Consider the following 72,089-nt stretch of genomic DNA (forward strand, 5'->3'; position numbering starts at 1 on the left):
TTCTAAGATAGCAACTATCAAAGCTGTGATTGCTATGGCTGCAAAACAGGGCTGGAAATTATAGCAAAAGGATGTGAAGAATGCATTCCTGTGAATAGTGACTTGAAAGAATAAGTGTTTATGGATCAGCCTTTTCTGTAATAGTATTCATCATATGCTATATAACAAATAGATGCTCATTTTTGTCTTCATTCGATCATGAAGGTGATGCATAATTTCCTTGCTACAATTTACCATTGTGGATATCTTCATTCTTAACATAACACTGAGCTACAATATGACCTGTTTTGCTACAATAAAGACGAACAATACCAAATATTGCTAGAACCTTTGTTGTGCCATCCACCTCTTTCCCTAGAGCTTCCCCTGCCTCCTAAAACCTGCATTTCACCATACTACTAATTTAACTTGTTTTACTAGTTATCATCACCAAGATATCCCTTATCACGACCGCTTGAAGAGGATCTTCCATGTCCCTTCCTAAACTTGAGTAAAATGCTTAGACCTATTTACCACTTTCAGATGATTCATCCTACATGTTCATCTCTTCACTGATCATGAGAGAGACCAACTTATCAAAAATCGAAAATAGCTTATGTACATATATAGAAGTGACAAATGATTTCTAGACCTTCTCATTATTAAGACCACCCAAAATAGATAAAACTAGATCATCATCATCAAGCATTGCATCAATAATCGTTAATGCATCTGTAATGCTTCTCACTTTCAAAACATACTCATTTACAGACATCTTCTCTTTCTTCAAAGTATTTAACTCTTGTTTGAGTTGAATCTTCTATGACTTTATATTAATAAAAACATGTTCTCAAACATTGTCCAAGTTGCATGTGAAGTTTTTTCATTTTTTATAAGTTTCTACATTTTTATATGTGCCAACATAATATTATCAAGGATTCTACATGTGAAGTTTTTGCATTTTTTATATGTGCCAGCATAACATTATCAATGATTTTGCAGATAACCAATACATCACCTTTTCATATTTTGAATTCCATTCTTTCCACTTCTTTAATTCTTCTATAGTCATAGGATTACTTAGCTCTAGCTTCTTTTCTTTACCTAAAACAAACTCATAGAGGCCTTTTCATATAAGGAAGTTTGTCAAGGAAACTTCCATGATGGATACTTGTTCTTATCCAACTTCTCAATGATGGGATTTCCACTATTCTCTACCATTTTCACAAAAATGATATAAAAGAGCAAGCAAGTATTATGCAATCTTTTATAATAAGTACATAGCAATACACCAAGGAGCCTCTTTCACTGAGACTGCTCAACAGTACATGTAATTTATAACTTCTTTGCAAATAAAACTTGTGTTTGCTTCTTGGTAAATACCTCATAACTCACAAATTCAAAATCTATAACCTATGCACCCACTTTTGATCAACACAATCAAAATCGTAATAAACCTCGAAATTGTTGTCCACAACCTTATGGGTGTAAAATGGGACTTGAAATGGCCTCAAATGGCCAAAGAGTGCAAAAGCCCTAAAGAGCGGTTGTGCAAAATATGCAATGTTCTGCTCGTACACCAAATCTCACAAAAATTTGAAATTTTTGCTCTGTCTTATTTCTGGTGCCTTCACAAGCACTATCCAAGTGAAAGAGTGGAAACTAAGTCAAACAGTACATAATTGACTATAATAATCGATTGGCACTATAATTATGCTACTTGTAGGTAGATGCAACAAACCAAATATAATAAGTGATAAGTTAGTGGCCATACGAGAATCATAATGACCACTGATGTGCTAAGTGTAGATGTGTAGACCCATCTAACCAGACAATCCATCATCAATGTCCACACGTTGTCAAGAACTTTCGTTTAAACTAAAAACCCTAGAGAAACATTAGATAGGTAGGATTTTTGTAGCTTAGCCATTTGTGTAATTGTCTATTTTGTTGTTTTGTAGTTCGATTTATTTGTGTTTGTCTAGATCAGGAATTGCTTTTGATATTTTGTCTAAATTTTTTGAGCTTAAAAACTCGATGGCTTTGATCAAGGTTGGTATTTTCTTAGATAGATGGGAGTAAGTTTACGATGGTAGCTACTAGAGATCCTAGAATAGGTATATTTTATTGCCAATATATTTACATATCACATGGAGTTTGGGTTTATGAGCACTTCACATTGCACTTATCAAATACACTGCACTCGGGGGTTGTCTCCTGAATTTATCAATCACTTCCATGCCATGGGTTGGGTTGATATACTTTTTGCACCATTGTTGTGAGTACTAGCTGTTGAGATATCGAGCTCCAATCGTGATACGCCAGGGTGACCGTTGTGTATTTATGTCACCGACTTGTCAGTTGCAGATGCGGTTGGTACACCGCCCCTGAATAATAGCTACATGATAGCTATCCTTATCTACTCTAGTTCGTGGCTCAGTTAGTATGCCACCTTAGTTAGTTGAGTTTGGTTTTTGAGACCCATATCTAGGGTTCTTCTATTTCTTTGTACTTGAGTTCTTTTGGCTTACACAACTAAGAAGAGGAAAACTGTTTTCAGCCTCCACCCTTGTGTGTCTTCCCCCATTGTGCAAGCAAGAAAGCTACAAGTGAGACTCCTTCCTTCTCTCCCACAATCTTGACATGGTATCAGAGCCTTGTTCGTGGTAAGGAGCTCAAGAAAGCAAGCCAAGCTCGCGGTGTTCTGGTAAGAGGAGCAGTGTTGCTTTCATTTTCTGTTTTGGGAGCAGATCTCTGCAGGTAGCACAGCCGAAAATTGCAGGAGTGCATTGTCTCAGGTTGAGACGCCCTTCGCGGTGAAGCAAGAGGGCAGTATATGCTGCGGGAGAGATCTTTAGCTCTCGGCGACCCTGTTTTTTTGATTTGAGGCCATTTCGGGGCCTGTTTTGCAGACGGAAGGTTTCTGCACGCACTCAGGAAAAGGCTCAGTTTTATGCTGTGCAGCCACTGTTCTACAGGTCGGTGAAAAGTTACTGTAGAAATTGCATCGTATGCTTGTGCGCAGAGACATTGGGAGTTTCAGAATCATCCTTGGTTCTTGTTTATGCAAAATCGTCACTAGGAAGTGACTGTGTGGTCAAATACCACTTTCGCCAGTTTTGCATATTTGCCCTTGTGAGGGTGAAGCTGTGGTTTTTGCAGTGACAGAATTTTTTTTGCAGTCTTCTGTAATGGCATCTGATTCTCTTTCACAGATTGTCACTGAAAAGCTTGACAAGAACAACTTCCAAGCATGGAAGTTTAGAATGACGAATTTCCTTATGGGAAAAGGATATTGGGAATTTGTTGCAGGAAATGAAGAAGAACCAGTTCTTCCTGATGTTCCCAATCAACAGCAAATGCAGGCATTCAAATCATGGCATGAGAGAGCCAGGAAAGTTATGTATTGGCTGTCTATCAGTATTTCAGACTCTATGATTGTGCATATTCAGGATGCAAGTACGCCAAAGGAGGCATGGGATACTTTGTCAAAAATGTATAGCACAAATACGCAAGCCAAGAAAATGCAGCTCAAGCAAGAGTTGCATAATGTGCAAAGAGAAAGTATGAGCATCAACGACTACCACATGAAGGTGAAGAAGATTGCAGATGCACTTGCTTCCATTGGGTCGCCAGTGGAAGATGATGATTTAGTTTCCGTGACCTTGAATGGTCTAGGAAAGGATTATGCACAGTTTCGGACATCCATTTCAGTTCGTGAAAGATTTCCTGATTTTGAGGAGTTGATTGCTCTTCTAATTTCTGAGGAACAGAGAAATGGTGGTGCATCTTCTTCAGGAGGAACTTCAAAAGAAGCTGTCTTCTACTCAAATGCTGGAAGAGGTAGAGGCAGAGGTAGAGGAGGCCGATTTGGAGGCCGTGGCAGAAATCAGAATATGCAGCAAACTCAAGAAAACCAGTCCTATGGAGGAGGACGTGGTAACTCTAGAGGCAGGGGGAGCCAAAGAGGTCGTGGTGGATGGCAAAGAGGCCAAAATGCAAACAGTAATGTTGAATGCTACTACTGTGGTAAAATGGGTCATATGGCTAAAGACTGCTATAAAAAGCAGAATGACATCATGAATGGAAAACTGCAACAAGGGAATTATGCATCTTCTAGTAGACAGGGTGATGATAGAAATGAGCATTTGTTCATGGTGCAGCACATGAACAATTCTATGACAAGTGCAGAAGAAAGCAATGATGTATGGTATGTTGACTCAGGTGCATCAAACCACATGACAGGTCATGCAGAATGGATGGAGGATGCAAGGAAAATGGAAAAACCAGGATTTGTGGAGACTGGTGATGATACTGCACATCCTATTGTGCAGATTGGAAAAATTCCCTTGTCTATGCAGGGTGGGAAAAAGAAATACCTGTCTGATGTATTTCATGTCCCGAATATCACCAAGAATCTGGTTTCAGTTGGTCAAATGGTTGAACAGGGCTTGCAGGTCAGATTTAATCCTCATGGATGCTTTGTTGAGGATATGAAAAATAAAGGTCGCTTGATAGCAAAAGGAAAGAAGAAGGGCAGAATGTTTACATTACATGCAGACATGTCTGAATTGAGTGTAGCAATGTTTGCACATGGGACCGGTGTAGTTGCAGATATTGATATCTGGCATAAACGCATTGGTCATGTTAATGTACAGCGACTTAAATCAATGCAGGCCCAAAATATTGTTGCAGGTTTGCCGAAATTCAAGGTTGCAGAAATACATAAGGTATGTGAAGCCTGTCAATTTGGAAAACAGGCAAGGAAACCATTTCCTAGACATCTTCAAGAGAGTAAGAAGCCATTGGAATTAATCCACTCTGATGTGTGGACAACTAAAGCTGCATCTCTTGGAGGCTGTCATTATTTTGTCAGTTTTATTGATGACTATAGCAGAAAAGTTTGGGTGTATTTTATGAAAAAGAAAAGTGAAGTTTTTGGGCATTTCAAAACTCTTAAAGCGATGGTTGAAAAAGAAACAGGCCTGCAGATAAAATGCCTAAGGTCAGATGGAGGGGGAGAGTACCTCTCAAATGAGTTTACAAGGTTCCTGCAGGAGCATGGCATAAAGCAGCAATATTCATGCAGTCATACCCCACAACAAAATGGAATTGCAGAAAGGAAAAACAGGCATATTGGAGAGGTATCTCGTGCCATGCTCAATGAAAAAGACTTGCCTGATTTTTATTGGGCTGAAGCAGTTGCTACAGCAGTCTACATAATGAACAGGACTCCCACTGCAGCAATACATGGAATGACTCCAGAGGAGAGGTATACTGGTAGGAAACCAGATATTTCTCATTTGAAAATTTTTGGTTGCATTGCCTATGTACATGTGCCAGATGAGTTGAGATCCAAGTTGGATCCAAAAGCTGAGAAGTGCATCTTTATTGGTTACTCTCTGCAGCAAAAAGGGTATAGATGCTATAACCCTTCTACTCGTAAGTTTACAGTGAGCAGAGATGTTGTTTTTGATGAGATGAGTAGCTGGTATAAACCAGTAAATGTGATTGATGATGTAGATGCACAAAATGGTAATGCTGCACAGAATTCACAGCAGCAGTCACAAAATATTAGTGGACCTGGAGCGTCCTCTAGCAGTGGTTCACAATCTTCGCCATGGACAGGCAGATTGAGATCAGGAGAATCTTCTCAAAGTAATGCAGATAGTGATATGCATGTATCACGAAAAGGAAAAGAGAAGGTTGATCAGCCCATGTTTGATGTGAATGTAGGTCACTCTTATGTGGATGGTGAATCCAGTGGCTCAGAACAGAGCATTGATGATGAGTTGGGTATTCCTTCTATTGTTACACCTGGAGTAAGGAAGACCAGGGATGTTTTGAGAGCACCTGGGAGTGAACCTACTTTGCGTAGGTCTACGAGAGCTAGGTATCCTGTGGATAGGCTGAAATATGATGGATTTACAGCCATTCACTATGCATATATGGTCAAAGTGATACAGAAACCAGAACCCACATCTTTTGAGCAAGCCATGGGAAAAGAAAAATGGGAGAAAGCCATGGATGAAGAAATGGATGCCTTGGAAGCAAATGCTACATGGGAGTTAGTACCTTTGCCTAAAGGTAAGAATGCAATTGGCTGTAAGTGGGTTTATAAGGTGAAGCACAATGCTGATGGTTCTGTGAACAGATACAAGGCAAGATTAGTAGTCAAGGGGTATGCACAAACATATGGCATTGACTATGAAGAAACATTCAGTCCGGTTGCAAGGATGGCAACCGTAAGAGCAGTCATTGCTATGGCTGCATCAAAGGGATGGTCTTTACATCAGATGGATGTAAAGAATGCCTTCTTGCATGGTGATTTGCAAGAAGAGGTCTATATGGAGCAGCCACCAGGTTATGTGCATGCTGTTCATCCTGAGTTTGTTTGCAGGTTGAAGAAAGCTTTGTATGGCTTGAAGCAAGCACCTAGAGCATGGTCTGACAAGATAGGATAGTATCTTGTCACTATTGGCTTTCAGATTTCCAAAGCAGATTTCTCACTTTATGTGAGAAAAACAGAGAAAGGTATTATGTTGCTTGTCATTTATGTTGATGATTTGATTATGACAGGTGACAGTGATGAAGATATCCTTCATGTGAAAATGCTATTGAAGCAGAAGTTTGAGATGAAGGATTTGGGAGAGCTGCGTTATTTCTTGGGCATTGAGGTGATTAGATCACCAAGTGGGATACAGCTCTTGCAGAGGCAGTATGGATTGGACATGCTGTCCAAATATGGGATGACAGGCTGTAAGCCTATTTCAGTTCCTTTGGAGCAGAATGTGAAACTGAGCACAGATGCAGGTGAGCTTCTAGAAGACCCTACTATGTATAGACGCATAGTAGGAAGTTTGATTTATATGACTATTACCAGGCCAGATTTGAGCTATGATGTTGGATTGGTAAGTCAGTTTATGCAGGCTCCAAGGAAACCACATTTGGATGCGGCTAGACGCATACTCAGGTATGTGAAGTCCACATTGCAGTATGGACTATTTTATGAGACTAGGGTTCAGATACAGTTGCATGGATACACTGATGCTGATTGGGCTGGTAGTATTTCTGATAGACGATCTACCAGTGGATATGTGTTCTCTTTTGGGAGTGCTGCAGTCACTTGGAGCAGCAAGAAACAGCCTATAGTTACCTTGTCGAGCACAGAGGCTGAGTACAGGGGTGCAGCAATGGCTGCATGTGAGGTAGCTTGGTTGCATAAGCTACTTAATGATATGCATCAGTCTACAGATGGGCCAGTTGTCATTTATTGTGACAACATGAGTAGTATACACTTGGCAAATAACCCAGTCTATCATGCTAGAACAAAGCACATTGAGGTGCATTATCACTATGTGCGAGAGAGGGTTTTACTAGGTCTTATTGATCTAGTTTATGTCAGCACAGAGGATCAGGTAGCTGACATATTCACGAAGGCATTGGGCGCAGAGAAGCTGCGCAAGTTCAGACACCTGCTTGGTGTGCAGGAATTGGGATTGAGCTCGAGGGGGAGTGTTGAGATATCGAGCTCCAATCGTGATACGCCAGGGTGACCGTTGTGTATTTATGTCACCGACTTGTCAGTTGCAGATGCGATTGGTACACCGCCCCTGAATAATAGCTACATGATAGCTATCCTTATCTACTCTAGTTCGTGGCTCAGTTAGTATGCCACCTTAGTTAGTTGAGTTTGGTTTTTGAGACCCATATCTAGGGTTCTTCTATTTCTTTGTACTTGAGTTCTTTTGACTTACACAACTAAGAAGAGGAAAACTGTTTTCAGCCTCCACCCTTGTGTGTCTTCCCCCATTGTGCAAGCAAGAAAGCTACAAGTGAGACTCCTTCCTTCTCTCCCACAATCTTGACACTAGCACGGCATGATGCCCGTTGTTGCAGCTGTATACAGTAAACCCTAGATGTACGGATACTTGAGAGAGCACCTTTCATTGTGCACACATAGTTCCTTGTATGCACAAGATTTTGAGATTTTCATCACCATATTAGGAACTCCAAGATGAGTGGGAAATGTGGCTGGGTAAGTTTGAGGGTCATGAAGGACTCCTGCAGTTCTGAGATGGGCTATTTTATTTGGTCAGCATCATGAAGACCATAATTTTGTTGAGTAATTGTGAGACTTTGGGTAGATGGAGCAGAGTACAACATTTCTTCTTTGTTGAGTGATGAGAGGTGAGGTTAAGGATCATAAAGTAATCAAGGACTTGTGTTTGCATCCTACATAATTTGCGAGCACTTATAGTTAGGCTAGGCACTATTTTTTCAGTGCATCCATCTTTTTATGTATTTCATGGATTGTATGACTACATAGTGTTAGAGCGTTTGGGGTCAAAAGTCCACCACGGGGGTAAGAAACAGTAGGGTGAAGGGAGATTCAGGGAGAGGAGTATACGAAAGAGAAGGGGTTTGAAGAAATAGAAGATGTAGAAGAAAACTAATAGAGGTGAAGCCTGTTAAGTTATTTCAACATCATGTCATACATGGAAGACATCAGCTCATAATCATAGCTCATAACCAAATATATCCAAATAAGGGTGGGTCGACGCCCAAGACACATCGAGACAATAGCTAAGCTCATACACAAATACATAACATAATCCATTATCATAATCCATGATCCATGTTGCTACAATCCATTGACTTCTATAGGTATTCACCTCAAAATTACATGTAAACTTCACACTAGTAGTGGTTGAAGCCACTACAACCAAGACACATATCAAATGCTCCTGTCAAATCCCTATCAAAGCTAAAGAAGCACTTCAGCCCTGTCAATGATAGTGTATTCCAACCCTCAATCAAGGCTCCAACATGCATACAAATTCAATCATAAGCCTCTCTAACGAATGCCCAAGGTTTCCCTACTGTTTAGGGACTGTATCCAATACATACATTCACTAAGATCACTTGCAATCTCTCCCAAATTGAGTGGACTATGGGCTGCCCTGTTTATGGCAGTTTTAAATAGTCCAAAACGGCCCATAGACCAAGAAAAATCACTCCTTTGGCTGTCCCAAGTGCTACACTAGATCCAAGGAGAAAGAACCAAGCTTTAAGCATCAAGAAAATCCCTAAGAATGAAGAAGAGACCTTGCTGGTGATGGATTCCCTATTTTTCCCTGTTCAGGACAGCAGCATGGCTCTTTTCCTCTCTCCCAAAATGCATACAAGATACACTTTACCTTCCTCCCCCTTATTCTTGACCGTTTTCCTTAAACTCCAATTGCATGCTTTGGAGGCTCCTCCTGTGGTCCCAGCACTCTCCTTGTAGCCCATACCTGTGATTTGGGGTGCAAATCAGACTAATGGCCTTGCGCTTCACCTACATAACTCTAAGTTGCATAAGGCATACTCAAGTTGCCTAAGTCACTAATAACAAAGGCATATATCATATCCCGTGCTCAAACCTAGTAGACTTGATGAACTAAGTGACATCCAAGCGAAATGAACTTAAAGAGTCACTACATTATGTTCTGTAACTTGTCCTGAAGCTCATGTAGACCAAGTATATAGACCTACATGATCCATAACATCTCCATTTTTCACACTGTAAACATAAAATCCCATGACATCCACCCCCTCCTAACTTGCACATCCTCCGGCATGTGCCAAATTCTTATGGATCTACAATGTCAGAAGAAATATCATTTGCCATGTCAATGTCTTCATCTTCTACCTCTTCTTCTTCCATATTCTCATGTTCATGCTTAGTATCCAACTCTTGCAACTCATATGCTCAAGACTCCCTACGTTTGAAGAGCTTGATATGTTTTCCAACCACTGGAATCCTTAGAGTTGTCCCATCCATCTCATTTAATGTATAGGTAGCATTGTTAAAAACAACCTCACCACATATGGACCAAACCACCGCTTTGCCATCTTTCGACTGGCACTATGCTGATTCTCCACCAAGATGCTGTCATAAACCGGCACCCAGTCCCCTTCCTATATAGCTTGAGGTTGAAGTCTGTGTTGCTTGTCAAACCTCTTCTTGTTCTTGGTCCTTGTAGTCTTTAGCTTTTTAATAGCTGTCTCAATGTCTTCAAGCCTTCTTTCTAACTACCTAATCTGTGGAACAAGCAACTCTTCTCTATTCAAACCCTCTTCCCATGGTAGAACACTCCAAGTAGCAATAGTATCCTCAATAGGCATAATTGGCTATTATCCATGTATTAAGAGGCATAATTGACTGTATATACCCTGTAACTCCACTATGAGTAGTCCTATTAGCCCATAAAGTAAAGGGTAACATTCTTTGCCACTCTTTCATCCTACCCTTGCATGACTTTATTAATGCCTTAATGATAGGTTAATGACCTCTTTCACTTTTGCCATTTGCTTCAGGATTGTAGGTTGAAGTTAAAGCTAGCTTGATACCCAATCGTGAAAAGAAGTCACAAGCCTCATCCACATCCAATTCTCCTCTATCCGCAACCACTTTACCAACATAACCTTCCAATAAAAACCTTCCACTTGATTTGTCAAGTCTTCTCATACAAGCAAAAGATATCTCATTCCATAAACTTGTAGGCATAGTAACCAAATCAACTACCCATTTGTAATGCATAGACAATGGATAGGTCAGTTGCAACCCATCTCTATGCTTTACCATGGAATACATCTGATAGGCACTGCATGATTCCACATAATGCTTCACATATTTATACATGTTCTGCCACCAATACTTCTCTTTGATCTTGACAAATGTGTCCCAAACTCCTCTATGTCCAGCACATAAGCTTTCATGAAACTCCTACATCACTTGTTGTTGAGAAGCCCTATCTCCCAATGCACGTATTGGAGCTCCTCTCTTTTTCTTTGCATGCTTCCATAAGTATTAGTATGTCAAGAAAAACCCATAAGCTTTTCCTTTAATCCTTTTGAGTTCAACTACAGACCACTCAGCCTTCTTTGTCATGAGGCTAAGATATTGCCCTATTTCCTGCCAATCATCCTCATACAACTCTTCCAAAAATTGTGTTCTCACTAAAGCAAAATACTGATGATGCTTTCTCTCTATTGCCCATCTCTTCTCCATGGTTGAAGCTCTTTTTTTACTACTAAAATCCCTGTTACAATAGTTGTACCTGATGTATTTATTGTTATGATAGTTGTACCTATATCAATGATAGTTGTACTTGCATTTATGATAGCTATACTTGCTATTTTTAGATCTTTACATGTAGTAACAGCAGCTACATACTCATTCCCTGCTATCATAGTCATTTTCAACACCTATCATGTCATCCTCTTCATCTTCCATCAGCTCCTCTTCATCTTCAGACCTTGCTCGTGAAAGCATGTCAGCCACGGGGTTTTCTCTACTTGTAATATGCTAAAAATCAGTGTTGTGACTTTATATATGCAATCCACTGTAACATGGCAACATCAAGAGTTGAGCAATTTACTACCATGCCCAATAGAGGTACACAATTAGTCTCTACCACTACATGAGCTCCCATAAAATACTCCCTATCACACTTAAGGGCTATCACTACACCCCAAAGCTCTCTTTTGACTTGAGAATACTATCGTTGCCATTCATTGAGGACCTTTGCTCCAAATCGAATGGCATACCTATTCCCTTCAGCATCTTGCCCATTCTCATAATTTGGTCTTTTTAGTGTTGGAGCTAAAAGCTCTTTAACTTTTGAACTGCCTATATATGATGTTTACCCCACCAAAACTTTTGACCTTTTCTCAAGAGCTGATATAAACTCTTAGCCACATGAGAAAAATGTGGAATCCATATCAAGTAAAAGACACATGCATCCAAAAATCTTCTCACCTCGGATACATTCGAACATGTCTCCAACATCTTGCTTATGGCATCAATCTTCACTGGAGAGGGCTTTCTTCCATATGGTCCACACATGTGCCCAACAACCAATACTTCCTCCACTCCAAAAACCGACTTTTCTCCTGATAGAGTCAAATGCACTTCTTCAAGACAGCTCAATATCCTATCACAATCAGCAATATGATCAACCATAAATCTTCTACATCCCTGCTCATTCAACTCTTCATCCTTCTAATGGATATCACACCCTTTGATTAGCACATCATCAAGAAAGGGTAAGGTCAACTAAGGAATATACTCCCTCAAAACTTTATGCATAGCATTCATCATATGCACCACTGATTGGTTGCTCCCTGTGGAAGCGTACACATCCTAACCAATCCAAGCAGTGTCTTCATGGTTGTGATATCCTGGGTTTCCAATGCAAGCTAGAACTAATCATATCTTGAATATAAATCACCCATAGAGTAATTGCCTTGCCTGCAAATGCTTTTACAAATTCATCCACTATCGGGCATGATCCAACATTCCTTATGGTGACCTTATTAATTGTTGTAAATCATGTATAAACCTCAAAGCACCATTCTTCTTTGGAACAATAAACTACCAATTTGAATGTGGAGCTGAAGAGGGCTCCAAAATCCGCATTCTAATCTTCTCATTCAAAAGCTCCAACAGCTTAGGCAAATATGCCCGAGGCACTAGAATAGGCTTTAAATTCCATGGCACATGAGGTACTATAAAAATCACCATAGGTGCAACTATGGTTGGATCACCACATCCAAATTTATCTAGCTAAAATGCAAAAGCTTTCCCATGCCTTTCCAACATCTGCAAGAAACAAGCTCTTTCTGCAGACAAGAGAAAGCTTGTATCACCAATTTTCAGCTTTTGTAAAGTTTCAGCTGTAAATTTATGTCCTACTCCATGTGGATCCCGCAAACTAGGTAGTTGAGACACTTTTTTAGCCAACCCATCACTTTCAATAGTAAAGGCAAAGCCACAGGCTTAATCTTCTTTACAACTATTTTGTACTTTGTATCCACCCTTGCTTCAACCTTGTTTTGCAACACATAACATTCATGCTCAACAAACTCTTGAATGACTTCATACATATCTAAAGTATCAACATAAATAACCTCTTTTTTAGCCCTGTTTTCAGCATTAATTGCTCCAGAAATTTCAGCCATTGTATCAATATCAACCAGCCTTGAAATACCTTCATTTGCAGCCATCAAACCATATGTATTCAACTCTTTTTCATCCCAATCTACATATTTCTTTTCAATCCTATACATAACTGAAATATTCTTAAAACTGCCAAGACTACATGCTGTCCATTCTTGCAATCCAGACACAAATACAATTTCCCCCTTTCTTGGAGGCATAATTATCTTCCTAGAGGCACTGCCATAGCCTCCACTTATAATAGTGCTATTTAAAATCCCTTAAACTCTCATACATTAGGTGGCATGGGATTATCCCATAGCCTATCCCAATTGCGAGGATGGTTCACACAAATAGTGAGAAACTGTACCGCCTTTGTATTATCTTTACTCCGAACCCGAGCATATGAAGAACCATCATCCAAGGCTTTTTTTTCAGCCTTGATTCCAAAATATAGGGCTGCCCCAAAATCATTGGATAACTACATGAATCCTACATTAAAAAATGATATTCATCCCTAACATCAGCAATAGTCATGGGTACATTCGGACAAGCTGCATAAAGATCCCTTGATGAATTGTTTGCTGCCTAGATCTACATCAATCGGCCAACCTCCATTCTCATACAAGCTGGGTGCCATAACATTGATTTCGGACCATGATCCAAGATAGCTATGCAAGGCATCTCTCTTTCTTCCACTTTAACAATTGTCTATGTTGTTGTAGCACGAGCCCAATGTGTTCGTGAATAATGACTACTTGGAATAAAATGAGCATTTTCTTCTCCATGTACTTGTTGATGGACATCCCCATTATACATAGCCTTCTCTCTATGCTTACTATTGTTCACAATATCATTTTCAACCACAAGCTTGTTGTCTACACTCTCATTCAACCCATTTTTAACATCAGCATGTTCCAAAATAGCATTCCATGCATCATCATACTCCCTTTGAAGTTGTTTCTCTATGTGTTTATCAAACTGCATTAATGCTTGCAAAACTTCACCATCAAAATGTATTTTTTGTTTCAGCATATCAATGATTGCATCATGAAATTCATGCTTTGCGATTCCAATAACTTTGCTACTCAGTCTTAAGATCCGATTGTAACTTGTAACCAGGCTACTTGCCCATTTTCTTCTCTTCTTGTTTCTTCTCCTAAGATGCATTCTCCATTACATGTTCAAGTATGGCTTTTTCAGCCTCTTTCTGCTCCTCCGTTTTACTTCGTGTTATGCGTTTAGATGGACCTGAAGAGGAAAGACCAGTAGTGTCCTCTTCTCTTCTTCTCTTTTCCTCCATAAGAGCTTCTTGATTATGAATTTCAGCCAAATAAGCATAGGCTGAAAATGAATCCATTGGTGCACTCCATCATGTTCTCCCTTGTATACTCTGACTTGCATTAGCCAATTCAACCTTTGCTATTTTTCCCCTTTCCATGTATTCCAATGCTTGCATCCAAACATGAGCTTTTGCTTCAACCATGCATCCTTTACGAGCTTCATTAGCCCTTTCAACTCTCAAACCATATGTGGTTGCATCTATGGCTACAAATGTTGTCCTTATGGTGTGGCCATCTCTTCCAACCTCTTATGCATACCACCATTTCCAAATTTTGGCTCTATTGGAAGGTCAGTTTCTATTACATGTATTCAACCCTTGTCTTCTACCTTGACATCCAAATTTTTTACCTTTGCATTGATTTTTATCAAATTCAGCCTCAAATCACACATGTCCTTGATTAATTCATCCAGAACATCACCTTTAAGAGCCGGATCAATAGGTATCACCAGTTGTTCTGCCATAGCTATAGGCACCTTAATTGCAATTTCAGCCCCTTTCTGAGCACTAGCAAGTGAGGTGCCTATGCCCCATCTTAATTTCATCCACTCTCTCTTTACCAACATATGCACTACCTCAATTACATTAGCCCAATCTGATTTTAGCCCCATTTCAGAAGAGGCATCTTCAAAACGATCAGCCTTTAGAAACGAATCAATTTTTTGACTCTCCAATGATTGCAGCTCATCGACATCCAAATGCGAGTTGGAAGGTGATTGTGAGGTGGCAGTTGAGGATTCGGGAGTAAAGGAGTATTTGCTTAAGGTTTATGACCCTAATTTGTTGCATTGTGATGATGTTATTTGTGATGTTGTCAACGTGGAAGCTTCTTTAGTTTCTTATGAAGTTTCCCATGAGATTATTCGTAAGGATACTATGGAAGGTGTTTACCACTCTTTGCATGTGAAAGACTCAATGGATTCATGTATTCTTAAAGAGTTAAGTGGTGTGGTTGGGTATCTTGGAGTGATCCTATGCTTTGATGTATTTGGTCCTTGTGGTGTTGTGAGTCCAAACTTGACTCTTTTTGATGTTGTGCTTGATTTGGATATTGAGGTGGGAGACCCTTGCATAACATCTTTTGAAGAAGTTGTTCATGATAGTATATATAAATTTGTGGATGAGTTTAAGTTTGGCAACAAAGAAAGGGTCAAAACTTTGTTTAGAAATTGTAGAGTTATCATGTTTTCTCCTAGGGTGGATGGGTGGGATATGAAGATTTTTGTGGGTGATGTGTTTTTCTTTGATGGTCAGGATTGTCTCGAAGATTTTAGATTGAAAATTTTTGGTGCTTTTGATGAGAATTTCGTGGATGATTTTTGTTTACCTATAGAGGAATTGCTTGAAAGAGAGGTGACATTGAATTTGTTTGATTTCGAGTTTGTTGAGGAGTTTGTGGATAGATCTTTGGACTCCATTTTTGGATGGCTCATTGATGTTTTATCATTTCATGAAAGCAACTACTGTGCATGAATGCTTGCAGACTAGGGAGAGGGCTAAATATGTCAAGCACTTTCACATAAATTGAAAACCCTTAGAGAAACATTAGATAGGTAGCATTTTTGTAGCTTAGCCATTTGTGTGATTGTTTGTTTTGTGGTTGGATTTTTTTGTGTTTGTCTAAATCAAGAATTGTTTTTGACATTTTGTTTGGATTTTTTGAGCTTGAAAACTTGATGGCTTTGATCGAGATTGGTGTTTTCCTGGATAGATTGGAATAAGATTACGATGGTAGCTACTGGACATCCTGGAATATTTATACTTTCTTGCTAATATATTTGCACATCATAGGGATTTTGGGTTCACAAGCACTTCATGTTGCACTTGTCAAATACATTGCCCTTGGGGGTCGTCTCCTGAATTTATCAATTATTTCCATGCCATGGGTTGGGTTGATGTACTTTTTGCACCATCATTGAGCACTAGCCTGGCATGATGTCCACGATAGCTATATGCAATAAACCCTAGATGCACGTGCACTTGAGAGAGCACCTTTCATTGTGCATGAATAGTTCCTTGCACGCATAAGAATTTGGGAACTTCATTAACAAATTAAGAACTCCAAGATGAGTGGGAGAGGTAGTTGGGTGAGTTTGAGGGTAGTGAAGGATGATGCTTGCAGTTGTGAGATGGGTGGTTTTATTTGGTTAATGTTCTGAAGACCATAATTTTATTGAGTGATTGTGAGACTTCAGGCAAGTGGAATGGAGTACAACATTTCTTCTTTGCTAAGTAATGAGAGGTGAGATCAAGGATCGTAAAGTAATCGAGGAATTGTGTTTGCATCTTACATAATTCACGAGCACTTGTAGTTAAGCTAGGCACTATATTTTTAATGCATCCATCTTTTCATGTATTGCATGGATTGTGTGACTACATGGCATTGGTTCCAACTTTGCACATTTTCAAATACCACAATTGAGTGAGCATGAGGTTAATCTTCAAAGCATGCTTTGTTTTTTTTTATAGGTCACTTTGCATTATATCAAAAGTAGGTATGTATGGAAGACAACACTCTTTGAAGACTATCATCCATCTTGACAACCTCATATATCCAGTGCTTATTTGTACTAGGAAAATCTCCAAGCCCTTGCAAGAAAAAAATTGATTATATGGAATTTCACTCTTAAAATCGGTCCTGTAATGGCAACCTACAGTTATTGGGGGCACACCATCTAAGCTTCAAGAAGGGGAGTAACAACCTTCTTATGAAGGGCAGCACCATCAACTGCAATAGGCCCTTCTCCTTTTTGATTCTATGTGGATCTTCTTATCAATTGTGTGTGGAGCTAGAGACTATGTAAGATTGTTAGAGAAGTCTTGTGTATCAGTTTTGGGGATGCTGACCCGTTAAAGTCTCTGGTGGAAAGGAATAGATTTAACATACATTGGGAGGGCTACATCATGAGCCGACAGGCCTGTGTTTGTCATGATGGGAAGGATGGTAGCATTGTCGTGCCTATTATGAAGAGCCTTCATTGACTATGAAAGAATAGGAGATTATCTGCAATGTAAGGGGTCAGTTTTGGCTAAGGGGAAAGAGTCGTCTAAAACTGATGAGGGGATGCCATTGACTTTATAGCCAAACTGCCACAAGAGTTGAAAGAGAGATGGCAGAGTGGTTTTGGAGGTGACAAGGTCTTTGTTAAATAGGTATAAACTGAGTATTTATCAATTGGAGATCCCCACCCAATCTTTGTTGTGATGCTCTTCCTTGCACCAGATAAATTTGCTTGCTACATTTAGTCCTTATTTGTAGTTTATAAAGCAAAAGTCCATAACTTTGACTTACACTTTGGTTTCTTTTCAATCTGAACACCATAAGCTGAAGCATCTCCTGTGGTTGCATAATATGTCCGAGTAGTCATATCCTCAAAAAGCTTCTTCATTCCACCCTTACCCAAATTTATAGCAATATACTTATTAGTCTTGGTTGCGCAGATCTTTCCATCATGTAGAGTGCAAATGGAGACACACAATGATAAAGTCCATGTCCCTTCCTGAAGTCTTCAAGGTTTTGATTCACCTTGATATCATGAGCTTTGTCCTCTCAAAATTAGCACAGCATATGTGCTATCCCTACAACTTACTACCTTGCAAAGCATTCAGAGAAGGAAGGCCATGATTAAGTCCAAGCTTGAATTGGTGTAAGGAGGCAAATGGTTTATCATCGCAACGAAAGTCATCAAAGTAATCATCAACTTCAGCAAGGTGGTTGCTATCCAGGGATGGTTGCATTGAAAAGAAGTCTACATGATGGCACTAATTTTTTTAATGATTGTTTATTGCAGAACAAGAAAAAACATTAACGCAAAAAACAGAAAAGCTTCAAAGCTTTTTACCAAAAGCAAAACAAAAAGGAAAAGCAATAAAGTTTTTTAAAAAACACATGTCGTGTATGAAGGAGATGGAACAATATAAGCGGGGAAGAATAAGTAGGAGGGGGCCCCTCTCTTGATATGCTCAAGTATTGAATGTGAGAAGAGGAGGGTCATACCCAAGCTTAGGAGCAAATTTTGTATACTTCGAACTTCTACAACTAGGAAGCAAAAAGCTTGATGTTCCACAACAATTGAAATTAGAGGTATGAAGATTGTGTGTGGTTTTTTTTTCTGAACTAGAGTTCTTTACTTTATTTTTAAAGGTTGTAGATGCTCTCCATTATGTGCGTTCTTAGTGTGTTAGAGACTATGAGATGCATAGTAGTTGTTTATTTTGAATCGAGTTTGCTGGTGTTATCTTCGAACACTACTCATGAAACAACGTGTCGAGCTTGCCATCTCAACATGAGTGATGTATGCTGAACTTTACTCTTCAAAATTGAAGTATAGAGGGATTTTATATAGGCCATTGTTATCTCGATTCTTGCCAATATTATGTATGCAACATTGCTATCTTGATTGAGGAGAAGTCCATGGATTGTTTTAATGCAAACTTGGTTCACTGTTGTCTTGGAATAAAAGTGACAAATTGGGTTTGATTAAGAGGCTTATTCTTGGTCTTAAAAAATGTATTTTATAAACATATGGACTGAATAAGTACCACGATATTCTCATACATGAGCAGAATTGCTCTTATTCCATAAAAGCATTGTTTGCTATCCATTAACTTGTATGGTTGCTTATATTCATTCAATACAAATTATAGCTAGGATTTATGCTAAATGATGTCTCCAAAACTGATATATATGATGTACATGTATTGGATGTATGCTTTTATGGAATATAAGATGTTATAGGCATGCTTTAGACCTATCCATCTAGTAATTCTAAACTCTTTTTTCATATCTTATTCCCTCATCTTCAAATCTTGAATTCGATCCCAAGAATCATCATCTTTTGAACAATGTTATGAAACTATTTTCTAAAATTTTGTATTGCATACACTCATTTGACACTATAGGACCTAAAAGGCATTGCAAGCATTAAGAGGAAAAATCTACATCCTTAGGTATAGTTATTGTATGGTGCTAGAGGCACTAACAATGTATGGATCAAAAGTGGCAAGTGTTATCGGAACAAAGACTGAATCCCTTAGCTAATGAGAGAAAGTGTGCCTATCTAAAAAGCTTTAAAAGAATGTACTTGGCTCAACAATCAAAGCAATCAAGCTTTCCATGCTATCATGGTTTTCTTCTCGTTCTTATTCTTTCCCCCACAGTCCACTATTCTCTTCTTACTTAAACCATACATGACGTAAGGATTCGTGTATTGCTCCTCCTATAATGGTTCTTTGACAAAGTGTACAAGAGTATCACTACTAGGGGTGTGAATTTTATAATTGGACCTCAATATCTCAATATCTCATAAGGGTTCATTTTCAAGCTCAAAGCTACTTGTCTTTAGTCAAGTGAGGTTGGCAAGGTCAAGTACTAGGGTCTCTATTAGAAAGGGCCTCAATTCTATTACTAGAATCGAATGTTTGCATGTGGACTAGGGTAAGGAATCTTTCTTAGGTCTTCACCATAGGCTACCACATGGCCAATGTATCTACAATTTGTGTATGCTCAACTAGGTATGGGGGCACCTCAATGGTAGCCCCAAATAGTATATGCATTGTATGTCTTGTTGGTAAGCCATTGGTTGATTCATGATCTCCATGAGAGTTAAGAGCTTTAGTTGTTGTTATTGTTTAGAGGGAGCTAGGATATCTTGAATTGTACTAAGGTCTATATTGCTTCTGTTAGGTTAGGACTCTTGAATTTCTACCTCATTTTTGTATTTGCTCCTCTTTCTATGCTGATCATTTAGCTTAATTGCCTCATCTTGCTCAGATATCCTTGGATGCATAAACGCCACTTATTGAGAACTAGGGTAATGGTTTGGTCTTTCTCAAGAATAGAAACGAAACATTGCACATTAAAACAAAGACTTGGAGAAGCCCTCTAGTCAATCTAGAGATCCCTAGCATGTTGTGCAAAGATACCAACTAGTCTCATGCCTAGTAACCTCTCAGTAGATACATCTCATGTCCTCATTGCTCTTCTTCCAGACAAGCAAGGCTAGATGCATATACTCATTGCTCTTGAATTGTTCAATTTTTGAGAAACTACTTAATGGATCCAATTGGCAATGGAAAAATCTCCACCAAGTCATAAAAGCTCTCAAGAGCATGTCCTAATGCATATCATCAATGTTATATATCAATACGTCCAATGAAGTACCCGATTGGCATCAAAGAGCAATAGGTATACATTTTTCATGTGTAACATCCACTATATTACAACAGTAAAATAACAGTCACAAGTCAATGCAAGCTCAAATCAATTCAATAGCAACCCAAGATATTATCCCAACATCCACCAATGATCTCTGTTAGCCATGGATTCATACTTCATACATTATGTTTGCCCTTCGTACGGCTAGTACCTTAGTCATATAAGTTCTATGTGTGGGTAGCCCTTAGATGCCTCATGAAGTTATGGTTATGTTGGTAGACTTAACCATCACCCACCAAAGTATGAGCTATCTTCAACTCCAACAAGATCCACTCATTTTAACTTATGCATGTAAGCATATAGCTACTCAAATACACAAGTTTTAATAGTGGTGAAAGATGAATGGAAGAGAGAAGAGATTGGGGAGGCATCTTATATGGACATTGAGGACACTTCTATGGGCTTGCTACCGCTCTTCAGCCCATAAACATGAATGCTCTATTGCACAACTTGTAGGTCTTTATCTATGTTTGTTATTCTATTACCCAATAATAGTCTTGACATTTCATACTCGTTGTAGAGGACTCTTATAAGTTTATTTCTTTGTAGTGTTAATTTTGTCACTTGTATATGTTTGTTGATGGATAGTTGACTGCCATATTTACAAGCTCGACACTACTAAGTGATGAACATAATCTTCGCAAGTTCGATCTTGGTTGAATGTTAGAAATTGTTTTCATAATTATTTTTTAAATACTTGCCCTTGCTTTATTGAACAGAATAGGAAAGTATAGAGTGATTCGTATCATTCTCAAATGCATACAAGGGAATGGCATCTTCTCCCATAATCTTGAAAAAATGAAGAGACTTGTGCAAATTCTTTGACATGCTATTTGAATAACGTCTTACAAAGATTTAATGTCATTGTTGTGTAAAAATTTTAGGGCTGAGACATGTGCAGGACAATTGACTTGTACAAGTTGCAATAGTAGCTATTGACATGTGTGCGTCCTGGTAGTGTAGACTTCAACCATGTGAAAAGGGGAACTTCATACACAGTGCACTAAGTATTTGTAAACATTGAGGTGCTTGGTTTTGCTCTATTGACTATGCAGATGTGAAAGTCCGACGAGTATCAGATTGTTTTGCTTCTTCTCTCTCTCCTCTATGTAGCCCATCAGGTCCACTATCAAGTGTACCTATGTGTGGCCATTGCCCATGCTGATCTACAAGATTATTCACACTGTTAATGTAAGTCATAAACTTGCGCGTACCTTGGTTTTGAAAATATCAAAGCTATTACCTTGTAAACTTTGAACAATTTTCTTGTTTTATATTTTGCAGGGTACTATTCATCAAAAGGATAACAACAACGACGAGAGAGAGAGACATTCTTTGAAATATAGTAGTTTCATTTGACTGTAAGTGCTCTTCCGCCAATGTACACCGTTCAAGGATGCCACTAACCAACCCTAGTTTGATGTTTTAGAACAACAATTTTGTGTGCCTTTAAAGTTTAAAGGTGCCAAAAGAAGTGCCCAAGTGTATATTAAACTGACTTAATGTATACAAGGTATCGCCTTTCCTGAGAGCAGAGAGAGAGAGAGTACTACAGCTAACTGCCTTACATGCACGGAGAGAGATATATATATAGAGAGAGTCTTCCTCTGGAGCGTGATGGTTGGTGGGCTTCCTCATGCCGTTGCACTTGCAAAACGCCGAATTTCCATTATCGATTGTTTTCTCTATCTCACCAATGCGGAGACTCCTCTCCACTGTTTTCTTTCCTGCCCCTAGGCTGGGAAAATCTGGACCCTTTGTCTGATATTTGGTGGGCTGTGATGGGCGCGGGAGAGATCGCCCTAAGTCTTACTTCAGGAAAGCTTTAATGGAATGTTTTAGCCCGTTATGCTTTGCAGAAGACTTGCTACCATCAGAAGGCACTGTACCGCTGCAGCTATCATCGAACCGGAGAGCATTGGGACAAATCAACAACCAGAGCTACTGCTGCCGGCCCAGCTTCCACCTTCGTTGACATCGACATCATCATTATCATCATCATTGCTGCAAAATGAAGGTGAAGATGCACAACAAACACCCTCATTGCATGAGTGTATCGACAGGGTGGAGCAAGCCACCACCTGCACAAAGTACTCCACCTATGTCTCGTTGCTGCGCAGGTGCATTATCGCCAAGGCTCTCTCAGAAGGGAAGCGCATCCATTCCCTCATCAGAAAGCACCTTGACAGGAACCTGTCCCTCAATCCCATTAGGATGGACATTGAGTTTGACCTCTTTCATCCCAGCATCTCGAAGCACTGTCAGAGGAACTTGCTCCTCAGTAATCTCATCCTACATTTGTATGGCCATTGTGGTGCGCTCAACGATGCCCAGGCATTGTTTGCCTGCATGCGCTCCCTGGACTCTTTCAGTTGGAATTTCATGATGAAAGCTTATGTTACACAAGGGCATGCTAAAGGTGCGGTTGAATTGTTTGACTTGATGCTCCAGCGGGCAACCATGCCCAACCGGTTCATCTATGTCACTATCCTCTCTGTCTTCGACCTCAAGTTGTTTCTCAAGGAAGGAATGTACATTCATGCACGCGTAGTGGATAGTGAACTTGACTCAGATATGATCATAGACACAGCCCTTGTCAACATGTACTGCAAGTGTGGTAATTTGAAAGCTGCAATGCAGACATTCAACCAAATGTGCAAGAGGGATTCTGTCCTATGGAATTCAATTGTCATGGGACATGCACAACATGGACATCGCAATGAAGCTCTTGACTTGCTCAAACGACTGCGGCAAGAGGGAATGGAACTCAATTCAGGAACAGCTATCAGCCTTCTTTCATCATGTACTGGCCTGGAAGCTCTGGATGGTGGCAGATACATCCATTCTCAAATCAAGGGCTCAAAGCTAGCATCAGATATTGTAGTGACCAATGCCCTGATTGCTATGTATGGGAAATGTGGCAGCCTGGAAGATGCAGAATCAGTGTTTGAAAAAATTCTGCACAGGGACAGGGTCACCTTTCTCAATATCTTTACTGCATGTGCCAGTTATCCCTCTCTAGCAAAAGGCAAGAGGTTCCACGCATGCCTAATCAACAGTGGGTTGGAGCTCGATGTATTTTTAGGGAATGTTCTTATCAACATGTATGGTAAGTGTTGGAGCTTGGAGGAGGCATGGAGAGTGTTTGATGAGATGGATGAGCACAATGTGATCACATGGAACACTCTGATTGGAGCACTTATACAAAATGATGATTGTAGGTGCGCTCTTCAACTTTTTAAACATATGCATCAGCAAGGTGTGATACCAAACAGGGTCACTTATTTGAGCTGTCTCAATGCATGTGCCAGCTTCATAGATGAAGATCAGGGAAAGAGGCTGCATGCATCTGTTAGAGGGACTGACTTCGAACACGATCTCATTCTGGAAACTGCCCTTGTTCACATGTATGGGAAGTGCAAGAGGACAGCAGATGCAAAAAATGTATTTGATAACATCAGAGAGCGTGATGTAGCATGTTGGAATGCCATCATCACAGCATTTGCACAACATGACGAGAGCAAGCTTGCCTGTTGCTTCTTCAACCAAATGCAGCAGGAGGGAGTTTTGCCAGATAAGATAACTTTCATCAGTGAATTAACGGCTTGTTCTGGACAGGCAGGCAAAGAGGGCAAATTGTTACATTCCCGGATTGTATGCAGCAGCTTTGCATCAGACATTGTTCTTGGCAATGCCATTATCACGATGTATGGGAGGTGTGACCACCTTGTCAATGCCATCACATATTTTGGGACCATGCCCAAAAGAGATCGTGTGACTTTGATCAACATAATATCAGCATGTGCCATAAATACAGCTCTTTTTGAAGGCTGTAGAATTCATGCTTCTATTATGGGCAGTGAATTTGAGGCAGATGTAGTTGTAGCAAATGCACTTCTGAACATGTATGGAAAATGTGGTAGCTTGGAGCATGCAAGGTCTTTCTTTAATCAAATGTCTAAGCGGAATGTGGTCTCCTTCAATGCTATGTTGTCAATCTATGCTCAGAGTGGACATGTGGAGGTTGCTCTAGAATTTCTCAAAGAAATGTGCTGTGAAGATGTACAACCTGATGATGTTACTTTCGTGTGCATTCTTTCAGCATGCAGTCATACAGGTTATATTGACAAAGGCATTGAGTATCTCCACCTTATGGTTCATGATTATAAGATTGCCCCAAATGAAGACCATCTTAATTGTATGATTGACATGCTTTCCAGAGCCGGCAGGTTGGATGAGGCTGAAGGGGTGATTAAAAAATTGCATCAAAAGCCTTCTATTGTAACTTGGACCACCTTGCTTGGTGCATGCAGAACACAGGCTGATGTGGAACGAGGATTACGTGCAGCTGAACGTGTGCTGAGGCTAAATTCAGAATTTGTTTCAGCATATGTGACTCTTTCAAACATTTACTTTGCAGCAGGCAGAGAATCTGATTATGGACATTATGAGGGCATGAGTCCGAAGGGAACAACCACGCTGCCCTGCTCTCAGCAGCTTATAAGTTAGAAATTCAAGATGGAATATGGGAGATGTCAAATGCGCAGGAAGATGATGGTGTATATGCTTTTGCTTGACTTGAGAGGAAACTTGTGCTTTTGTCTGGTAGCAAGTCGTGTGTGAAGCGTTTTGGGCCAGTAAGGGATTTCTCTCCAAGGCAGGGTTTGATTGAACGATTGACAGGGCCTACAAATCAGTTTTCTGGAGCAGCTTATTGTTTTTATGCCTCTAAATGTTTAGCTGCTTCATATAATCCAAAGGCATTGATCGAGAGAAGCATCCACCATATTTGAACAACTACACATTTTTAGCCAAGTTAAGCAAGAATGCACCCTGAACATTAAGGACTACGAGGCTTTTTCTTGTTGTTGGTCTACTGAATAAAGAGTGGTACTTCAAAGGTGAGCCCTCTATGAAGAGATTGTGTATACTTGAAGTGTTTTAGAAAAATTATATCTAATAAGGAAGCCTGCAAGTCATTTTTCTGATGCTTACTTCTTTGCATCTTTGAAATGTGGGCAGGACCATTATGAAGCAGCTTACACTGGGTGGGTACTTTGGTGCAAAGGTGAGGGTGTGGTCCCAAAGAGTCTAGATTGACAAGGATCATCTGGCTGCAAAATCCTAAGCATTGCTTTTTGGAGTCCTTCGTACTTCTCTCACCAATGAAGATTGGAGTATTCTAAGCAACATTTCAAGCCAGTGTTTGGACGTGGGATGTCTAATAGGCAAGTAAGCCTTTTTTTTTTCGGGTAATTAGTTCTACAGATTTTGCATTTCACAATATTCCTTCAGTATTTCTCTTATATACACTGCTCCTTCTTTGCTGTGTGTCTGTGTCTGTCTCATTAATATTGGTGAATTTTGTTTTCTCAAATAGAAATTTCCATGAGAAGGAAAATTAGTTGTAGCCTTTGAGCTTGACCAATTCCTTTTGAAAATTCTATTGATGCATTTATGCCCTCTTAAGAATTATTGAGGCACTCTAGCTCAATGAAGGGAACTTGATAGAACCATCTATTCTTTTAGGTGTTCTGCACACTCACAAGCTGAAGATACAAATCTCTCAGCTAGGTAGCTCTAACATCTAACTCCTTCTGGCCACCTTTGCCTGCTTCACTCTATCCAGGAATGCAAGTATGGAAGAAAAGAGTTCAAGTGACTTAATAAGAACTGTCTGATGCTTCCATCTTTGCCATGGAGTCCAATAAGGTGAGAGAAACTTCTATGGGCTCCCTACCCACTAGCAAGCTTTGATGGCCTCCTCTTGATCCAGATTTCACTTCACTCGATTCGCAATATTGCACTCCTGTGAGTAAGCAAAATAAAATGAGAGAAGAGAGGATACTCATTGAGCAAGAGGAGAAGTTGTCACACTCTTAAGCTTATGAATACTCTCAGACAATCAAGCAAATCTCACTCTCACTTGAGCTCTAGGAGTGTTGAACGAGTAGAGAAGAGAGAAGAAAGTAATAGAGAGGGAGAAGTGAAGGAGGAAAGGTTGAAATGACTTTAATTGACACGCATGTGCAACGTTAGCACATTGCATGTGAACGAACTTTTACCTAGATAAAATTCTTGAGAAACATAGATTTTTCTAGAAGTAGCAAGAGCTTTCTAGAAAAAGTGAGACTCGTAGGCACAAGAGTTCTTTGCCTCAACCATTAGAGGAAAGAGCCACATCATCCACCTTCTTTAGTACGAGGGTTCGCGACACCATTGATAGACTCCAAAAACTCCATGATGGACCAGTAGCAGAGCATCTATTACATCCTAGAAATATACTCACACCCCTTTTGTTAGTAGTCTTGTTTGTCATGCCTTGTCATCTCCTACCTGCGAGCCTTAGTTTGAGTTAGACGAAGACTTTAGGAGCTTTGACTTGTCTATCACTTGTTTAGATGGAGGAGGTAGCTCATTCTAGATCACTTAGTTTGTTGCATTTCAATGCATTTTCTCCTCTAGTCGGGATTTTATGTGCATTTCTCAGGGCAGTTTCTGACATCGTTGACCCTTTCTAGGATTTTTTTGAGCTTTTTTGGCATTTTTACCAACATTAAATGTTGGTTGGACATATTTTTGGCCCTAAGTTTTTGGGATTTATGGCTATTTATAGCCATTTCCCACTTCGCAGTCAATTAGATTATTATCTTTCCTCCTTCCTTGGCAGGTGCACACTCCGACTCCGTCATCTTTCTCCATCTTCGGTGCTGCCATCATCATCAGCGTGATTTGATGCCCTCATTGACGCTGTGGGCTGCGTGCGGGGATCGATTAGTCCTCCTTTTGTATCAGCATTTGTTCCTTGTTTAGTGCAAGTTTCTTTTCTTCTTCTCTTGCAAATTGTCTCTCTTCTTTGTGTTTGAGTTCCTTCTTCCATTGCGCACTCTCACATCTTCTAGCCCACTTGTTCAACAGAGCCCTATGCGAAGGCTTCCTTGCTAGTGGGCCAGCTAATACCATAGTACTAATCCTAAAAGTTGGAGACCCCATGGTTTCTACAAACTACCGAATGGTCATGGTTGGCCATGTGCTAGCCAAGCTCTATGGATTTGTACTAGAGCATTAGCTGAGTAAATAGGTAGAGAAGCATTGACATCGGATAGGTGGATAGGTAGGATTCAGGAGAGGACACTCTACACTTGATCATATCCTCACACTTTGAGCTATCATCGAGGAGAGCAAGGCACATGAAAGGTAGGTATACTATTGCTTTGTGGATTTTTGCAAGGCCTTTGACACGGTACCCCGTGTGAGGCCCATGCATAGACTACAAGAGTTGGAGGTCTTGATTGAGATGAGATGGGGGGTACTAGGACTATATGAGTTTGTTATAGGATGGGGTATGAGCACCAAGAGGGTTGTCGGAGGAGATCAACAGTATCCATTGGAGTGAACAAGGATGGCCACTCTTGTAAAGAAATTCCCTAGGACAAAAACTCAAATACAATTATATCACAAAGCACAAGTTGATAACAAAACATAGTTAGAGTTAGGGTAACTCAGAGACAATGAACACAATGAATAGTGAAATGAATGAATCTGAATAGAATACAATGCTTAATGCAACAAACACATTGCATAGTGATGAATACCGAAGCTCAAACTCCTATGTCTCAAGGATCGGGGCAAAGATAATGCGCTGGAGAGAGTGTCATACTTTGACGGATCCCAAAATGCAGCAAAGCAGCCTCCAAAGGTGTTTGGCAGCAGCAAATAGAGTTGTGTAGGGCTCGATTAATGTCAAATAGGCAAAGAGAGAGAATTGACGCTGTAGGTTGGTGATGACTTGCGGCAGCAAAACAGAGTTCTAGATGATGCTAAGGCGATTGGGTGAATGGAGGGCAGCTTGCCTATTTATAGAAAGTTTGGGCCTCCGAAATTAGGGTAGTCATCCCTTGGACTAGCGTTTCTTAGGTTACCATTGGTGCAATTAGTTCTCTCAAAGGTACTCTTAGAGGGCATTATTCATTATTCTTGTCAATTTAAGCATTATTTCCAACAGTCATCAGTATCCGTGCAGGTTTCATGGGCATGATTGCCACGCAAGCATGTCGTATTTATTGCAGCTTTTTGTCGGCCATTTTTTGGTGGCTTATGACTAGATTTGGCAAGTCGGCCAAATCTGCTAGATTTGGTTGGCTGCTTGCTATATTTACCCCTTCCTTTTATGGCTATTTATAGCCTACTTCTAGCGTGCCCTCTGTGAAGAAGAGTGTGGAGGCATTGCTAGGGTTTGCATCGAGGAAACACACAGTGTACGACCACAATAGAAGTACAATGAGACAAACACAGACAAAGTGAGAGAAACACCAAACACTGATCACCAAAGTGTGAGGAGATTGAGAGGTGACTGCAGAGGATGATGCGTGATGATGTGGACGAAGTAGCAAAATGTAGCAATAGAATGCTGCAGTAGAATATTGTAGTAAAATGCGACAGTAAAATGCAGCAGTAGAACGCCATAGTAGAACAAGGTGATGACAGTAATCGCGAAGGAGGCTGGACCACCACGTGGTGGGAGGTTGATGGTTGAGATCTGCACACGAGGGTAAGAAACTTGTACGGAAGAGAGGATTGAATGGGGCTAGTCTATCTATTTATAGATGAGCATGGACCCTCCCAAATTAGGGTTTGACTAAACTCTCTCGAACCGTTTCCTATTTTAGGGTTTTCATTAAATTAAGCTTGTTTTGGGGCTATTTAAGTGGCTAATCAGCATGGAATGCATTTCTTAGCTCAACACCCACTCTTAGGCCTAAAACAGGGTGAGAAGAGAAGGCCAACCCAGTTTGCCCAAGGTCCTACCCCAAAGCAGTCAAGGCATTAGACAAAGGGTGCACGATGGCTGTCCAATGGCCTACCAAGACTATAGAGGTGATGGTTATCTTACCAAGGGAGTCCAAGTAGTTGCCCCAGAGAGGACAGGGCATCGGACAAAGGGTCCTTGTCGGCTGCCCAATGGTCTACCAGGCCCTACAAAGGCGAATGGAACTACAATGAACTTGAAATTTTTTTTAAAACAAGTGAGAGATGCTTTGTGGTTGATTGAGTAGAAGATGAGAGAATGACAAGGGATGGTTAGGTCCTACCCATCACAAAAGAGACAAGCTACCCATCCACTTGAGGATGTCGATGATAAGGAAATGGTGAGGAAGTAATGGTGGTGTGGTGTACAAACCGCCGGTGCAAACAACTTAGGATCCATCTAGTGGTGCTTTGCACAATGAGTATGCTACATGTTGTAAAATGCTCATGCAGCAGATGCCACTTGAATAGTGTCCCTTGTGGGGGGGAAGGTGGATGTCAAAGACAAGTGTCAAAACCTATAGAATACCAAGAAGGGTAGAAACCCCCTCTCAACTTGGAATGGCAACACTGATAGAGGAAGATGAGCCAAATGTTGGTCTCCATGTGGTGCCGAGGACCATGATGAGAAGAGGCATCCCGACTGGAAGAGCGAGGTAGAAGTCACTGCCATGATAGCATCAAGAGAGATGCTGTATGTTCCACCTCGGGAGGGAAAGTGTCCATGCTAGTAGAAGTGCAAAACTCCTAGGAAGATAAAACCATGAATGGGCCGGTGGACATCCCATGTCTCCAAGCCAGGGAGGACTAGACAAACTTGTATATTAGCACCGCATTGAAAACAAAGTCTACAAAAAGAGAGTAAGATCTGCAATCATAGAGGTCAGTAGTGAGATGCTCTAAAAAGAAAAACAAAATAGAAATGAAAAACTAACTGAATGAACAAGTGTAGTAATGCAAATGTGTATGTGTGTGCAAATGTAGCGGAAGACTTGAAAATGAAAGGCTAAGTGTGTGACCACCATTGCATACGACGAGGTGGGGAAGAAGGCCTAGAAGGTGCACTGGAGTTCCTAGGAAGAGACATGTAAAGTGCAATAGGATGGGTGCTAGCAGACCAATTAGTCAACCCCTCAGGAGTATCCGTCTACCACACTTCCGAGTAGTCGTGGGGGCTAAAGGAGTAGATGGGGCAGCAGCAGGAGCCGTAGCCCCATTAGATTGGGTAGTCGTAGTAGTTTGTTGTGGTTTTCTAGGAGGAAGACCTTGGACCTTGATACAACGCTCCTCATCCACATGGCCTGATCTCTGGCGATGAGTGCAAAATCTATTTTTCTTAGGAATTTGATGCCAAAGGGGTCGAGGTTCTTTGTTTCCGTCGAAGAAAGTGGTGTCACCCTTGTTTTGGCTTGCCTTCGTTCTTGCGAGTTCTTGCCACTATTGGTTTTCCCTCACGAAGAAGAGGCAATCAAGCTGTGCCCCTTTGAATAGATGTAAGTGGAGGACTTCTTGTGGACTTGATCATGCAGCCTCGCGTAATGCAAGAATCGACACTCTAAACTTATAGAAGTTTGGCAATCTAGGCAGTGAGATAATGTGCTGGATAAAATGCAAGTATTTGTCAAGCAACTTGTTCAAAAAGAACGTGACCTGATTGTCATTTAACTTCGGAGAGCCAGTAGTGGCAAATTTAGCTAGTAATCTCTGATATTAATCCAACTTGACTTTTAGATCATCCCTTTCTTTAATGGAAAATTCTTGAAGCTCAAAGTTGATGTTTATATGCCGAGTACGATCTCTGGCCGCATAGTGGTCGATGAGATGACTCCAATATTTCAATGCAAGAGAGAAGTGTTCTAACTTAGAGTGAAACTCAGGAAGCAAACCCTACATTAGCTCGACATTGGTTGTGGCATTGCGAGCTCTCCATAGACAAATGTAATTAGGGTGGGTTAGGTGAGGGCTAGACATGTCAAAAACTGACACACCAGCGAGACAATAGGGTTTGCGGGGAGGAACATGGAGTGAAGTAGACAAGCATTGAGAAGAGAAGAGAAGAGGGAAGAAACTTTGATGAATGGAATGATGAAGACCTGAATCATGGAGTGAATGTGATACAAGGGAACAAGGGTGCCATAGCACAAGGAAGATGATGAAGACAGCCACGAACCACGAACCGCAATGTCCTCTTGAAGGGGTGTGAGGGTAGTGGAGAGGCTGGAGAGAAGAGGTGATGGACTGAATGAACTAGTTGTGAGGAATGAATGAGAGTGGCCTATAAATAGGCACATTCAATGTAGGGTGGCGCCCCTTTTTGGGGCTATAAACCCTAAATGTAAAAACACAAACTGCCGGGGTGAAGGGTTTCTCAACACCCCCTCCCCTCTTAGGCCCGAAAAGGGAAAGAAGAGAAGAGTGAGGTGGAGATGCAATGCTACATGTTGAAGAATGCTCATGCAGCAGGTGCCACTTGGACAGTGTCCCTTGTGGAAAAATTGTTCACTTATCCAAGCACCCTAGTACAAAGATGATGAAAACATGCAATGCATAGGAGGGATGTTGAACTTTGTGTGGTGCTGAGAACCATAACGATATGCCTGTACTCAATCTTGAGAGGTGGCTCCATGCTGACCAAGGGACGAAGAAGATCCACCATGTAATTTAAGAATACCACCTGAAAGGAGACCTTTGAAGATAGTCAGGAGACTGGATGAGCTGTAGAACCCGAAACTCAACCTCAAGAGAGAAGCCACTAGCTCCGTGACTCCATACTGGAAGGAATACGAAGGCCTAGCCATCAAGTCGTTGCTGAAGACCCAAGGGGCCCGATCTAGGTAGATCCTCTAGATCTTGGGTATGAGTAGAGGAAATGACTGCTCAAAGGAGAGCCACTCCTCGAAAGTGAAAGGTGGTGGTATGTGAAGAACTTCATGGCACATAGGGTCCCTCTTTGAATCGGAAGGAGTAGAAGTAGGAGCCCCCTACGAAGGCGAAGAAGAATTAGAAGCCCCCTCTGAGGGCGAAGTAAGAAAATCCCCCTCTGAATCCCAACCTAAGAGAGAAAGGGAATCCAACCGCTTATGGATCATGGACTACGAAGCATTAGGTGATGAAGGAAGTGCCGCCGATCGTGCTCTTAGGAGAGTGGACTGTGGAGGAGATGTGGGCCGTGGAAGCCACTGTACCCGGAAGTGGGTGGGGGAAACCTCTGCGTAGTGGGGTGGTCTCCAGGAGGGCTTATTGCCTCATAAGGTCTTAGAGCCTCGGTGTGCTTGAAAGGACTTAGTGTGCATCGGTTGTGGCTTATTGCCTTGAGCATAATACTCCGATGGTCGATGTAGAATGATCTGTGTGGCCTAGAAAGGAGAGGTGGCGTAAGGAGTACTTGGTGTAAGGCATATATACCCCGGACGGGTGGGGAGCAAAGGTCGAAGTTGGCAAGCATCGGTGATGTGTTTGGTGATGCCACAGTAGGAGCACCCAGTAGTTTGGTCATCTTTTGGTAAAGAAGCCATGGGTACCAGTGGGCCTTGTTGAAGAAGGAAGAGGTCAGTCCCAAACCATGAACCGCAATGTCTACGTCAAGGACTGGGAGGGCAGTGAAAGAGCTGGAAGTGAGCTGGCAGGAATTAGTAGTCAAGGATGAGCCGCCAACAGTCTGGCAAGGATGAGCCGCCAACAGTCTGGTTGAGCCACCAGGTTGCAAAGAATAGCCGCCAGTAGCAGGGAGGAGCTGCCAGCAATAGAATCCCGCATTAAAATGCCGTAGTAAAGCATGGCAGTAAAAGAGGGCAGTAAAACGCAGTAGTAGAACGCCGCAGTAGAACGTAGCAAAGGGGAGGTGGAGGCGGCAGCAACAGCCTTGAACGTAGGCTGGAAAACAGCAAACGCAAGAGGGAGTACCTACCAGTTAGAGTGTTGATGCAGCGGAAGAAGAAGAGAGTGCATGCCGAAACCCCCACCGGTCTTTGCCTTCAGTGGAGTGGAGTATCTTTGCCACTGTTTTAGTAGATGTAGCTCTGATACCATGTCAAAAGACGACATACTAGCGAGACAATAGGGTTTGTGGGGAGGAATACGGAGTGAACTAGGCAAACACTGAGAAGAGAAGAGAGAAGAAACTCTGATGAATGGAATGATGAAGACCTAAATCATGGAGTGAATGTGATACAAGCGAACAAGGGTGTCATAGCATAAGGAAGATGATGAAGACAGCCACGAACCATGAACCGCAATGTCCTCTTGAAGGGGTGTGATGGAAGTGGAGAGGTTGGAGAGAAGAGGTGACGGATTGAATGAATCAGTCGTGAGGAATGAATGAGAGAGTGGCCTATTAATAGGCACAGTCAATGTAGGGTGGCGCCCCTTTTTGGGGCTATAAACCCTAAACGCAAAAACACAAACTGCAGGGGTGAAGGGTTTCTCAACACCCCTTCTTAGGCCCAAAAAGAGGAAGAAGAGAAGAGTGAGGTGGAGATGCAATGCTACATGTTGAAGAATGCTCATGCAGCAGGTGCCAGTTGGACAGTGTTCCTCGTGGGGAAATTGTTCACTTACCCAAGCACCCTAGTACAAAGATGATGAAAACATGCAATGCATAGGAGGGATGTCGAACTTTCTTGTGGTGCTGAGAACCATAAGGATATGCCTGTACTCGATCTCGAGATGTGGCTCCATGTTGACCAAGGGATGAAGAAGATCCACCCTGTAATTTGAGAATACCACTTGAAAGGAGACCGTTGAAGATAGTCAGGAGACTGGATGAGCTGTAGAACCCAAAACTCAACCTTGGGAGAGAAGCCACTAGCTCCGTGACTCCATGCTGGAAGGAATATGAAGGCCTAGCCATCAAGTCGCTGCTGAAGACCCAAGGGCCACGATCTAGGTAGATCCTCTAGATCCTGGGTATGAGTAGAGGAAATGACTGCTCAAAGGAGAGCCACTTCTCGAAAGTGAAAGGTGGTGGTGTGTGAAGAACTTCATGGCACATAGGGTCCCTCTTTGAATCGGAAGGAGTAGAAGTAGGAGCCCCTTGCGAAGGCGAAGAAGAACTGGAAGCCCCCCTCTGAGGCCGAAGTAAGAAAATCCCCCTCTGAATCCGAGTCTAAGAAAGAAAGGGAATCCAACCACTTATGGCTCATGGAATGCGAAGCATTAGATGATGAAGGAAGTGCCGCCGATCATGCTAAAGAAGGTATTTGGGTCTCTGAAGAAGAAAGCCGGAAAGCCCAGAAGTGGCCTCTCGAACCTGAGTGGAAGAGGGTGGGGAAGGAGGAGGCTCAAGATGAGTCAAGGGTGGGGAACAGTCGCGAGCTCTCAGGAGAGTGGATTGTGGAGGAGATGTGGGCCGTGGAAGTTACTGTACCCGAAAGTGGGTGGGGGAAACCTCTGCGTAGTAGGGTGGTCTCGAGGAGGGCTTATCACCTCGTAAGATCTTAGAGCCTCCGTGTGCTCGAAAGGACTTAGTGTGCGTCGGTTGCGGCTTATTGCCTTGAGCATAATACTCCGATAGTCGATGTAGAACGATCTGTGTGGCCTAGAAAGGAGAGATGGCGTAAGGAGTGCTTGGTGGAAGACGCATATACTCCGGAGGGGTGGGGAGCAAAGGTCGAAGTCGGCAAGCATCGGTGATGTGTTCAGTGATGCCATAGTAGGAGCACCTAGTAGTTTGGTCATCTTTTGGTAAAGAAGCCATGGGTACCAGTGTGCCTTGTTGAAGGAGGAAGAGGTAAATCCCAAACCATGAACCGCAATGTCTACCTCAAGGGTTGGGAGGGCAGTGGAAGGGCTGGAAGTGAGCTGCCAGCTGCCAACTGCAAACGCAGCTTGCAGTAGACCAAGAATCAGCAGTCAGGGATGAGTCACCGATAGTCTAGTTGAGCTGCCAGGTTGCAGAGAACAGCCACTAGCAGGAGGGAGGAATTGCCAGCAGTAGAAGGCCGCATTAAAACGCCGTAGTAGAATGACGCAGTAAAACACGGTAGTAAAACGCAGTAGTAGAACGCCACACTAGAACACAACGAAGGGGAGGTGGAGGCGGCAATAGCAGCCTTGAATGCAGGCTGGAAAACAACAAACGCAAGAGGGAGCGGCCTCCAGTTAGAGTGTTGATGTAGCGGAAGAAGAAGAGAAGTGGATGGCGAACCCGCCACTGGTCTTTGCCTTCACTGGAGTGGAGGATCTTTGCCACTGTTTTAGCATATGTAGCTCTCTTTACCATGTCAAAAGACAACATACCAGCGAGACAGTAGGGTTTGCGGGGAGGAACACGGAGTGAACTAGGCAAACACTGAGAAGAGAAGAGGAGAGAAGAAACTCTGATGAATGGAATGATGAAGACCTGAATCATGGAGTGAATGTGATACAAGGGAACAAGGGTGCCGTAGCACAAGGAAGATGATGAAGACAACCATGAACCACAAACTACAATGTCCTCCTGAAGGGGTGTGAGGGTAGTGGAGAGGTTGGAGAGAAGAGGTGATGGACTGAATGAATTAGCTGTGAGGAATGAATGAGAGAGTAGCCTATAAATAGGCACAGTCAGTCTAGGGTGTTGCCTCTTTTTGGGGCTGCAAACCCTAAATGCAAAACGCAGAAACACAAAAACAAAAACTGCGGGTGAAGGGTTTCTCAACAAGACATAGGCTCAAGATCAATAACAATGTCCCAAAGACCCTGAGACTCAAGCACTTGTTGCATAGAGTTTGACCAGGTAGTGAAATTCGATCTGTTGAAAGGAGTCTTATTTGTGAAGGCATTCTTGTTTGAGGCAACAAGAGTGGTAGTGCTCGGATAAGGTGCATAGGGTGGATACTGTGGTGGAAAGGAGTACACTTGGAAATGGGTCCCATAGCGCCCACTAGGCATTCAAGAAGTATGCACGGTGGATCCAAATGTGTGCATGGGATGACTAGGCATGGGCATCGTTGCCGCATGAGGACCCCATGGTGGAGGGATAGGGATATGTAGAGTAGAGGATGGAAATCTCTGCATAGGAGTGACCCATGGAAAGTGAGACGATGCACCATAACGAGAGGAAAGAAATCCATGCATTTGACAGGTCATGGGGTGTATAGTTGGGGGTAGTGAGGGGGATGCCCATCACAGCCGTCCTAGTAGGAGAAGATGTGCCTACATGAGGAAAGGTAGAGGAAAGCGTGTTAGATGGTGGCATTCCTTGTAATGAAGTCCCATAGTGCGGAATGGCTTGTGGAAAAGGGTAGGTAATAGTGTGAAGAGGTGGAATGCCCCCTAACGAGGCACTATGATGTGAATATGGGTGTGAACACACCCTTCACTATATATTCAAAACCTAAAAGTGGCACACTAGTCTTTGTACCAAACATCAAGTGTCGTGATCTCTCTCTCACTCTACTGCTCTCAACTCTCTGCACATTCACTCTCAGCTGAGAAATCTTCACATCAAACTAGTATCTGAGCGCAAGGAGTGCATGCTTCCCAAAGCTAGATAGGCTAGTTAGGCGACCTCAAGTGAGAGGTGTCGGCAGCAATAATCAATGTTTAGTAGGTGCAGGAGAGGCAGTTGGGTGGTGTCGCAGGAGTTGCAGACAAACTCGACGGGTAGTAGCCGGTAGGTCGCAGGCTGTAGGCGACAAGCTGCAGGCAACGACACACTGCAGGCGACAAAGCACTCCACCTGAAAGTTGGGATACTTTCAGGACAGCTTTGAGTAATTCGAATGCTCAGCTGTTATACTCTGATGTGGAGAGTTCTTTGTTGATGGAAGAACTCAATAGGCAGAATAACTCAACAAATAAGTCTTCAAATGCATTACACAGTAGAGGCAGATTTCAGCATAAGAGCAGTTCTGAAAACAGAGCATGCAGCAAATCTCGTGGAAAAATGTGGAGTGCCATCATTGTAGCAAAAAAGGGCACTACAAACGGGATTGCTTTGAAATGAAGAAAGAGAAGGACAAAAACAAAAACAATGAAGCCAACAAAGCTGAAAATAAGGATAGCCAGCTTGCCAAAAAGAGCAATGTGAAAATAAAAGAGGTTAATGTAGTCACTCATGATAATGACAATGATGGTGATGTACTTCTTGCTTCTTCTTTGGATGATGCACGTGCATTAATTGCAGATTTTGAGGATGATATGCACACTTGGATACTTGATTCAGGTGCATCCTTTCATGTCACATCACATCATGAGTGGTTCGCTGACTACAATGGTGTATGTGGTATTGTCCACTTGGGAGATAACTATGCATGTACAATTGCAGGCATTGGCAGTGTGAAACTGAAATTTCAGCATGGCTCCGTGTTTATTTTGCATAATGTGAGACATGTACCTCAACTCAAGAAGAGCTTGATAAGCACAGGGCAACTAGATGATGAAAGCTATCACACCACCTTTGGGGATAGCAAATGGAAAATCTGTAAGGGCCCCCGCATTGTTACCAAGGGATCCAAAAGTGATACATTGTATCCTTTGCATGTATCTAGTGTCCGTGACCATGTTGTTGCCATAACTGAGAAGCCAAGTGTTTCTTTGTGACATAGTTGGTTGGGACACATCAGTCAATCTGGAATGAAAGTGCTCTCTCGTTTGGGTTATTTACCGTCTTTGAGGTATGCTGATTTTGAATAGTGTGATCATTGTATCTTTGGTAAACATGCTCAAATGTCACACAAAAAATCTCTCTCTAAAGTCTTCACTCTTAGAGTTGGTACATTCAGATGTATGTCAAATGCCAGGATTATCTTTAGGGGGGAAGAAGTATTTCATTACCTTTGTTGATGATGCCACACGCAAAGTATGGGTTTATCCAATCCGTCGCAAAGACAAGGCCTTGGATAAATTTAAAAAATTCCTAGCACTTGTTGAAAATCAGACTAGCAAGATATCAAAATGCCTTTGCTCTAACAATGGTGGGGAATATGTGTCCAAAGCCTTTCGAGACTTTTGTGGCAGCAAAGGGATTAAAAGGGAGCTTACTGCCCCTCATAATCCGCCCCAAAATGGTATTGCAGAGCGTATGAATAGGACCATTCAAGACAAGGTCCGTACAATGTTGTCACATGTTGCTTTACCCCACGGTTTTTGGGCAAAGACTGTTATGACAACTGTACACTCGATTAATTGGTCACCAAACAGGTCTTTGGGGGGGGAGGGGGAGTCCTCAAGAAGCGTGGTCGGGTAAGACACCTTCGTATGCACACTTGAAAGTGTTTCGGTACGAGGCATTTGTGCATATACGCAAGGAAGAACACAACAAACTTGAGTCAAAGTTTTGTAAATGTATTTTCCTAGGATATGGTGATGAAGGTGAGGTGGGGTCCTGAGAAAAGAAAAGTAGTACGCAGCAAGATCGCATGCACATATAGTCTGAAAAAACAGAGGAGGTTAGAAGGGTTGTATTCCGGGAGGATGTACCAATAGGACAGCAAAGAATGCCAAATAGATTTGTTCCTGGAGTAAACTATGTGGCTGATTAATGCATGTTAACAGATTATGGTGAACCTCATGCTTCCAGGAAGCAATGGACAAACAGGATAGTAAGAAATGGCAAAAAGCAATGCTATCAGAAATGGAATCTCTCATGAAGAATGGCACTTGGGATTTGGTACATTTACCAAAAGGACAAAAAGTGCTACCCTGCAAATGGGTTTGATTTTGATGAAATCTTTTCTTCTATAGTCAAAATGACTACTTTACTAACCATCTTGTTTTGGTTGCATCTGAGGACATGAAACTCATACAAATGGATGTAAAAACCTCCTTCTTACATGGTGATGTGCATGAGGAGATCCATATGCAATAGCTTGACGGTTTTGTTGCAAAGGGAAAATAGCACATGGTATGTAAACTCAACAAGAGTCTATATGGGCTAAAGCAGGCATCACGAGAATGGTATCACAAATTTGATACATTCATGCAATCTCAGGGATTTCATCATTCTCAAGTTGATCACTACTTATACACCAAGAAGGCGGCAGATGATAGCCTTATTCTCTTGGTTTTGTATGTGGATGACATGCTAATTGCAGGCAAGGATGTTCATGCCTTGGACTCCTTGAAGTAGAGTCTACACAATAGCTTTGATATGAAAGATCTTGGTGAGGCAAATCACATTCTTGGCATGTGTATACTCAGAGACAGATCAAAGGGTCTGCTTTATCTGTCACAATAAGAGTATATTACGAGAGTTTTGCAGTGTTTCAATATGGAGGGGGGGAAGCTATTAGTGTATCATTGCTTCCATATGTGAAACTTAGTGTAGATGACAGCCCTACATCAGATGATGGAAAGGTTGAAATGGCCAAGATACCCTATGCTTCAGCTGTTGGTAGCTTGATGTATACTATGGTTGCTACACGTCTTGACATTGCATTTGTGGTGGGAGTGGTTAGCAAATACATGGAATATCTTGGCAAAAAGAATCGGGAAGCAATGCAGGGTATCATGAGATACCTTAAGGGCACAAAGGATTTGTGTATCTGCTTTGGTAAGTAGAAGTCATCTGTTGTTGGTTTCACAGATGTAGACTATGTTGGCCATCCTGACTGCAGGAAGTCTACTTCAAGATATGTGCTTATGTTCACAGGAGGAGCAATCTCTTGGATATCTAGGTTGCAAAAGTGTATTGCATTGTCTACTACAGAGGCAGAATATGTGGCTGCCATAGAGGCATGCAAATAGGCTTTATGGCTTTCATGTCTGGTGAGAGAACTTTGGATTATAGAGGTTCCTATCCTCCATTGTGACAGTTAAGAGTACTATCATGCTAGCACGGAACCCTGTCTTTCACGCAAAGACAAAGCACATACAGGTGAAGTATCACTTTATCAGGGATGTACTTGACAGCAAAGGCATTGAGCTTGTCAAGGTACATACAGATAATAACCTTGCAGACCTTCTTACGAAGGGTATTCCAGCCGAGCGGTTTGCTCATCGCTGCTAGATGACGGGGGTTGGATAGTATATGTGTCTTTCAGCATTGTACATACATAAACTTAGTTGATTCTTTCCTCTACCTTCATGCACATTGCCTTTAGGTGAAAGGTTGTTAGGAATAAAGGCCAACCGTGTCTTTTTATCAAGTTCAGGTGTGTGGGTGTGAATGCAACCTTTACTTGTACTTTATATATATATTCAAAACCTAAAAGTGGTACACTAGTCTTTGTACCGAACATCAAGTGTCATGCTTACTCTCTCATTCTATTGCTCTCAACTCTCTGCACATTCACTCTCAGTTGAGAAATCTTCATATCAAGAATGAGAATGTTCTAGGAGTGGAGACAAAAGGTCCAACGCCCATTGTGGTAGAGGCAGATGTGGAATGTAAGTTGAGGTTTTGAAATGAGTGTGATATGGCTTCAAGAGAAGAGGGTGGGATGGGAGGGAGAGAAGAAGTGTAATTGACTTGCTCAAATGAAACAGAAAATGTAGGTATAATTAATGATGAATGTCTATTTCTTGAGTCCCCTCTATTAAGATTTACATACATTTGACCATTTGGATCCTGCAAAACAGGAGAGGGTTTTGATTCGAACGACTCAAAAGGGTTGTACGAACTTGACACAGGGCTTGGCAAAGATGATGAAGATGGATCGCCAATCGTCCCAAATGTTGTGTTGCCTCCATGATCAGAAAGGTGGCTAGCCTCACCAATCGGTCTGGAAGGAGTAGCAAACTGGAAGAAGGGATGTCTTCTGGTGGTCCATACTTGTTGCGTAGGGACTCCTCAAACTCCTCCTCTGTGAGGTTAATGAGATTTTGAATATCTAGCATGGGTGTAAACATATAGGGTGATGGTGAGGGTGAATATGGAGTGTCGTCTTCCTCGTCGAGTCCATAATATCTCCTCAGGGCCTCTAGTGATGGAGAAGCTTGATAAAACATCATGGGTTCACAAGAAGGTGTCTATGACATTATGATTCGGTTACGAGTTGTATTGTGTGTCTCATGCAAAGACTAGCACTCCACAATATCCGTAGGATACTCTTTATAAGAGCACCAGCTCTGATACCGTGTGAAGAGTGTGGAGGCATTGCTAAGGTTTGCATTGAGGAAACACAGAGTGTACGACCACGATAGAAGCACAACGAGACAAATACAGACATAGAAAGCAAAACTCAAACCCTAAATGCAAAACTCAAAAGGCAAACACAAAAACTCAAACACAAACAAAAGAAGGAATAGAAAAAAGAACACAACTTTGAAGTGAATGAATGCTGTAAATGAATGTAAGAGTATATAGCGTGTCCAAGGGGAGAGTAGTGTGTCGAAGAGTGACGTCTGTTGCAAAATAACAAATGATGTATGCTCCATGAAGAGATGTCCTGAATTCCATATGCACAGTGAGGAGAATGGAACAACCCAACTTCTATAAGACATTGTACTTGACTATGGAATGAATACAATATTACGATGCTTTGTACTTTCACTTAGTATCTTGTCAGTGTCAGTTCATCACACAAGATTGTCTTTATGAGTCCAAGCTAATCTATCTTGGAACCTAATTCACTTGTGTAATAGCCGGTCTCTCTTTGTCTATGACAACATGAACATAGTCTTCATATTCCAACCTCCATAGCTGCCATGCTCTAGATCCGTGATCTCCAACAATGTCCACCGGAGCGGATCCCAAGTGCTATGACCACCAGTCGGAGTGACAGAGTGAGAGAAACACCAAACGTTGATCACCAGAGTGAGAGGAGATTGAGGTGGATGATGCTTGATGATGTGGACGAAGCAGCAAAATGTAGTAGAACGCCGTAGTAAAATGCAGCAGTAAAATGTAGCAGTAGAACGCTGTAGTAGAATGAGGTGATGGTAGCAGTCGCGATGGTTGGACCGCCAGGTGGTGGGAGACTGATAGCTGAGATCTGCACACAAGGGTGAGAAACATGCACGGAAGAGATGGGACTCAATGGGGGGCAGCCTGTCTATTTATAGATGAGGATGGACCCTCCCAAATTAGGGTTTTATTGAACTCTCTCGAATCGCTCCTCGTTTTAGGGTTTTCATTAAATTAAGCTTGTTTTGGGGTTGTTTAAGTGGCTAATTAGCATGGAATGCATTTCTTAGCTCAATACCCCCTCTTAAGTCCAAAATAGGGCGAGGAGAAGGCCAACCCGATTTGCCCAAGGTCCCACTCCAAAGTGGCCAGGGCATGGGACAAGGGGTGCACGATAGTTGCCCAGTGGGCTACCAAGACTATAGAGGCGATGGTTATCTTACCAAGGGAGTCCAAGTAGGTACCCCCAGAGAGGATAGGGCATGGGACAAAGGGTGCTCATCAGCTGCCTAGCCTACCAAGCCCTACAAGGGCGGATAGAACTACAATGAACTTGATTTTTTTTAAAAAAAGTGAGAGATGGTTTGCAGTTGATTGAGTAGAAGACGAGAGAATGAGAAGGGAGGGTTAGATCCAATCCATCACAAAACAGACAAGCTACCCATCCACTCGAGGATGTTGATAATGAGGGAATAGTAAGGAAGTAATGGTGGTGTGGTGTACAAACAGTCTGTGGAAACAACTTAGGATCCATCTAGTGGTGCTTTGCACAATGAGTATGCTACATGCTGTGAAATGTTCATGCAGTAGATGCCACTTGGACAGTGTCCCTCCTCGTGGGGAAATTGTTTAAGGTCTAGAACGCAGGCAAGGTTATTACTCAGAGGAGATGGCAATAACTCTTCTTTTTGAGTTATTGCCTCGATTTAGTGCATTTTACTCTGCCTTGATTGCTTTAGGACAGTTAGAGACTCTTTGTTGGGAAGAGTTGATTCCTATGGCTTTGGACCAAGAGGAGCAATTGAAAGGACAGAATGCTTTCGAATCAAAGATATTGACAGGTCAATCCTCTCAGAAGAAAGGGAAGGACCAAAGGGAGAAGGACAAATTGAAGAAGGACAAAGAGAAGGATTCCACTTGTCACGTCTGTAGCAAGACAAGTCACTAGAAGAAGGATTGCCCTAACAAGGAGAAGAAGGATAAGGAGAAGAAGGACAAGTCTTCAAAAGATTTAGGAGCAGTGGTAGCTCTCTTATCAGCTGCCTTTCTCTATTTGGAGGTGTTTGAGGCATTGACCTCTAGGACTTCTAATGTTGCGTTGACGGCCCACACCCTCGTGAGTGCATTGCTGATAGTGGTGTCTCTTGGCACATGACTCCTTCTGCAGTAGGTGTTGCATATTTGCGGCCTTTCACATGGAGAGACTCTCATTGGCGATTGCTCTTTTGTCCCTATTCAAGGGAGGGGTAATATGCAGCTTATTCTAGATGGGTAGGGTGGTACTCATACTTCAGAGGTGCTTTATGTGCCAGGCTTGGGTGACCATTTGCTTTCGGTACACAAGATTTGTGCCCTAGGCTTCTTGGTTGAGTTTGATGAGGATTCCTTTCAGATTCTTGATCATGGATTGAGACAAGTGCTTACTTCCAGTTATAAGGAGAATGGAGTCTACAAGCTAAGGTTTTCTTTTGCCTTGACCTCTCTTCTTCTTACCTCTTAGACATAGTTCGAGCTTTGGCATGCTTGGTTTGGCCAACTAAATTATAATAATCTTCGAAAGGCTTCTTTGGGACAACTTGTTCGAGGTATACCGGACATTGTGGTGAGCCATCAACCGCGTGTATCTTGCATTTGTGGGAAACAACATCGTGACGCCATTTCTTGCAAGGCTTTGAGGCGGTCTTTAGCACCCTTGGAGCTTGTTTCTACAGATCTATGTGGACTTATGAGGACGGAGTCCCTTGAGGGGAGCTTGTTTTTCATGTTGATTGTGGACAATTTTAGTAGGATGGCATGGGCTTATTTTTTGTAGCTGAAGTTAGAGGCTTTCTCCCACTTTAAGGATGGTTGCTTTTTTAGGAGAACTGATCATGCCGGCAATTGAAGTCATTACAATTGGATAAGGGGGGAGAATTTGTTTCTAATGAGTTTGCTAGGTTTTGTGTAGATCGTGGTATCCACTAGGAGTTTACAAACACAAACACACCTCAAGAGAATGGCATATTGGAGCATAACAATTGTAGTGTGATTGAGATGGCTTGCACCATGAGATGGAGCATAGACAAACACTTCAGTATCTTTGGGCCGAGGTTGTGGCTATTGTAGTCCACATCTTTGATCAATCCCCCACTTCAGCCATTGTTGGTATGACACCCTATGAGGCGTATTTTGGCTCTAAATGTGATATTTCTTATTTTAGGGTTTTTAGGTGTGACACCTATGTCCACATCTTGAAGACACAATGTGATAAATTTGAAGCGGCTTCTCGAAGACAGGTGTTTGTGGGCTACATCTTGCAATCTAGGGTTACTGATTGTATAATCTTGTTAAGCAGGATGTCTACACAAGTTGAGATGTTCGATTCGTGGAGGTTCCATTCTCAGAGGGGGGTGAGGAGCACCCTGTGCTTGGAGATCAAGGAGATAGTTGGATAGTAGCGACTATATCTTTGGAGTCCATGTCTTGTGCAGATGCTTTCTCTTTGGATGAGGATATTACTTCCCCACCAACTTCCTTGACTAAGCCATCGCTGGTGGATATTCTAGAGACTTTAGCAAATGGTGCTCGCTAATGAGAGATCCGGTCTCCTCCTTGTTGGGCACGAGACACACTCCGTGATTTAGGGATTTAGGGAGCCCCTGAGGAGTGGCAGCCGCAGGATGGTATGTGGTGGTCTCGGAGGAATGAGGCACTTGCTACCGAGCTTCTTTGTATCAACCCGTGCCATATAGGATAGGGAGTCCACCTCCGCGAAGGAGGCTTTGCAGTCACAACATTGGAAGAAGGCTATGGAGCAAGAGTTGGATGCTATTGCAAGGAATGACACTTGGGATCTTGTGTCTCAACTCGTTCATAGGAAGGTGATTGATGTCAAATAGGTCTTCAAGACCGAGTATCACAGTGATGGTACTCTAGATAAGCACAAGGCATGGCTCGTTGCAAAAGGTTTCACACAACGGCTATGAGCGGATTTCCATGACATCTTTGTACCTATAGCTTGGGTGGCTACATTAGAGTTGTTCTTGCCTTAGCCAATCATAGGAGACGGTTGGTTTATTAGCTTGATGTGAAGTTTGCCTTTCTCAATGGTGATTTGAAGAAGAAGATCGATGTTGAATAGCCTCCTGGCTGGTTGGTTTATTAGCTTGATGTGAAGGTTGCCTTTCTCAATGGTGATTTGAAGAAGAAGATCGATACTGAGCAGCCCTTAATGGCCTCAAATTGGCTCTACGTGCTTGGAACGAGAAGATAGATTTGTTCCTCTAAGGGAAGTTGGGGTATTGATGTTCCTCTTCCAATCCCTAGTTGTATGTCCACACCTTAGCCAGAGGGCATGTGTTGTTCGTGCTTTATGTGGATGATCTTATTTTGATAGCTGACCATGCCTAGAAGGTCAAGGAGACTAAGACGACACTATGCAAGGTGTTTGAGGTGATGGATATGGGCCTTCTTTATTTCTTTTTAGGCCATGAGATTTATCAAATTTTGAGGGGGATTTTCATCTCCCGAGAGTGGTATGCGTAGGAACATTTGGTCACGTTCGAGATGGAGGGATGTAAGGCCATTTCTACTCCTATGGATTTGAATTGGAAGGCTACGGCATGCAAGTTCTCCGGCGGCGGATGCTATCCGCTACAGGCAGCTAATTGGATCCTTGATTTGGCTTCTTAGCACTTGGGTTAATTTGTGCTTTTCTATAGGTTTGTTGACTGGGTTCGTGAGTGAACCCAAGATGGTACATTAGTAAGCTGCTATGAGGATGTTGCGGTTCTTGAGGGGGACCTTTGATCTTGGTATTCATTATCCAACAGGTACTCGGGATTCACCTTTGGCTCTTATAGGCTAGATAGATTATAATCGGGCCGGAGATGTCGATCACTAGAGGTCAATGATAGGATATTGTTTTACTTTGGGTGCAAGTGCTATCTCATGAGTCAAAATAACAGGTATACTCTTATACCATGTCAAAATACGCAACAGTGCAAAGAGACAATAGGGTTTGCAGGGAGTAACACTGTCATGAGAACATGTATTTTTGAAACCTCATTGAATATGTGGATTAATTTTTAATCACATGGTTAAGTAAATGTTGCACATGTGAGGTGTAACTGGGGTTAGAGTAAATTTACGAGTTCGGGACCTAAGGAAATCACAAGATGTCAAAGGCAGAAGTTGCTATAAGTTATGTCGCATAGGTATTTTATGGTATTTGGTGTCAATTGTTAACCTAGGCCATTCATTTGGCCGTAAGTGTCAGTTGATGACACTAGAGAAGTGGCGTTTAATGGTACATAACGCCAATCTGATGGTCAAAGATGGTGCAGAGACACTCCGGAATGGAAGTTGCCTAGCCAATTTAATTATTGGCCAGTCAGATTATTTTTCTATGCACTGAAATAATCATTATATTATTTTCAATATTTAAAGACTGAAAATTAATATTTAATTATGGATAATACTGGAAAAATCATTTGGAAAGACTGCCACTCGTCAAAAATGCCCATGCAATACTGAAAAACGTCTTTAGAGGTTGGAGAGAGGCATTTTAGTGTATTTAGCCCGCAAGAGAGAGGGAGGAGATGTTGTTGGTCTGATTTGCAGCCATTGGAGAACCTTTTGAGGCAGCCTGGGGTAGGAGAAGACCAATCAATAGCAGGTGATAGTATCTACAGGCTATTGAGACAGGGCAGCAATAGTAAATGACTGATTTTCTTTAGTTCTTTGCATCTACAAGCTGTTGAGACGGGGCAGCAATAGTAAATGATAGATTTTCTTCAGTCCTTCGCGAAGAAAGTTTGAATTTTCTCTCTCCTCAACATTCTCTTTCATCTCCCAGCCTTTCTACAGCCGTGCTCCGAAGATTACAGCATTGAGATCACTAGAGGCTGAGAAATTTCAGATTTCTCTGCTGTAAACCCTAATCTGCAGCAAAAATTAGGATTTAGCAACAGCCTCGAGAAGTATGCCTGAACTTGGAAGCTCCAAGACTTGGATTCAATAGGGTTGAAGTTGTTTTTAGTCAAATTCAAGTGGAGGGACTAGCAAATCAATGAATTTGGAGCATTTTCCATCTCCAATCAAAGTAGGTGAAGGCAATTGACTACTCGAATCAAGGGGCAAATCTAATTGAAGACTTGCTGGTCATTGTGGATAGCAAGGGGAGTTGGAATACCGAAAGGGATTGGGAGAATCCCATTGTACATCATCATCTTCTCAATTAAGTTAAAGAAATATCAAAAGGGGTACCAATTTTGGGGCCAACAAGATGTCCATTGTCCAAGATTGTAAGTTAATTTGCATTTCTTAGTTTTGTAATAAATGTTATCGTTGTATCTAAGTTCTAATCAGGGAATTACGATCCATCCACGGAAGGAAGGTTGGTTACAAACACAGTATATGTACTGCAAACATTGAGAGAGAAGAGAAACTGAGAAATACAAGAACAACATGGTGATGGTGCACTGAACCACGCTATTAGAAGAAATGCTAATACAATAGAGTCGAAGCTTAGAAAATAAATGCATTGTCCTATCTAAATCAGGTGGCAATACCTGTGGAAAATTTACATAATGAAGGAGCGAAACGCAGTCCTTTGGGCAGTGGGCTATCAAAGTAATCACTCGAAGGTGAAGGGCAGCTATCGAGGGAGTGAACCGCAATCCTCTTATACTGATGGAGATGTGGAAGATGATCACGAGTTGTTGAGGGAGCGAACCACAGTCCTTTGATGCCAGGGAGTGACCTGGGCAGCAAAATGCAAATTGTAGAGTATCAAAGTTGTCAAACGTAGAGAGAGCAACCCAAATATTGACGCTAGGTGGATAATGATGACGTTAGATAAGCTACAAAAACGCAGGTCCCAGCAGTCTCAATGACAGAGGTGTGATGCTAGCTGATGGAGGAGAAGCCATGCTGTAAAAACACAGGTCCTAGCAGCCCTTGTGATAGATGAATGATGAAATCACTGACACTAGGTGGTGTAGATTGCTGCCAGGGGGTAGGATGTTGACACCAAGCTGGAGATGATGATGCCAAGCAAGGAGAAGACCTTTAGACTGAAAAACATAGGTGAAGGTGGAGCTTGAAGGAGAAGGGTGTTGACACCAATCAGAGGATGGTGATGTTGTCAGAGTGTAGTGATGCGGAAGTGTGGGACCAAGATTGAGAGAGAGGAGACAGTGAAATGCAAAAAATCTGCAGCATAGAATACTGTATAGGAATGTAGACCCTCTCAAACCCTAGACGGGTCAGAAGACTGAGGGATTTGGCATGTCTCTAAAGAAGAGCCTGGGGAAACGCCTTCTAACAAATCTGCAAGATTATCCTCGATCTTGCAGTACTCCACATCAATGGTCTCATCTAGAAGCTTCTCCCAAATGAAGTGATACTGGATCTCAATGTGCTTCGTTCGGGCATGGAATATAGGATTCCGTACCAAGGCAATGCAACTCTCATTGTCGCACCTTTGAAGAGTAGGACGAGTCTAGGGGCAGCCAAGCTCCTCCAACAATCTCCAAAGCCACACAACCTCACATGTGGTGGAAGACCCGGCCCGATACTCCGCCTCAGTAGAAGAAAGGGCGATTGTGGGCTTCTTCTTGCTACTCCAAGACATAACACTTGTACCCAAGATAAAATAGTAGCCTGTAGTAGACCGCCTGTGCAATGCTTGCACAAATGCAAAATCAGCCCCCTTTGACTGTGTAAATGCAGCTTGTTAGGGCTCTTTCCTTCGCTTCCCGAACCTTCTTCAGCTGTATAGGAATGCAGAAATATACACGGGTGCAGAGAAAATATTTGTGTATGTCTTCGCCTTGAGGACCTCAATCTCCGTCAGCCCGTGTGCTGTCAGTCTCAGTAGGCTGTCTTTGTTAGATCCAAGATGACCAAGTGCTGAACTGAACTGCTATAAATAGCAGAAAATAACACGAAAAAATAGCAAGAATCAGGTCAGCTGCATATAATGAGCCGACTGCAAAAAACATGTCCGATTGCTGTTGTGCCACATGGCAACTGTCCAACTGTGCTGATGTGGCACCTGCACCTGCTGACGTGGCTCCTTTGCGCTGTCCGTACTGCTAACATGGCTCCTCTGCACTGTCCGTATTGCCAGCTGTCCAGGAAATGACTCTCTAACAGACACCAGGTGAAAAATGCTCCAAATGCAAGGCCTGATGTTGTGGGATCAGAGCTCTTGAAGCAGAGGGAGAAGATGATGGAAGGAAGCCACAAACCATGAACCTCAATGTCCTCCAAAAGGAGCGTGAGGGTAGTAGAGAGGCTGGAGAGAGAGAGAGAGAGAGGTGAAGGATGACTGAAGTAGTGGTGGTGACCGAAGAGGATCAACGAAGAATGACTAAAGAGAGAGTGGTGAAGAATGAGTGAAGTGATTGCCTATTTACAGGCATAAGCTGTCTAGGGTGGCACACCGCGGTGTGGGCACCCATTGAAAAAGTGGATACCAACTCTTTTTGGAGCTGTTAGTGTGAAACCCTAAATGAAGTGTGTGAACTAAAGTAAGTGGTTTCTCAACACCCCCTCTCAGGCCCAAAAAGGAATAAAGAAAGAGAAGTGAAGAGAGATACGAAGAAGATATAGAGGATCCCGGAGATCCAAGATTTCCACTTGAAAGGTAACCTGTAGTAAGGAATAGTAGATGAGATGAACTGTAGAACGTGACTCTACCTGTGGAGAGAAGCCACTTGCTCTATAACTCCATGTTGGAAGGAATTTGAAGGCCTCGTCACCAAGTCGCAGTTGAACCTCCAAGGCCATAATCTAGGTAGTCTCTGAAGATCTTGGGTATCGATAGGAGAAATGACTGCTTGAGGACAACCATCCCAAAAGAGTAAATGGTGGGTGAACTTCATGAGGAGTAGGTGCCCCCCTTGAGGGTGGAGGTGCAAGGGCCCCTTTTAAAGCCGAACAAGTAGGAGCCCCCTTTGAGGGCAAAGAGAGTATATCCCTCCTTCAAGAGATAGGGAATCTAAAAACTCATGGATCATGGGCTTCGATTCATCTGATTGGTCATGTTGAAGAAGGTATCGAGGGGGTCGAACTCCCAGAGGTGGTCTTTTGAACTTGAATAGTCAAGGGTGGAGAAAATTAAGCTCAAGCTGAGCCAAGGGTGGGCAACAGTCACTATCTCTCAGTGGAGCAGATTGTCAAAGTAATAGGTGTCGAATAACCATTGTCTCTCAAAGGAGTAGATTGCCGAGGAGATGGTAGCCAACAATCACTGTCTCTTGGGGGAGTGGACTACAGAATCGTGGGCTGTCGAGGTGGCATTCCTGAAACCCTAGAAGAAGTAGAAGCAACCTTTATAGCGCATTACGGCGGTCGTGAGGAGGGCGTGATACTCTTGTGGCTAGAAAGGGCTTAGTGCATATTGAATGGGTCTTATTGGCTTGAGCATAAAAATATGAAAGTCGGTGCAAAATAAACTCTGTGGCCCAAAAGGGAGAGGTGGCACAACAAGTGCTTAGGAGTAAACGCATACACTCCAGCGGGATAGGGAGCAAAGGTCCATGGCGGCAAGCATGGATGGGGGTTTCAGTGATGCCATAAGAGGAGCACCTAGTGGTTTGTCCATCTATCTATGGTGAAGTCATAGCACTGGAGTATCAACCTGTAAAAGGGTAGGTGGATGGGAGAGGAAGAGAAGGATATCTTTGTCTCCTAGTGATGTAGTGGAAATGAAGGGAAAATCAGTAGATGATACCGAACCTGTAACTTGTCTTTGCCTTCTCTTATGAATAGGGTCTTTAGCTCTTTGAGTTCCTGCGCTTTTGCACTCTGATATGATAGTTTTTTACGGCAATCATATGTCACACACAGACGAGCGTGAAAGTATGATTGGAGTATGATTCAGGCCTTTGGGCTGAATCATACGTTGCCCTAATTTTCATATTAAAAAATAACAAAAATGTATATAACCTAGTATTAAGCTAACATGCTGAATAAAAACTAAAATTTTATTGTTTCAACGACTTTAGATTCTACAAAATAGACATTGTAGTCTCCCAATAAGCGAATGAATAATCAAGATTGAAGACACAACTTACAAGTTCACAACATTGATCTACCTAAAAGATTTCAGATTTGATTTCAAGTCATTTGAGCCAAGACACAATTGAAGCATTGATGGCTACAGCCTACAAGTGGAAGTAATCCAAAAAAGGATAGATAGTTAAAAGTTTATAAAAGGCTGCCATAAAAGGCAAAGGATGGATCATGGCATAATAGTAGTCTAGATTCTAAACTATAGTGGAAGGATGAAGCAAACTATATGGAAAAAAGATTACACATGACGATCACGGGCAAGATGCACCCTCCTCATCCTCCTCCTCATCAATGTCCTCATCCTTATCATTCTCCTCCTCTTCATCTTTCTCATCAAAATTATCATGATCATCCTCTCCTTGCTTAACAAGAGAAGGATTGCTTGTTGTAACATTGGCATCATCCAACTCTTTTTCTTGCAATTCTTGAATTGCAAGAATCCAACATTGGCATTATCCAACTCTTTGTCTTGCAATTCTTGAATTGCAAGAATCCTATCATCATCCTTTTTCTTATTAAGCATTTCCAAAGTAACCTCATTGTTTTCCCATCCTCTTTCTTTGATCTTAGAGACAAGGCGAAGGTTTGTGTGGATATAAACAAGTTTCTCCATATGCTTTGGAAGTAACTTGTTTCTTCTCTTTGTATGTATCAAAGAGAAGGTACTCTAATTCCTTTCACATGGAGATGCACAAGTACCTTGAGAAAGCACCTTAATAGCCAGCTGCTGCAAACGAGGTGTGCAAGCCCCAAATGTTTCCCACCACTTCACCCCTTGGTGCATCCTTGCCACATCTTTTGCAAGTGGGCGTGTATATCCACTTGCCTCTGACGTATACATATCCAATTTATCACATGAAACACCCTGCTTTGCTACATCATGAAGAGTGTGCCTCTCAATCACTTTCAACTATCTTCATACACTTCACTATCACCACTTGGATTCTTTGATCTTCATATTGGATGCAAAACATAAGCAGCTGCATGTAAAGGTGAGTGTAACATATCCCATCTATTGACACAGAGATCCTTAACCTGTTGCAATTTACTAGCCTCCACACTCTCAATGCCCTGTATCTTCTCAATCATACAATCTGTTAGCTCATACACAACCCCCATTGTTGCACCTTCCCTACCTGCAAGGCGAAGGACCTTTAATATAGGTGCACATATCTTCAAAATAATCCTTACATCCGGCTAGCCACTTGCATTGCCTTATCAGTGCAGCAAACTCTCTTCCTAGTCCAATCTTCACTCACCACCATACGTCCAATCTGCCCACTTTTGTCCAATCTGCCCACTTTTTGATCCTTGGAGCTTGATGTCTGAACAATACATGAAGTGGAACCACTTGCACCTGCAGCTGAAACATTAGGGGCATTTGCACTTGCAATGCTTGCCTCCCCATGTGAACCCTCTCCCAAATCAGCCATAGACTTATCAATAGCTACAAAAGGATCAACAAATCCCACTTCTAAATGCAATCATCGACATGTCTCCTTCACATGTGAAGGTGGCTGTGAGCATTTATCTACACCAAAACCTTTAAGCGCAAGAAAGTGGGCTGTTATGCGAGATGGGCCTCCATCCCAAGTATGCTGGCACCACTTGCATTTGCAAGTAAATTGCCTCCTTCCACATTGCTTGACAGTTGTTTCAAATTTCCACTTTGCTTTTTTCTTTCTTCCCATTTGTGTCAGCCTAATGCATAAGAATGGGGATGAAGCTTCATCAGATGAAGACATAATAACTAATAAATCTTGCTGAAATGTCAATTTCAATTGTAAAATCTGAAATTTCAGAGATTTTTAAGCCAATACCAAAGGACAAATGAGTTCAACGGCTATCTCAGCTTGTCAATGTCTAAAATTTCAGATATTTTGGATTTCTAACAAGAAATTTCAAAGATTCTCAGCCCAATATTAAAGGGCAAGAGCATTTAATGGCTGTCTCAGACTATTAATGTCTGAAATTTTTGAAATTTTCAGATATTTCAGACTTTGAACAAGACATTTCAGAGATTGAAAGACCAATACTAAAGGGAAAAAGAGTTTTTCTGAATAATTTGAGAGTTTACTGGCTGTTAATGACTGAAATTTCAGAAATTTTAGACTTTTACTCAAGAAATTTGCAGGCTGCAGTAATCAGCCACTTGATAAGTCCAAGTAGTGGAGATGAAACAGGGTACTCTATGTAGACATGATAAAAGAGCCTATGATATTCAAAGACCTTCAAAATAAATGGTCGATCTATAGAGTTTAAGGCCAAGTATCATATGTTGTGTTATATAGAGAATTTGGCAAATTCTGTATGTCATGGATGTTATGTATGTTATAGCACATCATTTACAATCTTAATACATGGAAAAATTGGCCATTTTTGTATATAATGGGTGTTATGTGTTTTGCAATAGATTATCTACATACATATTCCATGGTTTGTGAAGCAATATAGTAGTCTCTCAATATGGTCAACCCAAGGAACGGAGAAACACATTACTAAGCATGGTTGGCCTACTTTAAACACACAAGGCATGTTGGAGGGTAAAAGAGAGCTAATAGCTTATAAGAATTACATCAATGGAATTACCGTCCATAAAATGCAGAGAAAGACCTAGCTCAAAACATGTAGCATCCATCATCATCAGCACAAATAAACAAAGGAAAGAGGAGTTGCTCGGCAATGGAATGTTTCCAAGTATAGTATCCCTACATAAGCCCTTGATACACTTTTCTTTGGGCTCACTCAATAACTCATCTTTATACATAGTTAGTTGCAAGACAGTAAAATGAATAGGGAATCAATAAAGGAAAAGGCGGCCATGAATACTTATGGATTCTCGTTATCCATCACCACTAAAGGGTTCCATAGGTTTATAATTTTGTTATGCATTTAAATAGAAGATGACACTTTGTCAGATCTTTTCATAATTGTAGGCTTGTAGCTTTGCTTATAGCTTGAAACACTTCTTCCATTAGGAGGTTACACTCCTAGCACATGGCATCATTATAAATCATCCTCTATGCTTCTATTGCTATAATGAATCACTTTCTTTGATGTAAGAATCCAACAATGAATATTTCTCACCTTCATCCTTCTCTGCAAAATTATCATTCATATCAAGATTTTATGTAATGATAGCGAGATAGTAGTTCCACCTCAAGTTGAAGATAGTATGGATGTTGAAGAAGAGGATGTAGTCATGGTTGCCAATGGCAAACACAAGAAGAGCGAAGGTTTGGAAATCGCCTTCTTCCTTAATTGCATTTGCCTTCTCTTGATTGGTGAATTTTTTTTGTCTCTCCTCGTTGTAGTATCTCAATGTCTAATTGTATTGCCCCACTATTGTTCAACTATTGGATCTCTCTCTTTTACTATATCTTCAACTTCATCCTTCTCTAATACCTTTTGGTGCCCTCTTGATTCCTTCCTTATCCTTGGAGTTTTGATCCTTTGCTTTTATCACATATAAGAAATAGAGAAGGATGTGATGATATTACACTACACAGCACATAAAATTGTGATGCACATATTGAGTCTTGATATGTACATTTTTGGTGGTTAATTTGTGCAATACCATTTTCAACAAATTCTTTTTTAGTTGTGTAAGTGTATCCCAAAGAATGCTATATGAATGAATTGTCTGTTCTGAAGTGCAATTGCAATGGGAAGATGAATTTTAGTAAATTTCTTTTCTATGTCCCTAATGAATGACTTTGCATGTTTGAGGCAACTTTGAAGATTTGTGTTCATTCAGAAATTATGAGATATTTGGGAATGCAAGTGATGTTTTTTTATCTCTGTTAGGAAATGAAACAATTTCTTGTTGGGCATTTTTTTCAACATTTACAATAGGTTTCTATTTGTTGTTTGAAAAATCCATTGTAGGATGCAGGAAGATCACAAAAATGCCAACTTACATACCAAATGGTTTGTGAACATGTTTACCAATACCTCCACTTAAACATCATGAAGGGACCACTTTCAATAGGAAGACGAGGCCCCTTTGTGCTATTGGGCAATCTTGAACGGTCTTTAGACTTGTGCCCAAACAACAGGAAGGGAGGTCTTCCTACACTAAGGAAGGATTTACCACTTCACCCTTGAGGCAATGGACCTCAGTCCACTCTCTGTGGCCCAAAGGGGGGTGGATGATCCACCCTCAATTGAGAATTTGTTGCTCGATGAATTTCTAGCACCTCTCTTGCCATTGGGGCACACCTTCACCTAATAATGTGATGGGAAGCTATTGTGCATAACAAATACCTTGCCCCCGTGTTATACAAAGAAACCCTCACTTGAATACAGTGAAGGGGCCATATCTTAGCCACAAAATGAGGTTTCCTCACAATACAGTTGGGGCGGGCGGTAAATATAGCTCATCATTATGACAACATATGTGTGCCTCGTGGCAACATCATGGTTGGGGTGGCATGCCCAAATTTGATGAGTTTGTGCAACGATGTCATTTTACTCATAGCCATAAATATTTTAAAATAGTTTCTTTTTTTCAAAGGCATAAAATTTGAAAGATGCCTCAAAGGTATAGCTAAGATTTGAACTTAGGCACTTGTGCACACGCTCAAACCACTTGAGCTACAATCCCTTTGGCATAGTTATCTATTTTTAGTAAATGATAAAAGTGGGAAAATATTTTTAGTCTCCCATGTTTGGGGAAGGGGCCATCACCTTGGTCCTTGAATGCCAATCATTTTGTGATATCCATGCTATTGTCATGCCACATAATGGTTATTAGATACATGTGCAAAATCCATATAAATGTTGCTATTTGAAGGCCATTGTTATGTTCCTCTCCAACCTAATAGCCTCTTGATCCAAGAAGGACCCACATTTCCCTCTGTTCTTATCTTCGACCATCTATTGCCCATAGTGCAATGGAGGTTATGAGCCATCCATATTCAACGATGGTCTTGATTATACTTCCCTAATATATCCTTGATTGCAATCTTGATCTTGTCACAAAAGAATGCAATAATGATCATGGTAATAATTAGATACATAGACCTAAACCCCAAAATAAAGCTCCATCAAGTAGTTGATCATCAATCCTACTCAAGATTTGCCACTACAAGCTCCTTACTGAGAATATGCTCACATTTGTAATCAAATTGTAACAAAAGCATCCATCTACCCAACTCTTTGTAACTCGAGGCTTATTGGTAATGAGATACAAGATAGCTTGACAATTCACATGAAAAATCAATGAAATTTTCTTTTGCAAAGCAATCACCATTTCTAAAGTCTCTCTTTCAGTTATACAATTCTTTTTTGTTGTTATTAATATCTTGCTAGCATAGTATACAAGTGTAAACTGCCCTTTAAAATCTTATTGTATCAACACAACTCTAATAGCAATGTCAAAAGCATCTACAAATACATGAAAAGTAAAATCCCACGGAGGAGGTTGTAGAATGGGAGCAACAACTAGCATGTTCTTCAAAATACCAAATGACTCATCATAATCTTCCTTATAAAAAACTTGAGCACGTCTCTTTGTTAAGGTAGTGAAAGGAGTACATATATGAGCAAGGTATTTGAGATATCTACTATGCCGCTTGATTTGGCCAACAAGGCTCATCATTACCTCTTGGATGGTTATAGAAATTACAACTTTTTATACTAATTGAATCTTTTGAGAATCTATGGAGATCCCTTCTTTAGAAATGATATGGCCAAGCAATAATTCTCCTTTAGTAGCAAAACAAACTTAAAGAGATTCAAAGACATAACAAATTGTTGACATGTTTCAAAACATTATCTAAGGTGCCTTAGATGATCTACTTTCTTGCCAAATACATAGAAATTATGAAAACTCTCATAGACGTTGTAAGATGAGGATCAAAGGTTTTATGTGCTACTCCTTGAAACTTTGGAGGACCATTCCTAAGGCCAAAATTCATGATGATACTAACATTCTCTCCTTATTTTGTAATAAATTTCATCTTATCCACGCCATCAAGGTACATCCTAATCTAATTATACCCTAAAAAGCTATCCAAAAAGCTATACATTTCAAGTTGAGTCACATCATCTTAAAAAATTTTAATGAATCCAACCTTCCTTCTATAGTCGTATTTTCTTATCTTTGCCTTTCTTCCTATCCCTTAATGACTCCTTATCCTTCTTGGATTTCTTTTTTTATCATTCTTCCCTTACTTGTTTCAAATTGAGCCGCATGATAATTAGGGTCCTCTTTAGTTTTGGTTGAGAATTTTGAGGCTTTAGCCTTAGGATTGAGTGGTGGTTCTTGGACCATATGTTGGTACTTCTTTTTCTTCTTCAAAATTAGTAAGGGATCAAAACTCAAGGTTTTCTTTGCTTTCAAAGAAGAAGAGGTTTTCAAAAGAACTATACTTCTGAGCACGAAATATTGCAACTTTTCACTCAATTTCTTAGGAGAAGTCTAGTTCAAAAGCAAAAATAGTGCTTCCTCTTTCTCACTAGAACCAACAAAAGAATGCTGCATAGGGGGTATTCCTCCAGAGGTATCTACATCATAACAATCCTATGTATACAATTTGTCCCTTCCGTCATCCAAGGTTGAAGATTCTCATGCTTTTTCTCCGTCATTCTATTGTGACTTGTGCTAATGCTTTGATGATAATTCCCTCAACTTTCTAAACTTACTTCTAGTCAAGATAACATTTGATGGGTAAGGATAATTGTCCAACATATATATATAAAGGCAAAACTATCCCTTTAACAAGTATCATCCTACTCAATAGGATATACCGCTACTTGAGGGTTTGTAGGAGTTTCACAATTGAACCATCAAACCTTATCATTTTTGCACATAGTATTGAAACTAAAATTACTATTTGTCATGTGCAAGATTGCCAAAGTGTTACAACTCTAATTCTAACAAAGAAATACTACGTGAATGCAACATTGTTGCGGGCAAACTCTAGATTGAATGATAAAATATAGCAAACTATCAATACCATTATCAAGAGACTACATGAGACTTAAAAAATAGCTACATAGAATAAGAGAAGAACATAGAAATCAAGGAACATTTGTAATATCTTCTTCTACCATTTGCATTACATTCCATCTCAAGAACAATAGTTGTGTATGCATACTAACTTGGTAACAGCCGCAAATTGCATGGTCAAATTTTTTAAAGATATTTACATATAATAACGCTAAGAATAACTTACTAAGGCTAATCATAAGGCATGATAAAGTAGAATAGAAAGGCACACATTTGACTCTACTTGTAATAGCATGACAACGAGCACATAGAAATCAAGGAACATATGTAATATCTTGATCTACCCTAGTTTGCATTACATTCCATCTCAAGAACAATAGTTGTGTATGCATACTAAATTAGTAAAAGCCACAAATTGCATAGTCACAATATTTTTTAAAACATAAATTACATATAATAACACTGAGAATAACTTACTAAAGCTTATCACAATGCCTAACAAAGTAAAATAGAAATGCACACATTTGACTCCACTGGCAATAACATGATAGTGAGAACATAGAAATCAAGGAATATATGTAATATCTTGTTCTACCATAGTTTGCATTATATTCCATCTCATGAACAATAGTTGTGTATGCATACTAAATTGGTAACGATCACAAATTGCATTGTCGTGAAACTTTTCAAGATATTTATATATAATAACACTAAGAATAACTTACTAAACCTAATCACAAGGCCTAACAAAGTAGAATAGAAATGTACACATTTGACTCCACTTGCAATAGCATGACAATGATATTTTATTAAGAATAGCCAAAAATTTCACCAGTGTGGCAAAATACCCTAGTATCTATTGTAAATTTAATGCAAATACAATTTAACTTAACATTTGTATTTTAATTGGTCTCCTCATGTCTTTTCAAATGGTGTGGTATTTATTTTAGATCATAATTATTTTGATAGTATGAGGAAACCTCATTTGGCAATTAGAATGTGATTGCTTTGTGATTACAATAATGAGATCCCTTTGTGATTTCAATAATTCGATCTCTTCACGACGTTTGGGGCCTAAGGAAGAGAGATATGGTTTTGTAGTGGTCTCTTCTAGTGCTTTGATTGCACGATGTTTGGGGCCTAGTGTCTTACAGTGGCCAAATAGTGCAAGGGAGCCTCGTTTTGTTATTAGAATGGGATCCTTTGTGTTGTTCGGGTTAGGGGAGAGGGGGATGTGTCTTTTAGTGGCTTGATAGCATGAGGGAGCCTCACTTTATGATTCAAAATGGGATCCCTTTGCACTATATGGAAAGGAGGCATTATCCTTTTTATCATCATTTTAAAAGGAAGTAGCCTCTATTGAAACAATATTCTTCACATAACATTAAAATCTATAATCCTACTTTATACATAACATTAATATCTATAAGTACATTTTGAGAACTTTGACATGGCCTTATTTTCTTCTTTCCAAAAATTGAAAAGGATTCTTCCCATGGCGAACAAGTTTAGGTTGAAGCAAACTTGTCATTTTTCAAATCTTGGGTAAGGTGGGATTCTTGTAATGTCTCGATTAGCGTGAGAGAAGTGTATGTTAATATTAGAATTTAATCTCTTTGTGCTATTTGAGGAAAAGGCCCCCATTGAGAGAGAGGGGATATATCTTATAGTAGGTCCTACTAATGTCGGCATGTATGTATTGTTAACTTGTGTTTTTTGAGGAAATCCCTTGAGGGAGCTTTGGGTATTTAGAGGTGTATTGATTGCTTGTCTTAGTAATGACAACAAAGTGGTAGTGTCACATTGGTAATGATGATGCAGTGCCATGGGTCACACTAATTGTTTTTAACTCCCAAGACTACATAATGCCTATCTTAATAAAACCACCATTTTGCTCAAGGGATTCTAGTTGAATTTGAAGAACAAGTTTACAACTACAAGTTGTCAAACATATTGTTCTAGTCTATCATTGCTTGGGCTTTCGTGGAAAGAAAAGAACTATTGTTATAGGAAAAACAACTAATAGGGCTAGACAAATGAGAACCTTCCTCATTCAAAATTCTTGAACAAGAAAACCTGAATTCTCATGGCAAACATGGTTCTTTAGGCTATCCATCAAACCAGTTCAACATTGCATTCCTTCTATTGAACCAATTTAGGCTCTCTGTAGGGTAGTCAAGGTATTGCTTCTCTTCTCCACTATTATTGCAAGAATAATTGCATTTTAAAAACTCTCTGTGGACAATCTATCGGCATCTAGGAATGAAGATTGTCCTGCTCCTTCATTTTACAGCGACTACTATTATTCTTGCCTTGCCCATAATTCTCTCAATTTGTGAAAAACACTACTTTAAGGTTTGCATGAAATTAAAATATTTGCTAAAACAATGCTATTTTTGCTTGAATATTAAACCAGAGGTGCAAGGAAGCATAGGCAAGATCACCAAAGTGTTACAACCCTTTGTCTATGTAGAATACATAGCATGACTACATTGATGTATAAAAAATTACATCAAGTTGAGCAAGCATTGTAACAAACTACTCTACTGCTTCAAGAAATGTGCACAAAAATTAAAGATAACATTATGGAACATAGGAAAGGCTACATAATGTCCACGACAACATTAAGGAGACAAATGAATATATAATATTATTGAAATAAAGCACAAGAATAAGGCAAAGCACGACACAAACTATCAGCACTAAATTCTATCATCAAAATCTCATCATCCATATAGCTTAATCAACAAATATAGAGAATAATTATGTCTCTTCAAGCCACGCATGTTCTAACTACATAAACCACCAATGATATGACTTTTAAAGTCCATTTACATAATGAGACCAAATGAACTATAGATGACCAAGGTAAAACATAATATTCATGTCATATGTGAATATGATGTCAAAGCCTAGGCTAACACTTTGGTTGTATTATTATCCAACCATCCACTAGGTTATGGTAATATGGTGATGTGAAATACGTTGCATATATAGATGCAAAATATATTTAAGTGCAAGTCAAATAATCATATGGTTAATCTCTAGGAAAATTTTCTCTAATGCCACAACTTTGTTCCATAATGTTTTCAAATGTTAAGCTTTATAGATTTAATTGTGATTTCTCAAGTGAACATCGTTCCAACTGCTAAAGGAGTTGTCAAATGTTGTATATACTTGGATCTATATCACATAATCCTTATGTAGTTACAATATTGATCAATACGTCGATACCATTACATGTGAGAGATTCCTTAAAAACATATTTCTCATATTATATAATGGGTTTCTCTATAAAATGAATTTTCTTTTAATGCTAGGGGTACTTGTTAAGCAATAAGTTTGCTTGCTCACAAACTTGTCATATTGTAAGGTCTTTGTATCCTAAGAAGGGTAAAGTTTTAAAGATAATTACGATTTCTCAAGTGAACATCGTTCCAATTGCTAAAGGAGTTGTCAAATGTTGTATATACTTGGGTCCATATCACATAATCCTTATGTAGCTACAATATTGATCAATACATCAGGACCATTACATGTGAGAGATTCCTTAAAAACATATTTCTCATATTATATAATGGGTTTCTCTATAAAATGCATTTCTTTTAATGCTAGGGTTACTTGTTAAGCAAGAAGTTTGCTTGCTCACAAACTTGTTATATTGTAAGGTCTTTGTATCCTAAGAACGGTACATTTTTAAATATAATCCAATATAGTTCTTGTTGCTCATTGTGCATGCAAGAATGACATTGACATCTTATCACCTACTTTTAGCTAACTCCATTGATGATAAGTACACAATAACAATGGTGCATACTAATTCCAAAAGCACATCCAATCCCTTCAACACCCCTTGCATCACCTCATCTTCACATTCCTACACCCATCTCTAGGCCCTTTCTTTTCCTTGATGCACCATCATAATTTGGTCTCACATGACATTTTTGGCTCCTTCCTCCCCTAGTTTTTCCCCACCTCTACTATTTTCTCTAGTTGCATCATCAATATGTCATCCACATACATTATCTCTCATGACAACCTAATGTCCTTCGGCCTCTAGTGTTAGAATGTTGCAACTTTCCAACCATATCAGGTTTCTTATCTCAAATTAGGCCAATTATATCCATATGCAAATGTTTTGATAGAAAAAGTAGCCCTTATAGGCCTTCTCCTAGGGATGTTTCCATTAATCACAAATTAAACCTCCCAAGAGTAAATGTGCATCTTAACATATTTGCTCTAAACTTGGCAATAATTTTGATTGTATTTTTAGTCAATCTACGACTTTAATTTTTACTTTGTAAAAAAAAAATCTATTCAAGTTGAAAGATATGGTAAGTCTAAATTGAGCTTTTCCAAGTGGGCTAGATCTAGGAATTTTCCCATCTAAGTGAAGTTATCATTCTACTAAACTTCATTGTCATGGATAGCTAGTGAACTTTAATTATAATAAAAATATCCCTATCATGGATAACTAAATCTAAGGATAATTACCATGTGAAAATAAGCCTAAAGTTGGTCATGACTTTACATTACCGATTAGTGTAGCAAAAGCTGAGTTGAGAACCACATTGAAGTCACAATAGTTTACTACATACAAAGAGTTGTGTAAGAGATGTTCAATACAACTCATAGATTTCAATAGTCTCAACAAAACTTTTCTTATTCATTCTCCTCCAAAATTGAGAAAAAGTTGGTCAAAAAAATGCATAATGTTAGCTAGTAGGCAAATCCAAAATTGAGCAAAAGGTGGTCAAAACCATGATTAAAGTTACCTATTAGACAAGGCAAATCCAAAATTGAGCTAAAGTTGGTTAAAACCATGATTAAAGCTACCTATTATACAAGGCAAATCCAAAATCAAGCACTACTAGGCATATATAGATAGATAGATATAAGGGGGAGGGGGTCCCTTTTCCCTACCTTCTCTCTCTATGGCAACCACTATTCCTGCATGGAGTAGCCTAGCTATCCACCATAACTTGCATTGAATCCAATAGCTTGACCTAACGAACTTGCCTCCTCTTCTTCCACCTTGTACACACACACACCTCTTCTTCCACCTTGCACACACACACACACACACACACAGAGGAACACAAGTGGTCACTAGAGTGCAAGAGCATCGTCTTTTATCAGCATTCTTATTTTTTAATAAACAACTTAAGCTAATTAGAAGTATCTTTAAAGAACAACGCTCTAACAAGCAATGCTAACAAGTTCTACGAGCAATGCTAACAAGCATCAAATTTTCTTTCAAAAGGTTAGATATACAAGGTGAACACAAATAATTACGAAGTCTAAATAACTTCATAAGAAATTTAGCATTTCACACAAGCACACTAGTCATGTCTTTCTCTTAAAGGCATCTAGGAGCAAATAAATTGTCAACAAAGCTCTATATCAAGACTCAATATGCTTGCAATTCACATTATCTAAAAGATTTGTTTAAATGGAAAATAAATAAGTGCATTGGAAACACTCTTGAGACAGCTTAGCATGAACATTATGGAATCACTCATTAGTGGAAATCACCCACGTGCTTGCTAACAAGTGATCTCCTAAATAGGACAAGTATCCCCATTAACTTTTTTCTCAAGGGAGAACCATTCAAGGCAAACATGTGACATCAAGGGAGAACCGTTTAAAACCATCATCTCATTAATTAATACTATCAAAGAGTGAACTAAGAGGAGAAAAAATAGAGAGAAGAGAGAGAAAGTAAGTGTAGATGTAAGAGAAGACTAGAGAGAAAGAGACTAGAGAAGGAGAGAAAGATAAGTAGAGGTGAGAGAAAGCAAACATGGATGCTTAATACAAGAGGATGAAGATAAAAGAGACTTGTATTATTGCTGGATGGTCAAAAATTAAGCCTCTCACACCTTATATACCAAGCCATTGTAGCTAGTATTTTCTTTATTTTTTGCAAGTAAAAATACTAAATTTTGCTTTGTGTTTTCACTCTTTACATTCCATCCCCACCCAAAGTTGTTTGTCCTCAAAAAACAAAGAAATGATTTATTACAATGGTTGGAATTGAGGAAACGACAAAAGTGCTACTCTGTTTGAGTATTACAAACATACAAAGAATCTTGAGAAATCTCAAAGAATTTGATTGGGATGAAAGGTAAAGATTAAACCTCTCATGTGTATAGCATCTAGAAATCCTCAAAGTGAAGTTTGGGCTACCAAATAATCTTGAAAAGACACCTACAAGTAGTAGATAGCTTGCTATCTAGCATAGACCATGCTAAACCAAATTTGGAATAACTTTTTATAGGATGCTCCAAATGAGATGTGCTATATATCAAAATAAAGCTCTTTTCAAGTACTTTCAAGTTATGTAAGTTACGCTTTTTTGTAATTTGATATAGAGTCAAATTACTTCTAATATAAAAGGTTGTATTGGGGTTGTTTGTAGTAGAACAATGCCAAATTTAGATAACTTTCAACCAAAATAGCATCTTGAAGATAGGGAAATTCTTCCCAAATGGTTACTTACCTTAAAAAATATTTCTCAAGAGTTAGACCCCTCCATTTGATCGAATACTCGATGATCGCTAAGCTTCTTGTCATGCTGCCCTATGACTTCCTAAAGAATATATTGAATCATACCCTCTTTGTCAGTGGGTGGTAGCTTTTCCACATAATCAACTTGAGCCCAACAAAAGGCTTGAGTTGACTTACATGAAAAACATTATGAATTTGTGGAGGAAGGGAGTTCTAGGTGATAAGCCAAGTCACCCACATACTTGATGATCATGTATGGCCTACAAAACCTATGTGTCAACTTATTACTTGAGCCATTCTTCAAAATAGAGTACCGTGACTTGGATACCTTCAAAAGTATTAACTCTCCTTCTTGGAACTCCATGGGTCACCTTTCAACTCCATGGGTCACCTTTTCTCATCAGCACCGATCTTGGGCTTTCTTAAGATTCACTTTACATTATTGCTGAAGTAGAGCTTGTATGCGATCTAACTCTTCTTTTCCTTGAGAATTTATCTTCTCATTGAAAATGACAGCAGGAAGTCGTACCCTATATCCATATAAGGCCTCAAAGGGAGAAATAACAATATTGGAATGAGTAGAATTGCTAGCAAACTCAACCAAATGGAGCTATGAGTACCACCTAGTTAAAGTTATTCGTAAATTTGTTCCCATTGAGCTACAAACCACATACTAAAAGTTATTCGTAAATTTTATGATCCTATCATAAGCAACGGCATGTGCCCTTCCTTGTTCTTGCTACTTACATTGCTTGAGTCATGCGACACATTTAATACTGCTATATGTGCACATGCTCCATAAACTAATTAGCTACTTGAGACATAGGAAATTAAGTCTTCATGGAATAAAATGGACTACCTTGGTGAGTCTATCTAGCACCACATACATATTGTTCCACCCTTTCTTTGGTTGTAGGTAAACTACCAATAAAACCTATAGTTATGTGCATCCATGCCTTCAAGGATGGGTAGTGGTTGTAACAAATCCCCTATCTTATGAGTGATATCATTATTCTATTGGCATGGCATACATCTAGAAACAAAGTCATTTACATCCTTTTATAGGCCTTTGCAATTAAACTCTTGGAGATCTTGTCAAAGGTCTTAATAGCATCCAGATAACTAGTTGTAGGCAAAGAGTATATCTTCTCCATGATCTTTTGCTTCAAAAAGAGGTGTATGGGATGACAATCCTGCCACGAAACCAAATAAGACCATTTTCAATCTAAAACTAGAAATTTTGCTCCATTAAACCTTATTATAATTTTTGAAATGCATGACTGAATTCTTCATCCAACAAATAAGCCTCTTGGAGCTCTTCAATCCAATCACCATGAGGCTTAGTTATAGCTAAAACTTTATGTGTCCACATTCTAGAGAGAGAATCAATCACTATATTATCATTTTCCTTGGTATGAATAATGTCAAAATCATAATTTTGTAATGTAGCCACCCATCTACGTTACTTAAGAATGAGGTTAGACTATGAGAGAAAATACTTGAGAACTCTATGATCACTTTTGACTCTTTATGAAAGCACACAAATCTTGCTTTGTTGTGTGCAAATAAGCAAATGTCAAACATTGCATGCTTAAACACTATGTTGATTGTTTGATGTCTAGTTTTTTTTTAACTTGTAAGCATGTTTACATTCAATTCACATGTTTTCATAGAAGTAAGTTTGCTAGTTTAGAGTGAGACTAAGCATTTAATCATGCAATGTCTAGGTTGCATTCTTAAAATGTGTGTTTATATGTATACGCATGCATCTATGTATATATTCACAAGCATTGGGTAATGCAGTTCTTCTATTTGTTCTTAATACATGTGGAAATTTTCATAATATTACAAAAGTTTGGATGTGTGAAATGCAAATATAATTAAGTAAATGGCATGTAAATCTAGGATATGAAGTACACCTAAGTATGCAAGTGCAAGTAAGAAAGGATATGCAAGTTTAGTATGCAAGTGTAGGTAAAAAATGTCAATGCAAGTTTAGTATGCAAGTCTAAGTAATAAATATGAACCTAAGCAGTAGAGGTCTTCCTAGGTGGCATTCTTATTATTTACATAGAGGATGGCCTTAAATGGTTCGTCTCTTTGTGCTTGTAAAAAGTAAAAAGACAATAGAATTTAGTATTTTTACTTGGGAAAAATGTTACCATGTGGCTAGGTGGCACCTGCACGAGGGAAAGAATGCCTTCAATGATTCTCCCTTTTGTGCACATTGATGGGATGAGTGCCTTAAATGATTCTCCATTAAGGCAAGGCACATTCCTAAGAGCAAATTATTTTTCATCTTGGTCAAAAGGTTGATGGAAACGCCTATTCTTTTCAAGCATGAGAGTTGAAGGTGTGAACGCGGGTGATGTCGTACATAGGTAATGCCACAATATTCATATCTCAAGTGTTAATGTGTCCATGATTTGATTATTTAATGAAATTCTAATGATTAGTTAATTTAATATGGCTAGCTGCATTCATTCATTTAATTGTTTTTCTAACATGATCTTTTGAATTTTTTATGACTGATATGTAGAGCAAGATGAATTGGATATATGCGACAAGTGCAATTTATTCCAAAGACTTCTTCATCAAAGTATCTAATGCCATTTATTCTAAGGCGTATGTACATCCTCTTCGTAAATATTTATTGATACTTGAAATTTTTAGAAGATATACTGAAGTTATTTTAAAAATATTTAATGATGCTCAACGGTTGTGATTTATATAACTGATTATAACCATCGATTCAATTAACTCAAACTCTTTTGCGAAAAGAGTGATTATAAAGAGCCTATCTTTGGGCAAAGTAAGATTCACTTTAATATTATCAATACAACATGGAAGAGATACACACTCCATGTATGAGGGCAAATTGCACCCAATAACATATCATTCAAATTTACTTTACTCTTCTTTAAGTCTATTTTGAGTTTTATGAGTCATGCTTTGAATTTTTATAAGAAAACAAAGTAAGGGAGAGCTTCTTTGGTTTAAGAATAATTCTAGCTACATTAGCTTAGTATATAAATTTAAGACTTAATTTTGACCATCCAATATTAATACAAGTCTCTTTCGCCTTTATCTTGTACTTGGCTTCCATGGCTGCTCTCTCTTATCTCTACCTATCTTTCTCTCTCCCTTGGTGTTTCCCTCCTCTTTCCAATCTCCTTTTACCTTCATATTCTCTTTCTCTCTCTTCTCTTTATTTTCTTTATCCTTTTAGTTCACAATCTAACAAGTGGTATCAAAGCTTTAGTCTTTGATCCATTCCATGTCCATTTTCATTTATTATCCTTTTGAAAATCTATTTGGTTTGTCCTAGCTTTTCTAAAGAGCTTACTATTCAATGTGATGCCAATGGTTGGGATATACATGCAATCATTGCACTTGAAAGTAAACATGTGTTAGTACAAGTCCTATAGCCAAGTATCCTAAGTTGTGGCTATTGTATGTCTTGTAAAGCCTCTCATTTCTCTTTGATATCACACCAATGAGATTCCTTTTAAGGATTAGTTCACAACACAAGCTAAGAGCTAAATATATATATATTTATGCTTTTGGATCACAATCCATTTTATGAAAAAATCGTTGAGTACGTTGAAAAAGAATTATTCAATTTGAGATTTTCCTACATATATTTATCACAAATTTTTTTAACACACCAAAGCTAATATAAAATATAGTTAGATATATATGAATAGGAAAATAAATCCATCTATCATTGAAGTCAAGGGTGTAGAGAAGAGAGAGTGCCACTTTGTAGCTTTCTTAATGATATCATCTTTTATATTAACCAGATATATGAAGAAGCTTTCTTGATAATATCATTTTTATATACTAACCAAGTGTATGAAGATGATTTGCCTAGACTTCAAACATTTGTTAATTTAAAATCAATGAATCTCATAACTTTTGAGTAATACACATGAAAGGTATGCCAAATCTTCTTTACAAACTATTATAGCTATCAACTAGTTTTGAAACTCCTAGTATTAGTAACAAACAAAGAATTGTATTACCATCTAGTTACCCCAAACTAGTTTTATTTTTAATAACATATTAATTGAAGGTCAATGTGCCCATTCAATCAAAATAAATTGTGTATCAATACACAATCAATGCAATGTTCCAACATACAATCCATAATAGCCGAATTTCATAAAGCTAGTGACAAGATTTGAAGGGTACATTACAAATGCAAACAAAACTTAAACTTTTACTTGTAGAATTAGAAAGGCTTTTGTATCTACTAACATAAATATGTTTCATGAGTATTGGTGTTGCTCATTATCTTTGGATTGTGAGGACATTATTTGATCTTGTTTTCAATCTTTCATTACATTTTGGAAAAGCAAAAAATGCAAAAAGCAATATCAAATTTCAACCATGACAAGCATGGAGAACCATAAATAATACATATATCCCCATAATGGCCAATAAATAATAATGTCCTCTTGCTAGGTCTTGATCAAAAGTCAAAACACCACAGCAAGCACATATGACTTAGGCAATCCTCTTGCTTGGTTTTGATCAAAAGTCAAAATGCCATGGAGAGCAAGCACAAGAGTGAGGCAATTATTTCACAAAGTGCACAACTTGTACTTTTATATATATACTTGTAAAGCCCAAGCAAATTAGTGTTTATCAACAAAAGGATAGTCTCTACAAGCTTTGAGATTGAGAGAATATAATTAGTGCAACGATTATAAATAAACAATGCTTCCTTTCATAGAAAAATCACTCTATAAACTATTAACTTTATTTTGCATTTTCTTAGCAATATAGATAGAGATATTGCTTCTTTTCCATTAGACTCACACTCAAACCCCCATATGGGGGATCTCCACTCCTCCAAAAATAGCAATAAAACAACATACACAACTCCTATGGACACCAAGGGTAATTTGCAAGCCAAGTGAACAGCAAAGCTTGATCACAATTGGGATCCTCCTCAAGCTACCTACCAAGGAGGATTCACCCAAGTGTTCAAGTGACAAGAGTCCCAACTGCACAAACACTGCATGTAAACATAGTTGTCCCTACCCATGATACACCTTCGTGGGCCTTGAAACCACAACCCCTTGAGTTATGAATCCTAGGCTTTACCACTCACTAACCATCAATTAAAGACAATCCTTGTTGATATTTCATTTAGTTTTGAGCCCTCCAATCGATTTTTGTTTCAATTGCAGTGCCAGTTCAGATATTGATTATTTTTGGGAAAAGGCATATATCCCTATCATGTGTATTCATGAGGCATCTGTTAGAGAGGAGCCAAAACCTTAATAAATCATAAAGATTAGCTCCAATGTTCTAATCAGCATTAAAAATCAGGTAGAAATACCTAAAAATAAAGGTGAAAATTTAATAGATTCACATAAGTTACCGTAAACTTGCTTCTAATTTTCCTTTGAAAGTGTTTGGGCCATGCTTAAAAGTACAACATATTGTCCAGATGTTAGGCTAAGCTAGCTTCAAGTTTTCTTTAAAAGTGTTTGGGCCGTGTTAAAAAGTAGAATATGTTCAGTTTTTTTTTAATGCAGAGAATATAGCAATATGTTAACAAAATGAAGTACAGCTACCTGAAGGACAAGAACTCAATTATAGACTACACAGTTGTCCTCAGTACACCATAGGCTATCTTAAAACACTCCCCTTTGCAAGCAGCTTGGTCATATTCTTCACCCTTCCCACTCTGGCCACATTGCATGTCCCTCACACAATTTATTGTTAGTTTGTTATGAAAGCCTGCTATCCCCACTGTAAGGAAAATCTTCTGCCACAGCACATATTTCAATGCACGTCCAAAATGCATGAAGACAGTCTTCTTCCTCTACTCTGCAGAACACACAGAGGGGATCTATTTGGAGGTACCTCGACAACCTACGCTTTGTTGTCAGAACTGAACTTCTCCATATAGCCCAAGCTTGGCATAAACTAGGCTTAACCACCTGCCTAATGCATTGCGCTTTTAGTGGTAAGCCTATGTAAGAGAACTGTGCAGGTCATGTGGAGCTTTCTTTCTCAGAGCCTCACCATACAGCACACTCTGCAAGGTCATACATTTTAAAACAATACGTGTTTCAAAATTGGACATCAAAAAATTTGTCCCTCGCGCTAAATCATGTAAGTTCTGAATGTTTACACGGCAAAAATCCACAGGTGCAATAAGGGTTAAGAGCCAAGAGAACTTGCATCATGGCCTGCATTATATATCATCATGGCTTTGCCAGAAAATACCTCTTTGGAAATGTCCAACCTAAACCCTGCACAAGACCATATGGAGCTTTTCTTTATCAGGGCCCCACTATAATGGATGACATTATACAGCTTACTCTGCAAGCAGATACATCCTAAAAAACTAAGTGTGTTCCCAATGAATTTAAGAATGGACATCGAAAATTTGTTCCTCTCATTGAACCATCTGACTCTGAAACATTACACACCAAGAACCCACAGGTGCAATAAGCCTAACAGCCAAGAGAACTTGCACCAACGCCTATACTGTACAGGAAAATCGTGACTCTGCCAAAAAACACAATTCCTTGGAGATGTCGAAGCTAATCCTTGGATTGATTATGTACACAAATGCCTGATTAATCAGGAGCTTCCTCCAATACTTCCGAGTCATCCAAGTTCAAAAGACAGCCTTCATTAGTCTTTGGGTTGCTGACAGATGTATATCACAGTAATATCCATCTTGCTCCACTTGTAAATAACCCTTCGTCCCTAGCACCTATTGTATGGAAACCCGTGTATAAATCATTAACATACTAAAACATTTTCCACACAAAGTACAATTTCTCTCATGTACCTAGACAAGATATGTTACCACTCACTAGAACAATATTCTTAATGCACCTGGGCTAGAGATATTACCAGAGTCTCAAAAAACATGCGTGCTGCTTCTTTCCTTTTCCTGCCTATCAGCATTGATTCCAAGTTCAATTTGCAGTCTGTGTTCTTGCTAGTATGTAATGCTTCAAACTTGTCCTTGAGATATTGAGCAACAGCCCTACAAAAGGAGCTTGAGCAATATGAGTTCTCCTACACCTGTCAAACAATGTTTTCAGACATCTAAAATAAACTAGCAAACACAGACCTGGTACGAGATGACCACCCACTGTTATCTTGAGCAATGTTTCCTGCCTGTCCATCCTGTGTTCCAACTTCATGTGCAGGGTCACCTGTAAACAACCACTAGTAGATAAATATCCAGTTTCTCTTTTAGAACAAGTTA

General features: G+C 40.1%; 2 protein-coding genes and 1 pseudogene across 9 annotated transcripts in view; 1 reads left to right on the forward strand and 2 right to left on the reverse strand.

The window, feature by feature from the left end:
* Nucleotides 1-22,063: 22,063 nt before the first annotated feature.
* On the forward strand, nucleotides 22,064-56,553 carry LOC148015264 (pentatricopeptide repeat-containing protein At1g03540-like). Of its 6 annotated transcripts, none has more exons than XM_087666114.1 (3): nucleotides 22,064-25,424; nucleotides 25,546-25,755; nucleotides 53,367-56,553. In XM_087666114.1, the coding sequence occupies exon 1, from the start codon at nucleotides 22,372-22,374 to the stop codon at nucleotides 25,030-25,032; it is 2,661 nt and encodes an 886-aa protein (XP_087522240.1). In that variant the 5' UTR covers nucleotides 22,064-22,371; the 3' UTR covers nucleotides 25,033-25,424; nucleotides 25,546-25,755; nucleotides 53,367-56,553. The 6 variants fall into 6 exon arrangements, with proteins under 6 accessions (XP_087522240.1, XP_087522237.1, XP_087522241.1 ...); XM_087666111.1 differs by having other exon boundaries at nucleotides 25,546-25,751; nucleotides 53,367-56,552; XM_087666115.1 differs by having other exon boundaries at nucleotides 25,546-25,751; nucleotides 53,792-56,548.
* On the reverse strand, nucleotides 51,630-52,568 carry LOC148015265 (uncharacterized; annotated as a pseudogene).
* Nucleotides 56,554-70,932: 14,379 nt separating the features above from the next.
* The window catches only part of LOC148015266 (sister chromatid cohesion 1 protein 4-like), a 6,365-nt gene continuing 5,208 nt past the window's right edge, over nucleotides 70,933-72,089 (reverse strand). For all 3 annotated transcript variants that reach the window (XM_087665773.1, XM_087665774.1, XM_087665775.1), the window contains 3 exons: nucleotides 71,952-72,036; nucleotides 71,729-71,864; nucleotides 70,933-71,585 (listed from right to left, as the gene is read on the reverse strand). In XM_087665773.1, the coding sequence (XP_087521899.1) occupies nucleotides 71,487-71,585; nucleotides 71,729-71,864; nucleotides 71,952-72,036 (320 nt within the window). In that variant the 3' untranslated portion in view covers nucleotides 70,933-71,486. The remainder of the gene's footprint in view (nucleotides 71,586-71,728; nucleotides 71,865-71,951; nucleotides 72,037-72,089) is intronic.

The sequence above is a fragment of the Lygodium microphyllum genome, chromosome 24 (assembly GCF_053477565.2).
Source record: "Lygodium microphyllum isolate KBCC chromosome 24, Lygodium_microphyllum_v1.1.10, whole genome shotgun sequence".
Lineage (NCBI taxonomy): Eukaryota > Viridiplantae > Streptophyta > Polypodiopsida > Schizaeales > Lygodiaceae > Lygodium > Lygodium microphyllum.

Bases quoted from the DNA above. Each gene is read 5' to 3' on its own strand.
- LOC148015264 (XM_087666114.1), top strand. From the start codon at position 22,372: ATGCTTTGCAGAAGACTTGCTACCATCAGAAGGCACTGTACCGCTGCA.